Source organism: Neltuma alba, unplaced genomic scaffold, assembly GCF_004799145.2.
Source record: "Neltuma alba isolate B1F8T4 unplaced genomic scaffold, ASM479914v2 tig00005238_pilon, whole genome shotgun sequence".
NCBI classification, from domain to species: Eukaryota; Viridiplantae; Streptophyta; class Magnoliopsida; order Fabales; family Fabaceae; genus Neltuma; species Neltuma alba.
This window is the reverse complement of record NW_021634030.1, coordinates 89038-161126: the sequence shown is the minus strand read 5'-3', so window position 1 is coordinate 161126 and position 72089 is coordinate 89038. Positions and strand designations below refer to the sequence as shown.

Genomic DNA, 72089 nt, shown 5'->3' with positions numbered 1-72089 from the left:
GAATGTTGCACGGCTGAGTTTGATTGCATTTGATTTAAGTGATCTCTGTTCTTAGTTGATTAGCATAGTAGAATGCCTTTGGTGCAGTGTTATTAACCTTGTTTCATAACTTGACCCATAAGGAGGAAACATCTTGGAGAAAGCCTTGATGGAAGGATTGTTGAGCCATATATTCTTTCTCATCTTGTGTGATTTTCACCTAATTGTGGTTGACCTCTAGAACTTGTTTAGATTCTTTGTCAAAGCTGCATTAATACTTAGATTTGTGAAGATGATAGGGGCATTCATTTCTAAACCTTTACCCAAACACACCACTTCATTTAACCTTTGTTCACCCCTTTGAGCCTTCACTTTCATTCCATTCATTGTTTTTTTTAGCAGGTGTTTTGCATGAGTTATTTGGTTTTTCATTTTGAAAAGTACATAATTAAAGTCTATATCTCTGCCTTCTTGGGTTTAGATGCCAAAAAAAAAAGAAAAATAAAAAAAGGGAAAAAAAAAAGAAAAAGAAAGAAAAGAAAAGCAAAAAAAAAAAAAAAGAGGAAGTTATAGAAAAAGAAAATAAGTTACAATAAAAGAATAAAATTTGAAATAAGGCATTCCATGATGGTTTGAAGAGCAAGGATTTCTATTTCAAAAGTTTAAAATCTGCACTTTGGTGTTCTTTCATGATTGTACTTTAGCTCACTTTGAGTTGATATTTTACTACTCATGCATTTCACTTGATAGTTCATTTCTTTCATTTGGCCTCGCTTTCCAACATTACAACCCTTCAAGTCCCCTTGATCATGAGTCTAAGGTATGTTAGCGGTGGAGACATTAGAATCTCTACAAGCTTATGGTAGGTGCTAATCAAGGTGAATTGAGTGAAATTTTTCCCATTTCAGAGATGAGTGAAACACTTGTACCCTATGTGAACTCTATTATGTTTCTCTTCCTTTATCCTGCTATGTTTCAAGTGTTAATTTCTTTGCACTGAAGTATTCTACAATTGTTGATTGATTAGGAATAAAGGTTGCTTGAGTTAATTGCACATTCATGCTTAGTTAGTTTTATGTTTGCTTGCATTGAGTCTCTTTATTGAATTCTTCTTTACTGATGTTTTGCCTAGAAGTGCAAAAGGCTAAGTGTGGGGGAGTTGACAAACTCAATTATTTTTATATATTTTGATATCTTTTACATGGGTTTTGTCAACTTAACTAGTCCTTTTGGCCTCAATTGATTGTTAATTGATTTAATATATTTTATTTTGAATTATTATTTTATAGGGGCAAAATTGTCATATTTTGGTTTAATCGTGAGTAATTGATTTTTTAGGACAATTAATGCTACTTTATTCTTAAATTTTGATTGCAGGTTTTTAGAAGTTTTAAAAATTAAAAAAAAGAGAAAAATAAATAAATAAATAAATAATAATAATTAAAGGGGGGAGCAAAACGTTGTGTTTTGCTCCCATCCCTAATATCCAATATTATCATCATCTTGGTGGAAGGACTAGGGGGGCACACACGAATAGCGAGAGCAGAGACGCAGACCAGGGGACCTGACGGCGCTAGAGAAGGACCAAAGGACGTGCACAAGAGTGACGACGACAGAAATAAAAAGAGAAGGGCGAACCAGGCGGCGAGACCATTGACGGCAATCTCTCCATTCATCTTCCCACTGGTGGCAGAGAGAAGACGGTGAGCATGAGCAAACCAGAGGGAGAGAAGCAGGAGCTCGATGGCAATACTTATCATCTTCTTCTTTTCCTCTGTCTAGAATCAACAGTGAGCATAACAGAGTGACAGAACAAGAGGAGACCAGCGACGGCGATCATCTTCTCCCTCTCCACGTTCTGACAGAATCAGAGGACCAAGGGAGTGACGGCTTGAAGGAGAACCAGAGAAGCTCGACGATTTTCTTCACTCTTCCTTCAATATTCTTCATGGTTGGATATGGTAGACTGCTCGAGGTGGCATTTTCTATGGCAAACCGTGGCTAACTTCATAATTCTCTAATTCAACAATAATGGTAGGAGCTCAGACATCAAAATGTCCAATAGTTGTTTAACAATTCCTAGGTCTTAGGATAGTTATTCTGATTATTGGAAAAATTTTATTGTTTAATCTGATTATATTTGGAGATTATTGTGACTGGATTATTGTTAGCATTTGACATTGAGCTGTTTATAGCTTTAATTTCAATTATAATGTTGTGGTTATGACATTTATATTGATTTTGGAGTTAATACATTGTGATTTTCTAAGGTGGCTTGGAATCTTTGATCATATTGTCTCTTGCTAACTTTAATTCTGTTGTTTTGGATTTAAGAGTTCTGACTAAGCATTGGTTTTAGCATCCTTAATCCCATTTTATTATTCTGGTTGCAGTCAGTAAGTTGGGATTTTAGGAAAATATTTTGTGGCAATTCGAGGTGGCTCGGTTGTTGGATTAAAAGTTTAATTATAATTCTTAATTCATTGTTTTAACTCCCGTATCTTTTGGAGTGATGATTGCCTGCATTGTTGAATTAGAGGATTGATTGTTGTCATTGTTATTTGTGTGTTTCATTTTCATTTCTTTAATCTTCATTCATTTTAATCATTTTTATATAAAAAAAAAAAAGTATTTTAATTTCAATTTAATTCAAGGTGTTTACTTAGAAATTATCAAATCAAAAATCCTTTTTTATAGTTTAGGTTACTTGCATTTATTTACTAGGATTTAATTTCGTTTTCGGCTCCTTAAAGTGAATACGACCCGGATTGTGCACTATATTACATTAATTCGGTTAATTTTTAGAGTAACCCCAAAGCGACAAATTAAGGGCAATTATTTCAAGGAGGTTATCCTAAATAAACTTTAAAGAATGATGATGAAGAGGAAAATGGGAAGGAGAGAATACTATGAAAGAAAACTTCCAAGAGCAATAATAATTTTGGAAGTTTTTCCTCTTGATAGTTCTCTCCATTTTATTTTTCTCCCCATCCAAACGAAGTTTACATGTGTAATTCTGAGGATTTCTCTCAATTTACACATATTTATTGAAATTTTAAACTGTTTATATCTAAATTTTAGTGATACTACAAATTAATTTATATTTTTGTAAACTAATGAACATGATAACAATAATTAATAATAACAATGACCAAGATCCAAGAAGTGGAAACTGGTGGTTGAGAGCTCAGGATATAAATATGGGGTACTGGCTAGCTTCTATGCTCAATCGTCGGTCAAAGAGAGCAACAATAGTACGGTGGGGAAGTGAAATACTCCTCTGGTCCTTAATATAAAACCTATTTAACTAATGTGGTTAAATAAGGAAGCTAGGTAAGTTAGTTGATTATAAGAAATATGATATTTTTCCAAAAACATCATAATCATTTTTCTTAATATCCTTCCTTTCTCACTTACTTGATTATGGTTGGGGGAGTATCCATAGGGATAATTTAGGAAAAATTGATAAATATGAGAAATAAATCTTATATTTAGGACCAAAATTAACTTAACAATTAGATCCTATATTAAGGATCAGAGGAGTATTAAACAAGAAATCTAAGGGGAGACACACCACAATAGAAATGGAAAGTGGTTATTTCTCCAAGGCAAGTTATGGGAAGGCTGGCTATTTTGAACAACTTTCCACTGTTAATGAGAACAATACTTTGGTCACTCCTGATAACTTTAAGGTTTTTGCTAGCAAACCCATTGACCCTAAACCTGTCATTAACGGTGATGTCTGCTTCTCCTACGGTGGCCCTGGAAGAAACTCAAATTGCCTAATTTAAACATGAGGGACTTTGAAAAGTCTAAATCCATCCATCTATGTCAAGGAAATAAGGGAGTTCCATTGGCCTGCATGGATTGAACTCCGTAGCCTAATCACTAGTACTATATATAGTTAAGACCTCATCCATGGGATGGATATTATATCCAAGGCCTCGTATATAGGCTCATAGAATAAGATTGGCCGGGGATACAATTTTAATAACGCTATGTACGTAGTGTTTGGTGTGACATTGTATCAGATCATTGTTCGCCGAATAGCTTAACCGCAAGCGGACGGGTCACAAGTAATATAAAAAGTATAGTTCCCTCAGAGACTAAGGCCCGATGAGTTAAAAATCATATATAATTGTGTTTTTGATTAGGTTAGTGACAAACTCAATTATTTTTATATATTTTACTATCTTTTATATGAGTTTTGTCAGCTTAATTGGTCCCTTTTTGCCTTAATTGATTTAATTTATTTTATTTTGAATTATTATTTTATAAGGGCAAAATTGTCATATTTTGGTTTAATTGTGATTAATTGATTTTTGAGGACAATTAATGCTACCTTATTTTTGAATTTTGTTTCAGGGTTTTTGAAAGATTTAAAAATAAAAAAATAAAAAAGAAAAAAAAATATAATTCAAAAAATAAATATATAATATAATAAAAAGAGGGAGCAAAACGTTGTGTTTTGCTCCCCCAACCTAATATCCAATAATCACCTTCAGCTTGAACGAGGAGAGAGCGATACACGCAAGCGGCGCTGGAGGCCGAAGGAGACAACGAAAACAGAGCAGGCGGCCGAACGAAAACGGAGATACACGAGTGGGACGCCGAACACACACGCGAAGGAGCTGATACGCACAGACAACACGAGACGCGACCCAGGAGCTGGACGGCGCCTTCCTCAATGTTCTCCACGATTTGTTTCTGGTGGCAGAAATAAATTAGCGACGGCGTGAAGAGGCAGAAAGAGTGACCAGCGTGTCATCACCACCGTCTTCTTCACTGTCATGGCCGAGTGTGGGAGGAAACTGATAGAAGGAGATTCTGAAATCATGGCAAACCGTGGCTAAGATCCTCTGATTCTCCAATTCAACAATAATGGCAGGAGCTTGGATCTTCAAGGGGGAGTTCTAGTTACTTTAATTTCTTACTCAATAATTGTTTAACAATTCCTAGGTCTTAGGATAGTTTTTCTGATTGTTGGGATAATTGTATTGCTTAATCTGATTATATTTGGGGATTATTGTGACTGAATTATTGCTTAGTATTTGACATTGGACTATTTATAGTTTTGATCTCAATTATAATGTTGTGGTTACGACATTTATATTGATTTTGGAATTAATATATTGTGATTTTCTAAGGTGGCTTAGAATTTTGGATCATATAGTCTCTTGCTGGCTTTAATTCTATTATTTTGGATTTAAGAGTTCTAATTAAGCATTGGTTTTAAGCATCCTTAATCCCATTTTACTATTCTGGTTGCAGTTAGTAAGTTGGGATTTTAGGAAAATATTTTGTAGCAACTCGAGGTGGCTCGGTTGTTGGATCAAAAGCTTAGTTATAATTCTTAATTCATTGTTTTTAACTCCCACATCTTTTAGAGTGATGATTGCCTGCGTTGTTGAATTGGAGGATTGATTTTTATCAGTGTTATTTGTGTGTCTCATTTTCATTTCTTTCATCTTCAGTTATTTCAATAATCTTTTATATAAAAGAAAATAACCAAAAAAATAAGTATTTTAATTTTAATTTGATTCGTAGTATTTAATTAACAGCTTTTCAAAATCAAAAATCTCTTTTTATAGTTTAGGTTACTTGCATTTATTTACTAGGGTTTAATTTCGTTTTCGGCTCCTCAAAGTGAAACGACCCGGATTGTGCACTATATTGCATTAATTCGGTTAATTTTTGGAGTAACCCCAAAGCGATAATTAAGGGAAGTTCAACTTCAGTTAGGTGAAGCAAAAGTTGTAATAGAGTTGTGAAATGAGATTAGAAAAAAAAAAAAGATTTAAATCAAAGTGAATTCAACTTGACTTTGAGACAAATAAGGGTCTAGTAGGGTTATTTTTCACTAATATACTTCCTAAAACTTGATTAATCACTTCTCAAATAGTAGTTAACAATAAGTTCAGTTAGCCTAGGGTTCACAGAATTGATTAAACTTTCTCAAGTCAAAACCAAATTTTGCAATCTCAATAAAACATAGCAATCTCTTACATTTGTTTGAAAAGGTTGCACTTTGAAAACCAAAACCCCTTTTTAGGCTATGCTAGATCAATAGATATATCTCTATTCTATCAACAAGCCTTCCATTTAATAAGATAATTTTCCAGTCTAGCACGTTTTTACCAAAGTTCAAAGATTAATTTAATTTTCTCAAGCTTCAACCAATCAACTAATCAATCCAAATGATGGCCCGTCACAAGGAAGCAATAAGCTCAAGGTAAAAACAACAAAACATTATCATTAACACTAAAGAGAGAGTTAAAACAAGTCTTAATTCATACAATAGATCAAAATAACCCTAAGATGACTATTCTAGCTACACATGTTTAGCAAAGAGCCACAACTATAAAGATAGTTCCTAGCCATTACAGAAACAAAGGAGAAGAGAAGAAGAAAACCAAGAAAAAAAATGAGGAAGAAGCTTTCAATCTCTTGTAACTTTGAGCCTAATGTTCCCAAGCTTTAAAACCTCCAAAACCTAGTAGAGCAAGCCTCTAAATGAACCCCAAGGTCGAAGTATATCCAAAAATCACTAGTCCCCCTATGTATAAGCCCTGATTTTTAAGTTATAGTGCAAAATGCACATTTGCGAGGGGTCAGACGCCGTGATGGACCTAGTCATCAGCCTGGCGGATTACACAGAATGGGACTTTGGGTGAAAGGTTGGGCACTGCGGTGGATATGGTCAGGAGCCACAGCTCCTTACACCGAATAGCATCTTCTTTAGACAGCTTGGGCACCACAGCGGATGGGGACAGGCGCCGCGGCGGATCACACCGAATGCCTTCAATCTTCTCTGTTGGAACCACCGTGGCAGTTGTCTTCATGCGCCGCGGCAGTTGGTTCCCTTTTTGTTTTTCTGCTTCCGGTCCCTCTTCATTGCTCACTCTGGGTCTTTGGTCTACCCTGATCGCCCAGACTCGGTTGAATCCTTCTCCTTGTAATCATCTTTCAGCTCTTGCACTTTCCTACACAAAGAATAGAAGCCTTGCACCAATAATCTCCCAATGGTTAGCCTAAATCAAAGTTCACTTTGACAAATTATGTTTTCTAACTTTAAGAGGAAAATCCTGCACAATTAACTTCCAAAATCCATTAAAGAGTGCTAAAACAAGTCGAATTAGTAGAAATTTCAAGAGGTTATCAATCATGTACAATATAATGTTATCTGGTGTTTGACGATGTATGTCGTGTGCTTCAATTTGTCGTGGAAGGGATAAAATGTATTTCTTTTTTGGGGATGACATCACCTTTAGTTTATAAAATTTGACTTTGTTTTAGTTACGGTCTATGAAATGGGAAACTAGTGGTCTTAAGGTTTTAGGGACTTAAAACAATGTTTTAGGAACGTAACTAAAAATCTTTAGATGGATCAAAACGAGGTTGAATTTCAGGGGAACTAAAACCAAAACAAGATCTAATTTTATATACTTAAGATGATATTAACCCTTACGTACTCTTTATATAAATACAATACTCCCTATGCTTAAAAAAAAGGACATGTTGACGACTTCTTAAAATTAATGAAATTTGTTAAAATTTGTTAAATATAAAATTTTCTTAAACTTCTCAAAATTACCCTGATCAAGTTGAAGTTATTATTTAAGAGTGAAAGAGTGAATCAGAGAATAACATTTTTTTTAAATGAGTGAGAAATGTTTTATTAAATTTTGAAACATTTCTGAAATATAATAGTTGTCGCCACTCAACATTAAAAAAATTGAGAAAATCGTTTAAAAGGATATAAAAGGACCTGAAAATCATTTCAATGATCAATAATATCCTTTAGGGCAGATAGATATGAGGAGGAAATGATGAAATTGTCATTAAATGAAAACACGTACATATAAAATTTCAGAATATGATCACAAGTTTTCCTGAAAACATAGAACTTTTCCAAATAGCGAAACAATGTTTCCAGAAATCATGTTAATAGAAGAAAACTTTAAGAACACTGGAGAAGCATACACACTATTGAAGAAGACTTACATAAAAGACAAGTTGGAAACGCGATTCCTTTAGTGGTCATGGAAGAAAAATACATACAATTGAAGAAACATGCGTAGAGTGAAAGAAAGATTACATAAAGGGGAAGACAGTTTGTTACATACATTGTTATATATCTCATTTTTTTCTTTTACGAAAGCCAACACTATGTATGGTTGCCGCGTGCATGGATATCACAGATTTAAACATTAAAAAGTGTCTTTATTTTGGTTATCGTTGTTAATTACCAGGTTCATTTCCCGGGGAAAATCTTGTCATAAAAAGGACAATAAAATTAAATAACTTCACAATGTACTGGGACAAATCAGCCTATAAATTAGTGTCATCAGGTCTTGTATATCCCCTTGAGAAATTTCACAAACGGTTCTTGCTTGATATATATTTGTCACCAACAATAGCAGACAAATTAGGAAACGAAAATACCAGCTGGGTAGAGAAGGTGTTCTTCTTCTTCTTCTTGTTTTTGTTTTCTGTGCGGATGATAATAGCAGATCAAGACACAGTTATCAGTCATAGTCATAAACTTGAGGCTGATAAACTTTTGAAGAAGTTGAATAAACCAGCTGCTAAGTCCATTAAGGTATGTAATTCATCTCCTGGTTTCTCATTCCCGTTATGTTTGAAACAGTGAAGAAAATTATTGGTAAGTTTTAGTATTTATGGTAGTTTATGTCAACAATTTGTTTTTCTTAATCCAGAGTCCTGATGAAGATATTATCGATTGTGTCTCTATTCTAAGTCAGCCAGCTTTTAATCATCCGAAACTCAAAAATCACAAGATTAAGGTGAAACACTTTGCTTGATTGCTTCATATAGATATGTATAACTTTAAACTCCTGATAAAAAAAACTCAATCCGATTGACGATTTCATGTTTGAATGAAGATGAGGCCCAATTTTCAACCACAAGATAATATACTTGAAGTGAGTGATGCAATATCTTCAAAATCAAAGCCAATCGTTCAGCTATGGCACCAAAGTGGAAGTTGTCCAGAGGGTACTATTCCGATAAGAAGAACAAGAGAAGAGGACATACTGAGAGCAAGCTCCATGCAACAATTCGGGAAGAAGAATCTCAAGAACGTCGTACTACCCTTAACCCCAAATGTTGGAGGTCAAGGGGGATACGAGGTACGTACTTGTATTGTCCCTACACACACACACAACCCAAAATGAGAGAGGCTTTAGATTTTGTGTTTCGTTTTGCTTTGTTTGATGTATTTTTCTTGTTTCTTTGATGCTTTTGGAGTTTCCAGTATGCCTCAGTATTTATTAAAGGAGATAAATATTATGGAGGCAAGGGAGCCATGAACGTTTGGAATCCTAATGTTGAACAATCCCAAGAATATAGTCTCTCTGCAACTTGGGTTGGAAGTGGTTCTGATCCTGAAAATATCGAAGTTATTGAAGCTGGTTGGCAGGTATTCTTTATATTTTTAAACTGAAGATTGAACAAAAATAATTAAATTAATAATAAGAAAATACTGACATATAAAATAAAACATTTTTTTGGCTTCTCATGCTTTTGTATGCTTGAATATCTGTTGAAGTTATTATGCACTTATCTATCTAGTTAATTGTCGATTTTTGATTTGGATATTTAGGTGAATCCACAGCTATATGGGGATAATCACACCAGGCTTTTCACATTTTGAACTGTGAGTTCAACTTTTCATAACAGCCCTACATGTTTGATTTGTTAGTTCAGATATTTTTCTTAGTCCTTAGAAATTTCTCTCATTTACCTCTGTATATATGACAGAGTGATTCAAGTAAGAACACGGGATGCTATGATCTTCTTTGTTCTGGCTTTGTTCAAGTTTTCTCTGCAGTAGCTTTGGGAAGCAGCATCATGCCCTTATCCCTATACAATGACACTAATTCCCAGTATCAAATCACCATTACCATCTGGAAGGTATATCATTTTACATAATGCCAATTATTAATTATTTGTATTAAATAGGAAGCAAGTAATTTTGATATACTCCTCTTGAAAGTCAAGATAAAAAGATACTCCATCCATTCCCTAATGTGTATAAGAGCTGGTTGGAGATTGAATTTGATTCTAAATACAAGACCTCAATTTATTTTGTTTCTCATATTTATTATTTTTCTACAAGCTAATTTACTTATAAACTGATATAGTGATATAGTGTTTCACAAGGGTATTTTATGGAGATCATGTCATATTTGCTATAATTAATTAATTAATCCAACTTTCTTAATATACTCAAATCAGTCAAATTACTCGTATATCAAGGACTAAATGGAATATTATTTTTCCTCAGAATTTTGTAAAATGCCTCACATATTGAAATGTAGAACTTTTCAGAAAGTGCCTTGTATTTGAAACAGAGATAGTAATTAATAATTGTGATAATTAATGAACAGGATAAAGGCGATGGAGACTGGTGGATGCGATATGGCACTGATCAAATTGTGGGATATTGGCCTTCCTCTTTGTTCTCAAGTCTATCAGACAGTGCAACAGTGATAGAGTGGGAAGGTGAAGTAGGAAACTCAGGAACTAATGGACAACACACAACAACACAAATGGGAAGTGGGCATTTTGCAGGGAAAAGCTAGTTATTCCAAGGATATTAAATTTGTTAATGGTAACAACCAAATGGTGACTTCTAATAACGTTGTGTCTTACGCTGACCGTTCCAATTGCTACAATGTACTCCAACCTGGCTATTCTGATAATGTTTGGGGTAGCCACTTCTATTATGGTGGTCCAGGGAGAAACCCTAATTGCCTAGGATCATCTTAACTTCAATATTGAGATATTTTGACAGATCGAACAAGATGTTGTTATACTCCTCTGGTCTTTGATATAAGACATATTTAACTAGTTTGATTAGATTAAGGAAGTTAGGTAAATTAGTTAAATATAAGAAATATGACATATTTTTCCTAAAACACCACAATTATCTCCCTTAATATCCTCTCCCCTTTTCTACTTGATTATAGTTGAGGGAGTATTCATAGGGGTAATGAAGGAAAAATTGATAAATATGAGAAATAGGTCTTATATTTAGGACCAAAATCAATTCAATAATTAGGTCATATATTAAGGACCAGAGGAGTACTATGTTTGAATATAAATTTAGTATGTATTGTTGGTGATGAATGGTGATGGCAATGTTGTGAACTCATGCGTTGTCTCAGTTACAGAGTATTTTTCACCCAATATTAATCTCCGAAAAAAGGTTAGAACGCTAGGAAAAGTTAGAATTAGGGTACGTTTGGATAAAATATATTTTGTGCAATTTTTTTAGTATTAAAAAAAATGCAAATTGTTGAATCTGTCTAGAATTTTTAGTCTAAAACGTTAAAAAAAGAAAAACAACATTGGATAAGTAATCAATTAATATAGATATTTTTTTTCCTTTCCCCCCCATCATGGCTATTTTTTTCTTCTCTTAGCAAAGGTAAGAAAAAAGTCTAAATTTTTCATTTTCAAGTTATACTAATAAGAGAAAGCAATCGTAGAATTCAAAAGGCGGTCAATTATTAGGCATTGGATCTCAGGTTAAGAGCCCTGTCCACTCATCATTATTTGGTACGCAAGAACCAATATCTGTAACATAAAAATTTAAATCTCTAAAAGCTTCAATCATAAATAGTATGACTCATTTTTAAATTTCTGCATTATATTGATCCACACTAGTTGAAAGGCTAACATATTAAGAAACATAATTAAGAGTGAAAAAGGGAATATATTAAAAATTATACATGTATTTCTTTTTTTCCGGGAAATAAGAAACATGGGCCCATATTATACCAAGCAGGGTAAATGAATCTTATAGATTACACCATTAATATTTTTCTTTGTCTGTCTTGTTGCCATTGTTACATCCGGATTCAATTTCTCAGGTTAATCTTGCCACAAGATCAAGCACAACAAAATCATATCAGATTCTTATAGTACAAATCATCCCATAAATTTCCGTAACATCAAGTTTTGAACATCCACTTGAGCATTTTCATATAGTCGATTGTTTCATATCTCTCATCTTCAATGGCAGCAAAAATAGGAAATGGCAAGACTTGGCCGGCCAATGTGGTGTTGTGCTTCTTCTTGTTGTCTGTGCACATGAACGAAGGTCAAGACACAGTCAACAATGGCCAGGAAGCTACTTCTAGTCAGAAGCTTGAGGTTGATAAGCTTTTGAGGAAATTGAATAAACCAGCCGTCAAGTCTATAAAGGTATATATAGACAGTATATTCATCTTCACGTTTTTTTATCAGCAGGTTATTTTTCCTTGTTTTACTGAAAATTTGAAAATTATTTGAGGATTTTAAAATCTATGATCCTTTGTGTTGAAAATATATAATATTTGCTAAAACCAGAGTCCTGATGGAGACATAATCGACTGCGTCTCAATCCTGAATCAACCAGCTTTTGATCACCCGAAACTCAAAAATCACAAAATTAAGGTGAACCAGATTACTTTATTGAGATTCCTCCAACCCTTAATTTGGCTTCTTATTAATCAGAATACTCTGAAGCCGACTCATCATTTTTCATTTGATTGAAGATGAGCCAACTTTCCGACCTGAAGTAAAGATAGAAAGCAAAATGTCTTCAAAGTCAAAGCCAATTGTTCAGCCATGGCACCGAGTTGGAAGTTGCCCAAATAGAACCATTCCTATAAGAAGAACAAGAAAGGAGGACATCCTGAGGGCAAGCTCGATCCAACAATTCGGGAAGAAGAATCTCAAAACTGTCCTTCTTCGTTCATATGTTGCCGGTCAAGGTGGCCATGAGGTACTTATGTTGTCCCTCACTCTACCTATATAAACAAGCTTTTAACGTTTTATTTAGCTTATCAATATATATATATATATATATAGAGAGAGAGAGAGAGAGAGAGCCCAAATCCACATATCTACGAAATTTGGTGTAAGTGACCGACAAAATTTGCTTTAGTTGGTAATTAAGAACTTGCCTTATATCACACGGATATATCATGTATGTGCGAGTATTCTTTGAGCTCACGCTGTAGAATTGTGGGACCCACCGCTAAACTTTTTCCCTCTATCTTTCTCTAATTTCACTCTTTGATGGTTTTGGAGGATAAAGTATGCTTCAGTTTTTGTGAAAGGAGAAAAATATTATGGAGGGAAAGCAACTATGAGCGTGTGGCAGCCTACTGTTCAAAAGGATGAGTATAGTATCTCTCAAATTTGGGTTATAAGTGATGCTGACAGTAAAAATCTTAACACTATTGAAGCTGGCTGGCAGGTACATATTCTGTAATTCTTTCGCACAACAAAAATGTAAAATAATTCGTAATGAAAAAAAAAAAACATATAAAACTCGCTTTTGACTTTCTCGTGCTTATTTAAGTGCGTGTGCGTGTACATGTGTGTGTGTGTGTGATGAAGATTCATTCATATTATTTATTATACAATCCCAAGATTACACCAAGGCATGTAGCAATAATATTTTCAAATAACATTTTCAAAATTTTCATTTGACTCCGTTATTTATTCTTGATCTCTATATTTTATCTAACAAAAATTTTAAATATTCCGAAGTATCAGCATTAGCACGACCAAATTCAAAAGTTAATTACTTAAAAGCCCTCAAATTTATCATTCACATTACACAAATTTACAGGTCAAATTAGGAGTATTTAACATTTATATAACCTGAATTTAAAACTAGAAAGATATTTAATACCATTTACAACTTAAACAATTAATAAAAATTGACAAGTGTAACAATGAGTTCTTATCATTAGAAATAAAAGATTCGTGAAGTCGGTCCTTAAGAATAATTCTTGCTATTTATTAATGTTACTTCCTATCGATCTCATTCTCTATTTCGCTATTGGCCAATTAGGTGCACCCACAACTATATGGGGATAACGCGACCAGACTGTTCACCTACTGGACTGTGAGCTCAAGTTCCTTAGCAATCACACGCGCGAGCACATTCTTGCAATCATTTTCTTTTTGTCATTTTGATTCTCAATTTTTTTTTAATATGTGACACTGACAGAGTGATTCATATAAAAGCACCGGATGTTATGACCTTCTTTGTTCTGGGTTTGTTCAACTTGATGCTGGAATAGCTGTGGGAAGTCGCATCACACCATTATCTGTCTATGGTGACGCTAATTCCCAATATGGTATCACCATCATGATCTGGAAGGTACTTTTTAGTGATCAGATTACTTAATTGGGACAGCACTATGATTTTTCAAAGTAATATAACTCAATCTTTTTGGTAAACGGTAGCTAAACCACTATTTATACTTGTAGATCATCAAATCAGATTGTGTGAAGATGTCTTGTTTTGTTTGAAAATTGAGATATATATTTGATTGTATTAATGAGCAGGATGTGAGCAACGGAGACTGGTGGATGCAATATGGTGAAGATAAAGTCATGGGATATTGGCCTTCGTCTTTGTTCTCACACTTATCTGATAGTTCAACAGCGATACAGTTGGGAGGTGAAGTAGTAAACTCAGAATCAGAAGGCCAGCACAGCACAACGCAAATGGGAAGTGGCCATTTTCCTTCAGAAGGTCAAGGGAAGGCTGGCTACTTCATCAACATTAAGTATATTAATGGCCAAAACCAACTCTTGCCTGCTGGTAACTTGGTCCCTTACGTTGATCATCCCAATTGCTATGATCTCCGAACTGATCATAATGATGATTGGGGCAACTTCTTCTTTTATGGCGGACCTGGAAGAAACTCCAATTGCCCATGATCGATCCCTTTGTCCTCAATTAATATTATCTTGTATGTTTATATTAGTATGTTATCTTTCCTCCACTACAATTCTAAAATAAGGATGGATGAGAAAACAGACAAATGCGTCTTGAATATGTTTTCATTTGAACTTTCTAAAAGCTGAACTTTATAAGAGCTTTGTAACATACTACCTCCGATTCTTAATATAAGACCTCATTTGATTTTTATTTTGGTTCTAAATATAAAACTCCAATCTAATTTGTCTCTCATGTTTATCTATTTTTTCTTAATATAGTCCTTCTAATAATAGTAGTTCTAACTAATAAACTTGATTAATAAGGATATTTTAGGAAAGACAACACCTATTTATTACAAATAACTAACTTAACTTATTTTCTTAATATATTTCAATTAATCAACTAGCTCTTACAATTAAGACTGGAGGTAGTATATTATTATAAATTTTTCATATTTTTATTTTGAATTAAAAGCTAAGGATAGACACTAACTGCATGATATTATAACTGAGATTAATCCTACAATCTCTCACTTACAAGGGGAGTTATTTGAATTTGCATCTAAATAAATAGAATAGATATGTCAAAATATAAACGGGTATTCATTTAACTCACCTCAATTAGTTTGGCGAATTGAAAGTTGAAACTTGACTCTTTAATTTAGAGGATCAGAATGAGGTAGCCCACCTAAATTACCAAAAAATTTAAAAACTTAAAAAAATAATATATCTTTAAACATTTAACATTCATTAATTTTTTTCTATTGACATCATTCCTCTTTTTTTTTTTGGCTACGCATAAGTATCTTCCTATTGGAGACAATTCCATTTGAAGTATCGTCGGGTACTAAATATCAGCACCTCTCCCAATAGGGATTATTTTTGTTACAATAAGGAAAGTTCATTGATCTTTTTATATATTTTATGGTAATGATTAAAAAAGATTTGCTTGACCATTTTAGGCAGCAAGAAGCTCAAGATTTGCTTAAAATTTTTTGCAATTTGAGCGTGTGGCTGCTCATACAGTAGTTTTGATGACGGTGTATGTAGAAAATGAGATTTGATTTGATTTTATGTTTTGAAATTTGTTTACAGGTTTTTTATTTGATTTTGTATATTTACGATATTTTTATCGATTTGATTTGACTTTGTATATTGGAAATTTGATTTCGTATATTATGTTTAATCAGATTCTTATTTTTTTCCTAAAAAAAGAGAAAAGTTAAGCCTTAAATAATAAGCATTAACTTTCATCACTTTTAAATTTTATTAGTGCCTGTTAAGTTATATTCCCTCCGGTTCAAAATATAAGCTAAACATTATCCATTATGTTTCTCAAGAAACTAATTAAAATCAATTTAAAACAATAAATGTGTGAGGCATATATTTATTTTTCCTAATATACCCTTATTAATGAAGAGAATAAGTAAAAGATGTAATAAATGAATTAAAAAGGAAAGAGAATATATGGGGGTAAAATTGAAAAAAACTCACTAAATGCTTAGACCAAAGTGAATGTTATCTTATAATCCGGTTCAAAATGTTTAAGTTATTCACATTTCTCTATTTGTACTTTGAACATACCTATCTCACTCAATGACAAGTAATGGATATACATGAATCAATACTTAAGCCATTCACTGGACCAAAGGAAACGTATTCACCTTCTATCTGCATGTAAATGGCCTCTTTTATTAGATGATGATCCAACAACAGTAGTTGATTGTTGGCAAAAGGAAAAAAAAAACAACAGTAGTTGATTTTAAATGATAAATTATTTTAACATGTAGTAATATTTTCTTGAGTATAAAGGAGATTCATAAAATCATTCTAATTATGCATGAGATCGAGATATTACAGGAGGTTCCTGGGGGACAGAGTATGGTCATCCGTACGTAATAAACATGGATTCATATTATTTATGAGCCGTTGGTGAAAGTGTGTGTGTATAAGAACCAACAATTCGCAAGTTTCAAAGAAGTGATCCAACAACACAGACACAGAGAGAAGTGAGAGAAAAAAAGGAAGAGCCATGTCTCCATCCTCTTTTTCTCTCTAACTATATTCTTCATTAGGTAATATTAATATACAATAATCAACTTCATCGATCAAAACCCACTTTTTTTTTTGGTAAAAAAAATGAAGTTAATTCTAACAAAAATCAAAGCCGATTGAGCTATGTCCGATCAAAGTAAGTTCTGGAAATTATATATGATAAGCCGTACCCCCTTGAACATAAATATATGTCAGAAGCTTTAAACATCAGAATTTTTTTAGAGGAAAAAAATGGATGAGAAAGATCTGATTATTATTTGATTGGTGGTAGGTAAAAAAGGGCACAGAGTAAGCTGGTCAGAAATGGTGGGGAAGGATGCTGACGCGGCAATTAGCGTGATCAATAAAACCAACCCATTGGTGAGTGTGGTTAGGGTCCAGCAAGGCCAACCTGTGTCTCATGACTTCTGCTGCAACCGTGTCTACCTCTTCGTGGGTCCCAACAACAAGGTTGCCTCCCTCCCCCAAGTTGGTTGACCACTTCTTCTTCATAATTATACCAATATGTGTGTTCCCACCATATAAGTGCAGTCCAGTTCGTGGCTATGCCTCTTCATATATATCACTAATAAGGGAATATTGGCTATTTTGCCTTTCACCTGTACGAAGCATTTCTGTATCTATCAACGAGATATTATATTTGTTATCCTCCTCCCGTTTGTTTTTTTACTTCTTATTTTTTATTTTAGAAGAGGATCTCGTAGTATACCAACTTCAAAGTATAGCACATGACCTAAGATTATAAACGTATTTCCAGAAATTGTCTGATGTGGCACATTGCATAGCGGTGAACTTCAAAAGGATTGAACGAAAAGGTATTATAGTTTATAGATCATTTAAGTTTGTAATCATCGACCTTGTTTGACAATTTCTATGCCAATGAACCAAAATGCACCTCACGAGAAAATCGATAGTCATGCTTTTCTGCCGCCAGAAGCACGGAGGAAGCTCTACGACAATATGTGAACATTCAGATGTAATCTCAAGGACTTTAACCGGATAGCAATAGAAATACAGTAACTAAATTATCACCATATATCGATCAGTGATAAATAATAATGGGTCGAAATGTATGGAAAAGAGTATATACTACCTTCGGTCCTAATTAGGACCAAAGGTAGAATTAAATGTTGATGACTCCTATCCTACCAGATCAGAGAAGATGAATCAATCCTCCTCGAAATGTCAAGGATTTAAATTAGGGATGCTTAGACTTTTAGTCACCACTGAAAGTATGGCTTTTTGCGGCAACAATTGAAGTCGCTGCTGAAAGTCGAACTTGTCGACGCTAAAAGTGTAAAAAGTCGCTACTGAAAGTTTGAGTTTTAGCGACGACTTTAAAAAGTCACAACTAAAAGCGTAAGTTTCAGAAAAAGTCGCAGCTAAAAGCGTAAGTTTCAGTGGCGACAACTTTGAGAGTCGCCGCTAAAAATGTGAATTTTTACAACTATTTTTTTTCACCAACAAATCTATTTTTTTATTCAAATATAATATTTAACATCTCAAAACATTAAATGTATCATTTTATGATGAAAAAAATAAAATAAGGTAATAATATTTCATTTTCATAGAATTTATGTTTAAATCAATACTTTAATTAAAATGTATTATATATTTACAATTATGTATTATATATACTCTTCTTATTCTTAATATAGGACCTAATTAAAAAGTTGATGTTAGTCATATATGTAAGACTTATTTCATATGTTTATCAATTTTTTCCAAATTAACCCTATTAATATTCCCTCAACAATGATCAAGTAGGAGAGGGGGCATGGAATTGAAAAAGATGCTTAAGGTGTTTTAGAAAAAACACATCATATTAACTAATTTAACTAATATCTTAATCTACTCAAATTAGTTAATTAGATCTTACATTAAAGACTGAAGGAGTACATATATAAATTCTTTTATTGGTTTTAGTGTCTACTTAAAAATAATTTTTCTACTAATTTGATAGATATAGTTTAATATGTTGTATGTATGTGTCTATATAAAATACAATTGATGAAATAAATTTTAACAATTTACAAATGATCAAAAGAAAGTGACTTTCAGCTACAACTTCAATTAATGTCGCAGAAAGTCATACTTTCAGTGGCAACTTTTTAAAATCACCGTTGGAAGTATGAGGTTTAGGTGCGACTTTAATCGTCGCTGCTGAAAGTCACACTTTTAGAGTCACCACTCAAAGTGTGACTTTTTACAACTATTTTTTCTCACCAATAAATATAATTTTTTTATTTAAATACAATATTTGACATCTCAAAACATTAAATGTATCATTATTTTATGAAAAAAAATAAAGCAAGGTAATAATAGTCCATTTTCATAAATAAATTTATAATTAAAAATTTAAAATAATAAAAATTGATAACATAATGTAAATTCTGTTCAATAAATTTAAAAAAAATTAGATAATTAACTATACTTTTAGCGACAACTCAATTTGTTGCCACTAGAACATATCAACGATGGCCGCTACAGCAAATACTTGGTGACGACTTTTTATTGCCGCTAAAAAACTTCAGCGGCAACTAAAGTCAAGTTTTTTGCAGTGACTGCGGGTGGCACGATTGCCTTGTGTAAAAAATCAAATTCCAAGCATCTGTGTAGTGATGAACTCGTATCTTTAATGATTCCACAAGGGTCCTTGGTGATATTAACTGTTATACTATTGAATTAGACTCAAATATCTCTGATAATTGTTTTATAGTAAAAATTAGATGTTAAGAGGTGTCATATCTAGTTTTGTAAATGGGCCTAAGTTAGTTAGGTTGGGCACTGTAGCCTATAAATGAGAGTCATAGGGTCTATTATTATGTGTATTGAAATTCATGGCCATGTGGCCTTCATCAATAATATGAGTAGTATTCAGTTTATCTAGTTCTTTACATGGTATTTAGTAGTAGGTTCGAATGGGCTCACAAGCAAAATAGCCCAATTCTTGGAGACACTTTGATTAGTACACAGACCACCGATATCCACGACAACATCGTCATGTAGTTTAATTGCTATGCCCATTCTCTATATCGTGGGTAGCCCTAGTTGCTGTTCCTTCGAGCAGTTGCCATTTCTTCGAGCATCTGTCGACTACCATTCTTGAGATTTCCATCTCAAAAATTGTCGCCTCTGTCATCACATGCATCTCTGATGAGAGTTTTCGAAAAAGAACCATTCTTGTGCCTTTTGTTCTTATCATCTCTTCCTTTCTTCCCAAATCGATCGCCCTACGTCCCAATTTCAAAGTTTAATAAATTACGATGGATAAAGAAGATGATATAGCAGCAAACACACACTCTCTCATAGACTTCACCTAGCCTCTGTATCTTCACTTGTCGGACACTCAATCTGTGCCCTTGGTATCTCAAGTGCTACAGGGAGCTGACAACTATGAAGTCTGGGGTCGATCGATCAAGCTTGCCCTTCTCACCAAGAACAAAATAGGAATTATTGATGGAACGTGTACCCGAGACAATCAAGATGCCAAACTTCATGATCTCTGGGATAGGTGTAATGCAATCGTGCTATCTTAGCTTGTCAATTCGATGGACAAGCAGATAGCTACTAGCATAGTCTTCTCTAACAGTGCAAGATTGGTGTGGTTAGACTTAAAAGGATCACTTTCACAAGGTAGATGGTATGTGTATTTTTGCTCTACACAAGAAGATTAATTCCATGACCCAAGGTACTATGAGTGTATCTAAACATTACACTAAGCTTAAGGACCTCTAGGATGAATTTGATGCTATCATGCCACTACCCACCTATAAATGTGACACCACTCAAGAATATACCAAGACAATTCAGCAACAAAGACTCTTTCAATTCCTAACCGGCCTGAACAACAATTTTCATTAGGATCGAACACAAATCCTTCTTCAGTCACCACTTCCCATAATCAGTCAAGCCTACTCTATGATTTGTCAGGATGAGTCTCAACAATATATTTCTACCTACACCAGTAATTCTTCTTTTGACAATGGCACTATGGCAGCTCATGGTGGAAGGTAAGGGAGGGGCCAAGGATGAGGAAGAGGTAGATCCTTTGAAGAATGTTCTCATTGTCATCAGAAAGGCCACAAAAGAGAAAATTGTTGAGTTGGTCAGTTTTCCCACCAATCTTCAAGGGAGACAACCTTATAATCCTACTACCATTACCACCATCTCATCTTCACCTTCTCTTTCACCAAGTCAGATGCCTCTTACCCAAGAACAATATGATCAAATATTGAGACTCCTACAAAAGGAACAAGATGATATAGCAATAGGCATAACTGACTATCTGGAGGAAACCATCTCAGGTATAGTTCTTGCTATCCCTAGGTCATTTTGTGAATCTAAATGGATCCTTGACTCTGGTGCAACGCGTCATTTTGTGAATAGTCTAAGCATGTTTAATACAGTGGATAAATACTCAGGTCCTATAAGAGTAATTAAGGTTCCTGTTCGCAATGCAAGTGCACGGGTCGTCACAAGTAATAAAGTGATAAGTAGAGTATCGTTCTCATGAGGATTTGGTTTCAAAACTCGGTCAAATATTGATTATCACACTTTCGCTTAATTTGAGTAACACAAATATCAAGAGTGAAAGCAACTGTTTATAAAATTAAAAATTAATAAAAAGAAAAAGTGATTCTTCAATTCCAATGATTCAAAGGGATCTAGGATTATTTATCCCCCTTATATTTCAAAAGTACTCAATTAAATCCTCATTGTATTTGCTTCTTAATTATAGATTATGCTAGCCAAGGACACTAAATTACCTATAAGTGCTCTCTCAAGTCTCCAAATAGGTGTTTGGCTCAATTAATTCCTTAATCTGTTAATTAATTAATTAAGCCCCAATTTTAATTGCAAACCTTATGTGACTATGTGAGGTTAATGAGTATATCTCTATCTCATTAACAAAACCATCCATCCAACTCGCAAATTTCAAATTCTCACACAATTAAACCTAAGTTCTACACTCAATCTAGCCCTCTCAAGCATCAATCAAGAGAACCCAACAACCTCATTGGTGGCCAATCAACAAGAAGCACTAAGCATAGAGTAAAATCAACACAATCATATCATTAATCACAAATATATAGGGGAAATGAGTACTTAATCCATACAAAAGTTCAAAATCATCCTAGAATCAAAGTATTTAGTCACACATACTCAAGAAATCCATGTAAACATACACCTATATCAACACAAACATGAAACAAGAGTAGAGAAAGCAAGATAGAGAGGAAAAACCAAGGAAAGAAGCCCAAATCTCTTCAAAACTCCACCTCCTAGCTCAATCTCCTCCAAGAAGCAAGCCTTAGCACAACCAAATACTCTCAAGAACCACCCAGATCTGAAGAATGGCGGCCAAAGTCGAGTTTTAAGGCTTAAAACCTATAATTTTTGAGCTTAGTTGAACTGTGCATTTTGCTATCAATGACTGTGCCATGGCCTAAAAATTTTGCGCCACAGCTAAGTTTTCCTCTATTTTAGTTGAGCCGCAGCCAAGTCAGAGTGCGCCGTAGCTCATTTGCCTTGGAAAGTTTTGTACTTCTAGCTCAAATGAGGAGTTCTACCTATGATTTGGCCTCTATTTTTTCTTCTTTGATCACCATAATATAATTCTTTAGAAACCTTGATCTTTAATTCCTTCCGAAGTGCTTCCAAGTGGCTTGAAACTTTAATTTTTAGACCAAAATAATCTTGCAAAAGTGACAAACTTTATAAGCTCAAAAACAACAAGGATAAATGCCAAAATATGAACAAATACAAGTAAGAGTGCATAAAACTTAAAGAAAAAGTACTAAAATGACATGAAATTCTAGAGATTAACAGTTCCTAATGGTGACAGGATGCTAATCACTCACGTAGGCACTGTTAAGATCCTTGATAATGTTGCTCCAAAGGATGTTTATTATGTTGTTGGTTGCTGTTATAACCTCATTTCTGTATCTAAATTAATAGCAAGTAAAGAATTTGTGGCTTCATTTTACTATGATTATTGTACACTGCAGGACACCTTAACTGGGAAAACAAGGAGGATTAATAGCCTCTATGGTGGTCTCTATATCATTGAAGAAGTTAACAAAATGGATAGTGTGATGCATGTTTCTACTAAACACGTTACTTGGCATAACGGATTGGGTCATGTTCCCATGAACAAACTTAGATAACTAGACTTGATTCAGATAGAAGTTCATGTTATTATTGATGAGAAATGTATTGTTTGTTCTCATGCTAAACAAGCCTGTTTACCTTTTCCTTTTAGTACTTCTAAAACACATAGTAGTTTTGAGCTGATTCATGTAGATGTTTGGGGACCCTATAGGGTTCCCAATTATAAAGGACATCGCTATTTTTTGAGTGTTGTAGATGATTTTTCCCTCTATACTTGGACCTTTCTTATGATCAATAAAAATGAGGTTGTTCATCATTTAAAGAGTTTTCTGCTTTATGTTGCTATTCAATTTTCTTTTGTTGTTAAGAAAGTAAGAACAGACAATGGTTTGGAATTTGTTAATGCTGAATTGAAAACTCATTTCACTAGTAAAGGGATAGTACATGAGACTTCATGCCCCTAAACACCACAACAAAATGGGGTGGTTGAAACAAAACCTCACCACCTATTAGAAGTTGCTAGGAGTCTTATTTTTCAGTCCCATATTCCTTTAAAATTTTGGGGGGAAGACGTACAATCACTTAATTATTTGATCAACAAGACTCCCTCTTCAATTTTAGTGAACAAGACCCCTTATGAAGTTCTATACAACCATCAACCAGATCTGTCCACTTTAAGGGTCTTTGGGTGCCTAGCTTTCGCTACAATTTTATAGCCTCATGATAAATTTCAGCACCATTCTGAACCTTATGTTGTTATTGGGTACCAACTAATCAAAAGGGTTAATTATTATATAACCTTCAATCCAAGATTATCCATATAAGTAGGATTTTATTTTTGAAGAATCTAGGTGTCCTTTTAAAGATGCAGTAGGTCTCAATTAAGGGGGGAGACAACAATATGCAAATGATTGAATATCCCTTTGGCAATACAAGTAGAAGTTATGATACTGAACCAATACCCCCACCATTAATTAAATCTAACAATCATAATAACCATTAAGAACAATTAGATGAGGTTGGAGATCCAATAGATGTAGAAGCTCCTCAATTATCTTAGAGACCAGACCGAGAAAGAAGGAGACCCACTTGGATGAAAGACTATGTATGTCATGCTAACACAACTTTTAAGTCATTGGTAGGTTATGCTTGCACTATAGATACAGATCACACATTAATGACAAATGCAAAAATGGTAAGGTATCCAATGCAATCATATTTATCTTATTCACATATATCACAAGAGTATAAACATGTTTTGTCTAGTTTTGACAGCATTACAGAACCATCCAAGCAGAGTTTAATCATAGTTTATGTAGATGATCTTGTAATCACAGGAAATCAAGCAGAGAAGATTGATGAAGTAAAGAAATTTTTGCATAACAAATTCAAAATTAAGGATTTAGGTCAACTCAAATATTTTGTGGGAATAGAAGTAGCTAGGTCAAGGCATGGAATAATACTCAATCAAAGAAAATATACATTAGATATTTTGACTGACATGGGTTTGACTGCAGCAAAGCCACTTAGTATACCTATTGAACAAAATGTAAGATTGAGTAGCAAACCAAGCAATCAGGGAGAAGACCCCTTGACCACAGATCTAAGCACATACAGGAGATTAATAAGTAAATTGTCATATCTTACTGTGACTAGGCCTGACATAAGCTTTGTTGTGCAGGCACTCAGTCAATTCATGAATGCACCAAGAACATCATATTACAAGGCAGCAACAAGAGTGGTCAGATATTTGAAAGGCTATCCAAGACTTGGAATTAAACTTGCAGCAACTCAAAATGTCCAATTGGAATGCTTTGTGGATGCAGATTGGGGAACATGTCTAGATACTATAAGATCCATGACTAGATATGTAGCCAAGTTTGGTGGATCAACAATATCCTAGAAATCAAAGAAACAGAATACGGTTGCCAAATCATCTACAGAAGTAGAATACAGAGCCTTAAGCAGTGCTGTGTTAGAGGTTGTATGGATCAAACGGTTGCTGGAAGACCTTGGAATGACTAATTTGAAGCCTATGCATGTTTACCGTGATAGTAAATCAGCAATTTGTATTGCAAACAATCCTATGTATCATGAGAGAACCAAACATATAGAGATAGATTGTCATTTTGTTAGAGAGAAATTACAGCAGGGAATTATAAGTCTAAATTATGTAAGAAGTAAAGAACAGCAAGGTGAAATATTCACTAAGGGTCTAGGTAAGCAGGATCATGATAGAATCCTGAGCAAGTTAGGAGTTGTAAATCTTTATGCACCACAAACTTGAGAGGGAGTGTTAAGAGGCCTAAGTTAGTTAGGTTGGGCCCTTTAGCCTATAAATAAGACAAAGTCCATTATTATGTGTATTGAAATTCATGGCCATATGGCCTTAATCAATAATATGAGTAGTATCTAGTTCTTTACATTAGGAAAATTGGTTATGGAGCAAGCATTGCACTCCCGTAAACGTGAACCAACTTAGTTAGTTAAGGATGATTTAGCTTCTGGTCTTTCCAGGCTTTGTTTTGATAAAAATAGAGTTTGTGATGCTTCATTTTGATTTTAATCTCTCAACTTTCAAATCATAGGTTTTGGTCTCTCAGAAAATAAAATGATCCAAGTTTTTATTGGATTATAAGAACCAATATTTTAAATGAAAGGAAACTTGAGGGACCAAAACCAAAATGAAAGTAAATTAAAGGATCAAAGTTTGTATTAATCCAACTACAAATATTAAAAAAACATTTTAAAATACTTATAAAAAAAGTAATTGTTTGGTTGGCCAATTTATCGACCCACTTCAAGCGGGTTTGTGTTTACAAAATACCAACCCACACCGGCCAACCCACAAACTGTAACAAGTAGCAAGCCCCGTTGTGCACTTTACCAAGCTCTTGTATCAATAAGACATTAATGAATGGTATTGTCAACGCTTGCCGATATAATTGCCGCAGTAGTTTAACATTGCAGGCAACATGTAGCTCAAGAAGGTTTTTTCAAATTTGAACGTGTAGCTGCTCATAAAGTTTTGGCCTTTGACAGTGCATCCAAAACTTGAAAAGGGGATTTCATTTGATTTTATATTTGAAATTTTTGTGAATTTTTTATTTGATTTTGTATATTTAAAATATGTTTTTATATTTGATTTGGTTGTGTATATTTAAAATTTGACTTCAAATATCATGGTTAAATCAGATTATGATTTTTTTCTTGAAAAAAGAAAAAAGAAAAAGAGAAAAGTTAGCCCTTCGATTGTCCGGGGAGGATACCATATAATCTCTCACAAAAAAAACCTACCATGTTATCAATATAATGCATAAATCACAATAAATTGACAGTTTTCTGTTAGAATAGGGCGACAACAAACTTAAAATAGAGGGAAAATTAATATTTGGTAACTCTAGCATTATTACCGTTTTACTAAAATTATTAGCGAGGATATTACAAGTAAAAGCAACCTCAAAAACCAACCTTTTGAGTTGTTCGGTTTTCTTTGTAACCTGGATAATGCATCATCATGTCATCGAAATCTCGCCACAAAAAGGATAAGAAGGTAATCTAACATTTAAAAAGGGGTAATACGAAGCATCCTATAAATTCTTGCAAACACGGTTCTCGTATATTCATTAGAGAATTCTCGTTTTGTTCTTCCTTCTTATTTCTTACATTCAATAATTAATGGCGTTAAAATTGGGAAACGAGAGGACTTGGAAGGAAAAATTGATATTTTATTCTTTCTTCTTGTTTTCTTTATTACATATCACCATGGCAAGCCGAGACTCCTTCATTGGTGCCCCAGCCAGTAATGCTAGTTCTACTCAGAAGCTCGAGGTTGAGCAGATTTTGAAGAATTTGAATAAACCAGCTGTTAAATCTATTCAGGTGTGCGCGCGCCCGCGTGTGTGTGTATGAGTGGGTGTGTTTGTGTAACAACTTCAATGCTATATATTGAGCCAATTGCCAATCAACTAGCATTATTTTCCTTTTTAATTATGTGTTGAACTTGGTGGGTACTTAAAACATACAGAGTCCTGATGGAGATATAATCGATTGTGTTGATATTTTAAAACAACCAGCTTTTGATCACCCAAAGCTTAAAAATCACAAAATCCGGGTAAGAATACTTTCCTTTTGTGTTTTACTAGTCCTCTAATCCAGAATTTTGATGGTAGATACAATCAATTATTTCTCATTTGGCTTTAGATGAGGCCAAGTTCTTACCCAGAAGGGACGATAATGGAAGAAAGTAATAATGTGTCTTCAAAATCAGCACCAATTCCTCAACTATGGCACCAAAATGGAACTTGTCCAGGGGGAACCATTCCTATAAGAAGGACAAGAGAAGAAGACATATTGAGAGCAAGTTCTGTGCAACAATTTGGAAAGAAGAATCTCAAGAACATCCCTCCAACAGCACCGAACGTTGGCCATGAGGTATACTTATGTTATGCCTCTATCAAATAAACTACAAGATTTTATTTTTACGTTTCGTTTTGCTTATTTCATGATTTCCCCCCTATTTTTTGTTGCTTTGATGGCTTTGTTGCCTTTCAGTATGCCATAGCTTTTACGAGAGGTGATAGATATTATGGTGCGAGCGCAACCATGAACGTTTGGAAGCCTAATGTTCAACAAAACGATGAATTTAGTATCTCTCAAATGTGGGTCGTAAATAATGATGATAGTCAAAATCTCAACACTATTGAAGCCGGTTGCATGTACTAAATATTTTATGCTTAAACATGTTTAGATATTTCTCCTTGTTATCAGTTATGTCTCTATATATCAATTGTATCTAATTATCCCCCATTTCTCTCAAACTCAAACAATTAGGTGAGTCCAGAACTGTTTGGAGATTATCGCACCAGACTATTCACATATTGGACTGTAAGTTCAAATTTATTCGCAACCCTGCATTTTGTTTGTCCAGATCACAGTCTTAATTATTATTGTAATGCAACAGACTGATTCATATAGAGATACTGGATGCTATAATCTCCTATGCTCTGGCTTTGTTCAACTCAATGCCGGAGTAGCTGTAGGATCCACAATCTGGCCATTATCTTCCTATGGGAATGCTAAATCCCAATATCAAATCAAGATCCTCATATGGAAGGTACCATTTTCAATATATTAGGATCATGTGCTCATATACTCCTCCGATCCTAAAAGTAGGACCTTGATAAATAATTTATAAAGACTGAAAAAAATTAAGTTAGTTATCAATTAGAAATGTGTTAGTTTCTTAAAATGCCCTTTAATTAATCATTTGTATTAGAAACTATCTCTAATGGAAATCCCCTTAATAAGTGCTATTCATAGAGACGGTTTGGAGACTTTTGGAGACAGTGAATTGGAGTATTATATCTTTAAGAACAAATCGATGCTAGCTTCTACTAAGATCGGAGGAGTATATAGCTTGTGAATAGTATAGCTTGTTAATGATTTGATGCTGACAATAAAAAGGATAAACTCAATGGAGACTGGTGGATGCAATATGGAGCGGACAAAGTTATGGGATATTGGCCTTCATCCATATTCACACACCTCTCTGATGGTGCATCATTGATGGAGTGGGGAGGTGAAATAATAAACTCAGAATCTAATGGACAACACACAAGAACACAAATGGGAAGTGGGCATTTTCCTAGAGAAGGATATGGCAAAGCAAGCTATTTCAACAACATCAAAATTGTTGATGGCAAAAATCAATTGGTGCGTCCTACTAACATTACGCCTTACTCTGATAATTCCAACTGTTATTCTATCCAAACCGGCTCTTCTCGTCGATTGGGCACTTTCTTCTATTATGGCGGTCCTGGCAGAAACCCTAGTTGCCCTTAATGTTGTATAGTGGTTTTAAGGTTTTATTAGAATTTCTATCAAAGATCTCATATTTTCCTCGATCCTCTTGGTTGGTCTCAAATGCTTCGTACATTCTGGATGAGAATATAATACAGCATTAGTATATCGGTGAATCCGTGGATGTGTCCTATTGATTATGTTATTTGCATTTTAAAGCTTAATCCACTTGCATGTCTTACCACTGCAATCTTTCAGTAAAATTCTTCGATCTATTAGAATATGACGAATTGTTTAAAGGGAAAAGGAAAAATTGAAGTTGAAAAAAAAAAAAGACTTTGTCGATAAAAAAAAAAAGAAATTTGAAAAAGGGCAATGGAAAAGGAAAAAAAATTATAAAGGTAACGGTAATTAGGGAAAATCAATACTCCTCCGATCCTTAATATATGACCTAATTATTGAGTTAATTTTGGTTCTAAATATAAGACCTATTATCATATTTATCAATTTTTTTCTAAATCATCCCTATGATACTCCCTCAACCATAATTAAGTAGAAGAGGAAAGGAGGATATTCAAGAAGATGATTATGATATTTTAGGAAAAACATGTCATATTTCTTATAATTAACTAACTTATCTAACTTCGTTAATATAATCCAATTAGTTAAATAGATCTTATATTAAGGACCGGAGGAGTATAATGGATAATTTTTTTTTTTTTAACACGTTGTAATGCTCTCAATGATTCTTTTTCTTTTAAAAAAGGAAAGATAACATGCGCTTCAATAATGAACCCCGATAAAAGTAAAACATTCCCTTATATTGGATTTTTTTGGTCCGTTAATTGGTATATTTTCTTGAGAAAACCAAAAAAAAATCTGCAAATTACTAAATCTCAAATGAAAAATTCTTATAAAAAATTGTTATTATTTGCAGGTCAAGTATAGTCAAAATATTAAACCTATTAAAGTATAAATTTTTTTATTTATAATTTAGTAATTTTCAGGATATTTTTGTGATATTTTTTCTATTTTTATTTAAGTTACGAAATCTTGTAATTATTAAATAGGGAGAATTACTATGAGATTTCAAGAGAAAAAAATTACAAAATAGTCCCAGAAGTTGTTGTCCTCCACTTAAAAATTTGTCATTACAAGTTGTTCAATTTGTTATTAGGACCTTTTAACAATCATTTCTCTTCCTTAGAATTTGATTGTAATTCTTCCTATTAAATATTAGATCCTATTGTTCTATTTTTGTGTGTGTTAACGGTTAACAGTTACCACATGTTAATAAAGACTAAGGTAATTTATTCTTATTGTTGGCAAAAAAAAAAAAACAGAGAATTTATTCTTATAATTATTATAAGCAAATCTTAAGAAATACGGTAATAAATTATTACTTTTGAACAATATATAAAGCAAACCTCAAAAGAGATTATGTAATTTATTCTTATAATTATTTATAATTTTTTTTGCCAACCTTATAATTATTTATAATTACAATATAAAAAAATTTCCTTAAATAATGCTGCTTTCCCATTTTTGTAGTTAAACTCATTTTGGTAAGTAAATTTGGTCGAGTCATAGAGTAACTTCAAATTCAAGAAACTACGCACACAGACATCCTATAAATTTCTGAGCCTTCAATTCTCCAACACCGACTTGAGAATTCTCACAAAGGAGCTATCTTAGCTTAGCTTGTTTTATATTTCCTCAACTTCAATAGCGGCAAACTTGGGAGATCATAATACTTACTGGGTAAAGAACTATGTCTTATTCTGCTTCATCTTGTTTTCTGTACCTATGGGGATAGCAGACGGGGACAAGAATGGCGGTTCTGTTCTGAATCTTGAAATTCAGAAGCTTATGAACCACTTGAACAGACCAGCTGTTAAGTCTATCAAGGTATACATGCAAGTCTTTTTTTTTTTAAATGAATTTTCAATTTGACAAATAACAGTTCTCTGCCATTCTATATTTTATAATTGATTGGGCTAACCGTTGGTGTTTCAAAATCAGAGCCCTGATGGTGATATAATCGATTGCGTTCATATTTTAAATCAGCCAGCTTTTCAAAATTCGAAGCTCAGGGATCACAAAATTCAGGTGAACATAATTTGCTTCAAGTTTCTTTTCTTTTTCACCGAACCAAAGGTTTCTCTCATTCACAAGCTAATTATCTCTCATTTTATGAAGATGAAACCGAGTTTTCATCCAGAAGGAATGATGTTTGAAGAAAATGAAGCATCATCTTCAAGGCAAAAGCCAATTTCTCAGTTGTGGCACCAAAGCGGAAGTTGCCCAGAAGGAACCATTCCGATAAGAAGAATAAGAGAAGAAGACATCTTAAGAGCAGAGTCTATCCAAAGATTCGGGAAGAAGAACCACAAGAGCATTCCTGAGTTTACATCTTTTAAAACTGAAGCTCAGCACCAGGTACATATACTGTTGCCACTGTGCGCGTATCTCTGAATTTAAACACAAAAACCTCTGGTTCCTGTAAATACATGTAAACTAACGTAGTTTCTTCAGTTTTATGCTTACTTATTAGTGTATTTTTCTTCTATTGCTTCTTTGATGATTTTGGAACATCTAGTTTGCCACAGTTTATGTGACGGGAGATAAGTATTATGGAGGCAAGGCATCCATGAACATTTGGAAACCCATAGTTGAAAAGCATAACGAATTTAGTAACTCTCAATTGGGGATACAAAATGGCAATACTAGTAAAGGTTACGATAGCATTCAAGCTGGCTGGCAGGTATATATTCTTTAATTTCTTTCCAAAAAGATTATACCCAAATATATTACATATCATCAACCAATAAACTTCTCATTTCTGATGTGCTCACCTGAGTTTCTCTCTCCCTCTCTCTGTTTTTTGTTTTTTAATTTGGAAAATTAGATGAATCCACAGCCATATGGAGATAATAACACCAGACTTTTTACATTTTGGACAGTGAGTTCAGCTTTGTCAATTCACAACCCAAATTGTAGTTTCATCAGATCATTCTCTTGGTTATTATCATTATATAACTAATTTACTGATTTTATATGACAAATGACAGGCAGATTCAGGTCAAAGTACAGGATGTTTTGATATGCTTTGCTCTGGTTTTGTTCAGCTTAACAATGGAGTAGCTGTGGGAGCCTCCATCCAACCATTGTCTGTCTATGGCGACCTTAAATCCCAATTTGACATGACCATCCTTATTTGGAAGGTACCCAACTCTCTTTTCATATCAGATTACATCAATCTCATCATTCTGATAGAAATATAACACGGTTGTTTTCTCACATCAGAGGGATTTCAGCTTCGTTTGATGCATAATTGAATCTGATATATATGTTTCATCCGATATATTTAGGATCCAATCAATGGAGATTGGTGGATGCAATATGGGAGAGATACAGTGGTGGGATATTGGCCATCGTCTTTGTTTGGACGCCTCTCTGATGGGGCAACGACGATACTGTGGGGAGGTGAAGTGTTAAACTTAGCATCTGAAGATGGGAAACACAGCACAACACAAATGGGAAGTGGACATTTTGCTGGGGAAGCTCAAGGGAGAGCAAGTTATTTCAGGAACATTACAATTGTGAACGGGAAAAACCAATCTGTGCCTCCTCCTAATGGTGTTGCCACTTACTCTGATCATGTCAAGTGCTGCAATGTGAAAATGGCATCTTCTAATGATGAACTTGGAGCCTACTTCTATTTTGGTGGTCCAGGAAGAAATCTTGCTTGCCTTTGAGAGAGAGAGAGAGAGAGAGATCATTATGCAGATCTTTGTATTACTAGTTTTCTTTTTTCCTAATCAAGATTTTTGTGCGAATAAGAAGGCGACTTTAATTCTTTATTGTTCCCTTAGTTATATCAATTGCTTTTGATTATGTCGAGTTCTTTGAATTAACCTAGTAATTAAGGAGTACTCGTGGAGTGAGAAAAAGGCTAGTGAGACAAAACAAGTGCATTAAAAGGCATAACCTTTTTTAAAAAATGAAATTAAAAGGCATAACTCACTACAAAATAACATGCTTTTAGCTATGGAATTTAATGATGGATTAGCGACGAAAACGGATTAGCGATAGAATTTGATTAGCGCTCTTCACAGAAATTTCCGTCGCAAATCCATTGCTAAGGCAATTTTTGAAAAAAAAATAAAATGCCATGTGGCACCTCTACCAATCGCCACGTCATCACTGGTGACCACCTCCACCTGTCGCTGCCACTTCACCTCTACTGCCACATCACATGTCACCTTTGCCTGCCACGTGTCACCACCATATAAGTCCCTCCTCAAATTGACTTCTCCATGGCTCAAACCCAGGACCTCTTCTGTGCACGTGTGCGGTTTTACCAGTTGAGCTGTAATGAACCTGTTGACTTATTATGTAAAATTATATATATATAATATTATTTTACACAAACAATTATATATACATATATATTATTAAAAACTAAAAATATACTATATGATAATTTTAATTATAACAATTTTAATGACAAAATAATTTTTAAATATTTGTTTTATCATTTGTTTTATAATGTTTTATTTTTAAAATAATTTTAATTTCTAATGACACTAATTTTGAATTTTAAATCATAAATAATTTTTTATAAATAATTTTTAAAATTTATTTTTTAATTAACATTGATAAGATATACAATTTAATTATATATGTATTATATTACATTATATTATATTATCTATATGTGTTTTATATATTTGAAGAAAATCATTTACAATTAGTCAAAAAATCTTGTTATTCAAAAAATAACTACTATAATAAAATTTAATAAATTATTCTATATAAAAAATTAAATGATTTGAATAGATTATGATAAATAGTATTATCCTACTTATATATATATCCTATGTAATTTATTTTTTTAAAATTCTTTGTATATACCATTTGTTTTTGTATTGAAGACCAAAATCAATCTATATCATGGGTATTAATTACATCATGATTAAATTTTATTGTTTAATGATTGAAATTCAAAATTCACTTCAATATTAGTTTGCGTTCATATAAATTTATTTTTTTGGTTTTGAATTTCTATCATATATTATATATTTCAATATATTGTACATATGATAAAATTATTTCTTTCTTATATCAGTTTGTATAAAAAAGTTATTAATATTCTTATTATATTTTTTAATTATTATTAATAATCAAGAGGAATTTATTTTAATGAAATATAAACAAGTTTTCTAAGAAATTATCTTTCTATTTTCAGTATATACCTAATGATGACATGAATGATTGCGATATCTTCATTAACACCAACTCCACAAATATATCAATTTATTTTATAATTAAAAATGTTTTTAAATTATTATATTCTTAATTGTTATTATATAAATTTTTGTAAGATTATAATTTAAAACTAGTGACAGATTAGCGACAGAATTGTGACGGAATAGAATTAGCGACAGAATTAGTGATAAAAACTTCTATGACAAACAATTTAGCGACGAAATTAGTAACGGAAATTTCTGACGGAAAAAATTCCATTGCTAAGGATTTTTTGACGGATTAGCGACGAACAGAAATTCCGTCGCTAATATTAGTGGCGGAAAATTTCTGTTGCTAATCCGTCAAAAAAATTAGCGACGGAATTTCTGTCACAATTCCATCAGAAATCAGCAACGGAATTTTTTTCCGTCACAAATTCTATCGCTAATCAACTGTTTTTTTGTAGTGACTTATGGGCAGCAATGACAACGATGTACAGCAACTTATCTCTTAAATGAGCTCCTCCTTCTCATTAAAAGTTCTGGGTGAATTATCTCTTTTTCTTGGGCATTGAGTTTCATGGCACAAAGGCTGGCTTTCATCTTTCCCAAAGGAAATACTACAGAAGTGTTGCAGATTCTGTTACAGATGTTCTTTGACTTATGGCTGTGTTAAAAGAGATAAATAATCAGCTGATTCGTACTCCCACCATTTGGTGTGACAATTCTGGCGCGGTAGCCTTAGCTGCCAATCCTGTTCTGCATAATAAGTCCAAGCACTTTGAGCTTGACTTACACTTTATTCGTGAAGAAGCCACAGAGGGAATATTAGGCGTGGGATGTGAATTATACAGAGTATTAATCAGTTTCTCTCAACTTGTGCCTCTGATTTGACTTTCGAATAGACACAAGCAAACTAAAATGGCCAAGGGATATGATGATAAAGACAAGGTTATAGTACATGTATTTCCGCTCAGGTAAATAATAGATACATATAATTCAACATATATAAAAATAAGCTTACTTGAGGCATTAGTTACTAGTAAAGAACTAAAAAGTGAAAAAGCTTCCAAGAATAACAACGTAAAGTTACTTCTTTTTTTTCCCCCTTCTTTTCCTTTTGATATATCTAATCAGTTTTCAAGAGGAAAGACCATGGGCAACCAGGGCTTCTCCCCGGACCACCAAAAAAGAAGTACTTGCCCCAGTTATCAGAAGTACCAAGTTGGACATTGTAGCAGTTGGATTGGTCAGTGTAAGTGCGAGTGTTATTAGGAGGGATGGCTTGATTTTTGCCATTAACAATTCTAATTTCCTTGAAAAAGCCAGCTTTCCCAAAACCTTCTTCAGGAAAATGGCCCCTTTCCATTTGTGTTGTGGTGCGTTGTCCATTAGATTGTGAGTTCACAGCTTCACCTCGCCACATTATCTTTGTTGCACTCTCAGAGAGGCGAGAGAACAGAGCGCTGGCCAGTATCCCACGTATGTATCATTCCCATAAGACATCCACCAATCTCCTTGCTTCGGATCCTGCTCATCATCAAAACATAAATCGATCAAATCAATATTGTTTTACTAAAGTGAACAAATTAGTGTCTGAATTAGATGTTTGTCTCACTAAATGGAAACTCACGTATGTCCCTCCCATGAATGGAAATAGAGATTCTTTCCAAGTTGGTACCTTCCAGATGAGAATGGTGATTTCATATCGGGAATTATTATCACCAAAGACAGACAATGGTTCTATGGTGCCTCGCAGGGCTATTTCATTGTTAACTGGAATAAAGCCAGAACAAAGAAGATTATAGCATCCAGTGTGTTGACCTGCATCAACCTGAGTCAAGTGTAAAATGAAATGGTGAAATTAACAATATTGAAGATTATGACTCAAAGAAACTACAATTTCAAGTTTAACTTACTGTCCAAAATGTGAAAAGCCTTGTGTTATTATCTCCATGCAGCTCTGGATTCACCTGATTTTCCAAATCAATAAAAAAAAAAAAAAAGAGTATAGCGCAGGTAAGCACGTGAGAAATTAAAAATTAGTTTGATATTATATTTTCTGAAATAAGTTTAGTTAGTGTTTTTTTTTTGGAAAAAATAATCGTTTACTTCCTGTAACGTGGACTCAATTATAATTTGATTCTTGAAATTTAAACTCTTCCAATCCCTCAAATTCCAACCTAATAATCAATCAGTCCCAACACTTCAAGAATATCACCTATCCTTCAAGGATTAATTGAGGCATTATCAAATCTAAAAGTATTGCGCTTAATTATTAATGATTATAAATTTACTTAATGGATGCTATAGAGTTTATTTGCTGCCATTATTTTAAGTCTAATTTGAGATTTGAGATTATGGAGGACTATAAACATACATTTGATCCTTTAATTTGATATAAAATTTTAGTCTAATTCTTTAATTTTATAAAATTATCTTTTTAATTCTCTAATCCGACAATATCAGTCTCAAATCATGATTTTTTATGCCAATTAGTACTATTTTTAAAAATTAAACTTGACATCTGTCAACAGTTAAAATTTCAATGTGAGCATTTTCTGTTAATGGCATTAATGTTAGAACAATAAAAAGATATTTTATAAAATTAAGAAATCAAAATGAAGCCTTATATAAAGTCAAAAGATTAAGGATACACTTCTGCCAAGCTTTTTTCAGCTTTATAAACATTTTAATTACAAAATTATATGCTACGTTTTGATATAAAAAGTACGTTAATTTGACTCCCACCAAATTCAATAACCATTCAACCAGGGTTCAAAATAACCAACAGAAAAGGCCGGCCCCATGACTGCAAGGTAAAAGATACAAGCCTAACAAACAAAACAAACCAACCATCCAACTGAACAAACGGGAAAAAAAAAAAAGAAATAACGAACCTTAAACCATTGAATCGGTTAGTTTAACAACCAGTCCCGTTTTGAAAAGAATAAAAACGAAATATAATCAATAAACCATATAGAGGCATATATATTATTGTAATGTCTTTGATCAGCAAGATTATGGAATTGATTATTATGGATATTGGTTATTAAATATTATTATAACGTATCCTTAAATGATACCAGAGGCATTTTTGCAAAGGTGTTAATTAAATCCCGTCGAATCATAAAATTAAATAACTTCACTTTTGAATGGTGGAGGACATCTCATAAATCCCTGACCTTTCAAATCCTAAACATATCGATTTGAGAATTCTTACGAAGGTCCTTCAATGGCAACAGAATCAGAAGAAGCCAAGACTTGGGTGGGGAATGTGTTATGCTTCTTCTTTCTGTTTTCTGTATCCATGGCGATAACAGACAAAGGCAGGGATGGTAGTTCTAATTACCAGAATCTTGAGATTCAGAAGCTTTTTAAGAAGTTGAACAGACCAGCAGTTAAATCTATAAAGGTAAACGATTTTTATAACTACTGTACTTGACTTTTGTTTGAACTTTATCTGAATATTAATTTTGTTTCTCATCAGTGTCTTTAACAATAGGTGAAAGAACAAGAATTACATTTCTGGTTTAATCTTGTGTATTAGGCTATGGTGGATCATGTTATTGATTATAACATATTTAACAAATTAATCATGTCTGTTTTTCTTTCTTGAATATGTGTACTTAGATAATGATGAAACTTTGCATGTTTTATACTTTTATTTTCATAACTGGTTGAAATAACATTTGGTATTAATTATAGAAGTCAGAGCCCCGATGGAGATATAATCGATTGTGTTCATATTTCAAATCAACCAGCTTTTACTGACTCAAAGCTCAAAAATCACAAAATTCAGGTAAAATTAAACAAACCCCATCTTTATTTTAGTTTTCTCTTTGCACACAATTCTGAAGTTAATTTATTATTTCATTCTATTGAAGATGACACCAAGTTTTCATCCTGAAAAAAGTATGCTTGAGAAAAGTGAAGTGTCTGCAAAATCACAACCAGTTGCTCAATTATGGCAACAGAGTGGAAGTTGCCCAGAAGAAACCATTCCCATAAGAAGAATAAGAAAGGAAGACATATTGAGGGCGAAATCTGTCCAACAATTTGGAAAAAAGAATCTCAAGAACAGCCCTCGATGTGGATCATTTGAAACTCAAACCAAACACCAGGTATTCTGTTGCGTCTGTGCATCTCAGGTTTTTTTCAAAATATTGAAAGCGTTAGTTTCATTCCAAAGAGAAGCACCTTTATCATTATATTTATATAACCATGTTTCTGAAATTATTTTTGGGTTTAACTCATATAATGTACTTTTCTTGTTTCTTTGACAAATTTGGATCATCCAGTTTGCTGCAGTTTATGTAAAAGGAGATAAATATTATGGGGGCATGGCAACTATGAACGTTTGGAATCCCCATGTTCAAGAGCACAATGAATTTAGTGACTCTTAGATCTCAATTCTAAACGATAACATTGGTAAAGGTTATAATAGCATTCAAGCTGGTTGGCAGGTATATATTCTTTAATTTATTTAAAAAAATTAATTAAGAAGATATGTAAGAATAGAAATTCACATCACAGGATCGGGGGAGAAATTCACATCAAGCAAACATTTCAAGTCATTCTGTTGTTTCGAAATATCGTAAATCAGGTCAATCCCCGGCTGTATGGAGATAATAACACCAGATTTTTTACATTTTGGAGGGTGAGTTCACTTTCTAGTGATTTCTTATTCAAGGCATTCTCTTCATCATTTGGTAAATATTTCTTGACATTACTTTACATTTGATAGGGTGGTTCAGGTGAAAATGCTAGTGGGTGTTATGATCTTCTTTGCTCTGGCTTTATTCAAGTGAATCATCGAGTAGTCGTGGGAGCTGCCGTAAAGCCCTTGTCTGCCTATGGAGACAGCAAATCCCAACATGCTATCACCATCCTTGTCTGGAAGGTATACTGATTCTGTTTTGTTAAGCTTTTGCGAAATCGAGCTGACTTGATTTAATGTCAAAAAAAAAAGGAAAAATTCCGACATCAATTACAGATTTGTAACAATTTTGTGGAAAAGAACAAATATATTCGTGAAAAAGACCCCATGTATAAATCCTTGAGTTAAGACCAAGTAGATTCATCATTCCAACATACTTTTTACGATCCTTCACAAAAATTAAAGAAATTAGTTAAATTAGCTATGCCGAAAAAAATGTACATTGATTTTTTCTTAAACATTCTCTTTAATTATTTGCATTGAAATTATCTCTCCTTGGAAACCCCCTTAATATGTGCGTAGAATATGGATAGTTTGAGAGAAAATTATAAATTTAAAAAATAAAATGAATTGAAGTATAATATTTAGAACTAGAGTAAACCATTAACTAGTTCATATATTTAGAACAGGAGGGAGTACATCCCTATGCATATAGCAATGTCATTTATTTATTTATTTTTAAATTTTGTCAAAAGCAATGTCATGGTCTTAACCAATGATGTATTGTTCTTTTTTTTTTTTAATGAAAATAAGGATTTTGAAAATGATGAGCAGGATCAAAAGAATGGAAACTGGTGGCTGCAATATGGGCCTAATGAAGTTGTGGGATACTGGCCAGCTTCTCTGTTCCCACTTCTGTCTGAGAGCGCAACAACAGTAGGATGGGGAGGTGAAGTATTAAACTTAGGATCAAATGGACAACACACTACAACACAAATGGGAAGTGGTCATTTTCCTCAAGAAGGTTATGGCAAAGCTTGCTTTTTCTGGAATATTAAGGTTGTTAATGGCAACAACCAAACTGTGCCTCCTAATAATATTCGCACTCGCGTTGACCAACCCAACTGTTACAACGTCCAAACTGGCCAATCTAATGACTGGGGCAACTACTTCTCTTTTGGTGGACCTGGAAGAAACCCTAGTTGCCCATGATCATTCATCTTGAAAACTCATTTACGTCAAGATGAACCGAAGATAAAGAGTTGTGATTTTGAGGCTTTTTATATTGTTTGCATTTTTAGTATTTAGATCTCAAAACAGATTTGTTGATAAAAAAAAAAACCGTTTTCATAACTTTAATTGTTAGAAGTTTAAGATGCCAGGTGCTCTCCAGTGAACATTTAAAGGGAAAAATGTCTCTTAATATTTTTACAATTGATAGCCAAAGTAACCAAAATCGGATGAAACAAGCTTATTATATATATTTAGGATGTAATATTTCCTCACGTTTCTTTAATTTGGGTGTCATAAATGCATTTTGTATATCTTGTTTAGTCGATCAAGGAAACCTATGATATATTACAAAATTTTATATAATTTTTTAACTTTTTTTAGAAAAATAAGCACAGGCATGTTATTGAAGAGTGTTATATTTGAGGCACTGTCATACAATAAATATAAATACTAAGATTTCTTTTAGCAGGAATTTAATATTAGTCCCTTCTATTAGACTTAAATTGTCGTTGATCAATTTTTAAAGTTTGAATGTGTTATATTATAATTATTATGTATAAATTTTGATACTTCTTTGACTAAATCCGCCAAGGCATGTGTCGACCAAAATATGAAAAAACGGAAGTAAGAAACCATGTAAGTTCCAACTTTTTATTATTATTTTATTCATCTATAGTATAGGTATCTCTACATATAGTGATAACCTTCTACATATATGGCTTTCAGGTCTCAGCTTCTCAATATATTGCATTGCACAGCTCGGCTCTGACCAATCCTGCAAACGATACACATGTAAATTCAAAGATGTCAGAAAATTTGTTACCATACCTTAAAAGGTTGACCCATATATCTTTGTTACAAATTACAACAAATGATATGACTTCTTTTTCAGATTTTATGTAGTATGTACACATGAAAATGTAAATATGTCTTACTTTTTCCAGAATGTATTGTAAATATATCTGTAACACCCCGAATTTTATGATTTAGGATGAGTAGAAAAGAGAAAAATTTATTAAAATTATTTATTTTCCAAATAAAGGGGGAAAATTATGGAATAATGATTTTTAGGGTTTAGAGACATTTTGGGAAAGGTATTTCCCCAAAAATGACTTAAATAATTTTAATAGATAATTTTAAGAGAAGAATGGTTTATTTTCTCTGGAAATTATGGAAAAATAGCTGAGAGATGATTTTTGGCCCGAAATTTTTATGAAAATTACTTTAAGGGTCACAAAAGTTATTGGAAGAGGAAAATCCATATAAAATACTATGGATTAATTTTTGGATTCACAAATTCAGGAAATTATGTGGAAGGGGAATAAGAAATAAGGAATAATTAAAGGCAAAATGGTCCATTGTCTCATGTGCACAGCCCGCACGTGTTGCTCCGTCCTTATGACCATCAGAATTCATTTTCCTTCCCTATTTCATTGCTGCCTGAATCTTAAAACGGAGAGAGACCAGAGAAAAACTAGAGCTCGACGAAGAAGTGTCGGAGGTGGTGATCGGATGTATTTGGGTCACATGCAAACCGATTAACCTTACAAGGTAAGCCTCCTGATCATTCTCCTACCCTTTTCTTTTCGGTTTTGTGCGTGGTTTGGCTGCAATGGAGGAGAGAGAGAGTTGGGGTGGAGAGAGAATGTGAAGGAAAGGAGAGAAAGATCAGTGAATTCATGTTATATGGCAAGACGGTTTTTTAAGCTTGCATGTCACTATTATCTCTGTTTCGTGAATTCCCGAACAGAGCATGTGATTTCTGGGTTCATAGGCATCGGGTTTGAGGTATTAGGAGAGAGGAAACGTGTATTATATGAATATGAAGTTGCATGTTGATGATGGTGGTTGCATGTGGATTTCTTGCTCTGTTCTTGTGAGCCAAAACAGAGCTTTAACTTTCTGGTTATGGGGTTATATGTTGGGTCTTTCAGAACTGAAGGAGTGTAGGTATATACATGTGTGTGTGTGTGTATCGGTTTGAATAAGGCTTACTCCTCTATCCTAAGTCAACCGTATTGTTGGAAAAAAATTTTAGTAGGAATTATGGATTGAGGTTTTGTGTGCAGGGGAGATTGGAGTAATACATATATTTATATATGTGTGTTTCGGGTTCTAAATGAATTGAAGGAAGATGATGATTCTGCTGCTGAATGGAGTTGAGTTTGGATATATATATTAGTGAATGTGTGTGTGTGTGGGGGGGGGGGGGGAAGCCGTGGGAAGTATGAGCGGAAAACATTGAAATTGAAATGGTTAATTGGGAGGAAGTTTAGGCATGATATATATATATATATATATATATATAGAGTCTATGTGTATAAGTGTCCGATTGGTTCAGTGATTTAAGAAGAAAAAGTTGCTGCAGTAAATATTAATTAATATGGGAGGAAGATGAAGACATACACGGATATAGATAAGGTTACACTTGGAGATTGGAGTTCGAATGTTCTCTGGTATTTTTGTTGTGTTTGGCCGAAAGGGAGTTTATATTTGCGTGTTATGGGGGCTGAGAAATCCAGATTTTTAAACATAAAGAGAGTTTGATGCTCCTAGAATTTGAATAATATTGCTGTTATTATATAATGATTTCAGCTAGTCATATCATAAGTAAGGAACTCCAACGTGATGGTTTTAGTGTGGAATTAAAGCTGGAAAATTTGAATACAGTTGCTTATTGTGCTTCCAAGGTCAAGCAGCTACATTAGATTCTTAAGTCATAATTAAGGACTATGAAATGATGATTAGAAGATTGGTTTTAAATCTGGAAAATTCCAGAATAAGGCACAAAATTGTCCTAAACTATGAGAGGGGATCAAGTATTTAAATGGGTGGAGTTTGCCGAATTGGAGGAGGTACATTGAAGTCCAAATAGATTATATAGGGAGTCTTGCTTATCAATGATTTAAATATGATTTCAGTTTTGGGTTAGGCAATGATATTTGCAAATGATAAATGTAGAAGTGGTTTAGAGAGTATAAGTGTGTGTCTGTGTGTATCGTGTAAGGCCATGAGGTTCATATTGAGGAAGCTGGAAATGATTTGAAAATGAGTATTCCATGTTTTCAAGAGCTGTACACTAATTTCAGATGGTTAAATAATAAGTAGGAATTATTCTTGAACTTGGAAGTCTTGGATTAAATGTATTAAGTTGTCAACTATGTTTATTAGTAACCAGAGGATGAATAAGAAAGTTAATATGCTGGTTGCTCTTAAATATTAAATAGGTGCTTCCAGATCTAAACTAAGGAAACTGTTCTTAAAAGTAAAAGTCAAATACAAATTTTTGACCAAGATGACCAGTTACTGAGTAAAGTAACTGTGTGGGTTGAGATAAGAAAGGAAGCCTTCCCAAGAGAATAGTTGAATAAGAAAAACAATCCAGGATTATCAACTGCTACGTAAGGGTAGAGATTAAAGAAGATTTGGGATTTAAAGAGTTATTTAATTTATGAGATACAGTTGGATCAAGCACTGATCTACCCTTACTAATATGATAGGTTTTTATATATGCTCAAGCCCACCAAGAAGTAGAAAGAAAGGAGAACGGTAAGGTTTGATTTGGAGGGATGCGGACCAGGTAGTAGTTCTTTCCTACCTTACACTTGTGTATGATTGCTGCATGTCTGTTTGTGCCATATTGCTATTCAAAAAGCATAAGAACATGTAATCCTTAATTCCTTGCATGCGTTATTAGCCGTGATCACGTGCAGCTGATAGACATGGGGCAGTGATTGCCAATTATTTGCGCGACAGTGATTGCCAATTATTTGCGCGGCAGTGATTGCCAATTATTTGCGCATTATTTATTCAGCTTGTCTAATAGACATGGGGCAGTGATTGCCAATTATTTGCGCGGCAGTGATTGCCAATTATTTGCGCATTATTTATTCAGCTTGTCTAATAGACATGGGGCAGTGATTGCCAAGTATTTGCGCATTATTTATTCAGCTTGTCTATCTGTCATTGTGCATAAATGCTTAATTGCATTAGCTTGCAAGGTTATGTTCCACTTTGGCTTGTTTTGCATGCTTTATGTAATCTACACATTTGTTTGATGGAAATTACTACTACGGGGATTCTTCGGAATCTCACCCTCCAATTTATGATGAACAGTGAAGGCTAGTAGCTAGAAGGACAAGGAGGTTATTTAAGAAGAAGGTGGGCTGGTTGAAGAGCAGAGATACCTGTTATAATTCTGTAAATTGTATAGCAAAATATATGGGCAAGTAACTTTACTTGCTCTATGGAAATATTATTTTGTATCCTCTAGAAGAAGGAAGTGAGCATTGCCAGGTGCATGTATATGCTGTCAACCAAGAGTGTTGCTTTATTTTTTAATATGATATTATAAGATTGTATAGTATGAAATTATTTTAGGTGATAATAGATTAAGTTGAAAGCAGGGTTGATATTGGATCACTCAACAGTTATCTGAAGGGTTGAAATATTTGATCAACGGATTCCAATGTTAAAGGAAAAAAAAAAATTCCATGTCTTTTCCCAGAACGGAAACCTACCGTTAGTGATTCACAGACGTTAAAATGATCCTATTAGTATATAAAAGTGAGGTGTTGCAATATCAAATTATATTTTTTTTTAACATAATTGAATGAATTGAAGTTAAATCAATATACATAATTCCATCATTAATTGTCTTCTTCGGTTGAAATTTTATAACGATTTAAGTCATTACCAGGCTTTTATAAATCAATCTTTTAAATTATATTTCTTACAAACCAACCTATATTATATTAAGCAATACTTGAAGTGAAAGGGGAAAGAAAGAAATGAAACAAATCAAACTAAGAAGTAATTAATTAAAACCTACTTGTCGCAGTCCAAGTCGGGAGAAATCTCAAAGGGCAGAGGGATGCCACAGTTATCAGGAAGATCGTGAGCGTTTTGAGCATTAATTGGCGTGGTTTGAGCAGCAGCCTTGATGCATTCACAAGCAGTCTTCCTATCTTCTGGGGTCGACGCTGCCGATACCAGAGCTTTGGCTCCGTCACAACACGCCGCCGGCGGCTTCGCTCCACTGGGCCCGGTCAAGTACTCGTGGCATGGCTTCAGATACCCAGTCGCTTGGTCACACGTAATTGCAGCCTCACAAGAAGATGTTGAAGCAGCTAGCAGCAGAACCAGAAAAACCACACACACAGAAAGATTCATGGTTTTAAAAACAGAAGAAAGAAGGAGCGATGATTTCTTTGAATCATTTTTCTACATAGTGGAGGGACTTATATATAGCTAGGCAGAGAAAGAAACAATCAAAGAAGAGTCTTAAGTGAGAAGTAAGGGAGTTTTGGTGTGATAGGCGCCGTTTGGAGAGTGATATATCCTCATCATCATATTCAACATTGTCTGTATTGCGTTGCTTGCCACACACTAAAAGAAACCATAAAGAAATTTGGGTATGTTGAGGGGTGTAAGCGGTCAGATATAGATACTACTGATTCAAGCAAGTGACCTCTCAAAACACAGGTTTTGTGAATTAAATAGACCAACTCATTTAATTTTCGTTCAGTAGTTGAAAATTAAAACCCCATTCACCAATTACTGTAGTTCTAAATTTGTTTTATTTTATATTCATAATGTGGCAACCGACGAGTTACAATGAGGTTACAATAAAGAAAATAATTACCAACAAATCTTAATAACAAGTGAATAATTTTTATTGCGGGCTGTTCTATTGTTACTGAAATTTTTTAATAACTATATTCCTTATTTGAGACTTCATAGCAATTCTTCCTATTTTATTTCTCTAACTCATGTGAGGTGCATTGGCCAAAAAAGAAAACAGAAAAACAAAATACTCATGAAGTGGATTTCTTTTTTACTAGACACAGATATTCTTTTTTTTTTTATACAATTCTATTTAAAATACTGTCAGACATAACGTGGGCACCTCTCAAGTTGGCTGGAAAGCATGTAACAATAAACGAATTTCATGGGGGGATGGGAAGGCCCATTTCACGACTCTCTGGGCCAAAAAGCCCACTTTATGAGAAGAGGTACGTAAGAATAAGACGGATCTATGTGTACGCCAGATTCAATTGGATCCAGCTTCATCTTTCGCCTCCATCTTTTTATGTTCGTTTGTCTGAGTTGTTGACAAATTTCCTTTTCTTTCAAGGGTAGGCGTGATTCAACACGTCAATTCTCATTTAAATTACGGAAAAAAAACTTTCATGCCACTAAACTATGTTATTATTGGTAATATTCAAAAACTATGAGGATCACTCATGTTCACAAGGGACCAACTTACTCTTTGTAACAATCCTTCAAAATACACAACTCCATAAGTATAAAATTTGGCCAAAAAATTATACAAGAACTCTATTTGACAGACGAAATTGGATAAACATTGGGCGTCGCTGTGATGGAGAAGTAATGCTCAATAGTGTCATATACAGTTTTTGGAGAATCAAATATTTGTTCTGCTGAAACTCACTCATATTTTCATTGGGACAATGAAATAAAGTCATACTTTATTGGACACACGTGATACAAAAGAAAACAATCGATAATGACACAGACACCATCTTTCGATATCTAAAACAGAGTTCTTGTCCTAATACAAAACAATCGCTTAAAATAATTCTTGAAAGAACAAAAACAATGACTTGAATAAGACTCAGCCACATTTAAAACAAGTATAACTGACAACATCCATCATTCTCATAGAGGAATGAATTAGCAAGAGATGTAGATTACCCATTGGCTGGGTAAGGAAGCAATAAAATATCAAAATAAGTTTTTGAATCTGTGAATTTTAGTAACACCTATTTCAATGTGTTTATCGGTCCATAATGCATAGTAACACATGCCAGGGTTTCTAACACACCACAGGGGCTGAATTGGCTCCGCCCCTATACCTCTTCTTACCATTCTGTATCTCCACTCATTCAATCTATCTGTGGCCTCTGCATATCTCCTCATACCCTTCTCATCTCTGTTGCCGGACCACAATGACTTAGCCATCGCCGATGTTCTCGGCCACACTCTCGAATCCAAAACAGTTTGATCTGCTTGTTCAGACCATAGTGCCACTTCCCCACCAAGAACCAGCTTTGCCTCATCTTCACTTAAACCATACGTGATATCATAGTTATAGATAAGTTGCCAGGTCTTGAAGGGTCCACACCAGGACCCTCCATGCCCTTGATCTCCACTGTGAATAACATACCGAGAATCATTCCCAACAAAATCCCTATGTCCACAGTCTAGATAATAGAAATCTGCAAACGAAACAATGGTTCGGTATCCAGAAGAAACAAGACGCTTCGTGTTGTCGTGTCCGTTGTTCCATGTCTGTAGAATCACATTTTCTTTAGGAAGCATTGTGGATGGAACATGAACTAGGTCGAATAGGAAAACATCTTCCCAGTAGACCACAGTTCGCTTGAGGGATAAGATATAAGGGAGAGTAGAATTGATGAATGTCTCAAGAAGTTGGTTGAAGGTTCCATTGTTGGCTAGGAACGCTTGAATTGTGGGATCAGTTTTCCAGCAAGCTGGGATGACCTCATCGGCACCACCATGATAGAATGGTTCCGGAAATAATAAAGTAACATCCTTTATGACATTCTTAAGTACAGTGTAGGTCCTAGGATTTAAGGGATTTAAATGTCCTGTTCCAGGTTCTGCAGCATGTGCATCACCACCCGGCGGCATCCAGAACATGTTGGCACATGTTACAATATCTGGATATGCCAATGCCCAAGATCCTGTGTGCCCTGTCCATTTAAAAGTTCATTAAATTAGTAATCATGGTAATTTGAGATTTATGAACATTGACATAAAATGAGACCCAATAGATACAGATCCTGTTCAGCCTCCCAGTTCACATTTTCTTTTGAACGGTAATCATCATTGCCTCAATGTATACTGACCCAAATATGATACATCCAAGATATAAAACGTTATACACGGGTGTCAAACAAATATCAAATACATTGGGATTTGTTTTTCAAGCATACGAGCCTTACGGATCATGATACCTAGTACCATCACTGACTTATGTGAAAAGGGCATGCTTTTATATTAGAATAAATGTTATTTCAAAGTATCAGTACCCCAAGTTGTAAACTTCAAACTAGAATATTAAACAGAAAGTGTAATTAATTAATAATCAAAAGGTCTTATGAGTAGAATAATTTATTAGTCCTCATCATTATGTGCGCACTTTCGAACTTAAAAAATTGGGCAATCCCCTGCCCGACTTTCCAGCAACGCTACTTACAGAAACACATCAACTCAAGGAATTCGTGACACGTAGAGAGAGAAGTTAGAGAGAGAGGGGCGACGGCGATGGCAAGTAGGGAGGTTGAAGCGAGCGACGGCGATGGTGGTGGTGGAACCATGGGAGATGGTGATCGGAGAGGGGGAAGAGAGCGGGACAAAGGGGTAGAGATTGGAGATACTCCTTTGAAGTTTGTTTTTGGTTCTGGAACTAGGTCAGGGAAAGAGACGGAAGGGTCGAAGGATAAAGCCTTTGCGAGTTCTGTTAGAAGAACGACGCCTTTGTCGTACAAAGAAAAGCTTCTATCTTTAGGATGTGGTGGCTATCTAGTCTCACATGAGGAGAATGAAGATATAGTCAATGGATGGAAATTGTTTTTCACCAAGCAAAATCAAAGTCCAGAGGCTAATGGATATGGCAAGGATGCAGACGGGGTTGAGACTGAAGGGACTACCATTAAACCAAGGTATCCGGAACTGAAAGTTTCTGCTGAACAATATACAGTGTGGTGTCAACCTTGGTGGAATTCTCTGATTGTTAAATTTTTGGGCGTGCAGATACCGAAACATGTGTTGATTGATAGGGTTCGAAGAATGTGGAAACCGAAAGAGCCTATGAAGGTCACACCGCTTAGCAATGGATATTATATTGTTTCTTTCACTAGTAGAGAGGACAAAGATTATGCTTTTCAGGAGGGACCTTGGATGATAGAAGATCATTACTTGATCGTACAGCGATGGAGGCCAAACTTTAATCCTTGGAAGGCGGATGGGCAACGCAAAATAGCTGCATGGGTACGTATTCCTGATCTTCCAATGGAGTTCTATAACGTGGAATCACTGGGTATTATTGGAAATATGATTGGAAAGACGATTAAAGTAGACTGTTCGACGTCGATTTATGACAACGGCGGCTTTGCTCGCATCTGTGTAGAGATAGACCTTCATCAACCTCTGTTGCCTGCTTTCATGGCTCTTGGAGAAGAATGGCAGATAGTCTATGAGGGTTTGCATCAGGTGTGCTTTCAATGTGGTAAATATGGACATGAGAAGCATCAATGTCCACAGTTTTCTGGGGAAGGGAATAGCAGTAATGGTTCAAGATCTGAGAAAGAGGGAGCAAATAATTTACAGATTCCAGTAACCGGAATAACGACAATAGTCGCTGATGCACATTTAGGGCCTCAGATGCTGGTGAGTCGAGATTTTCACCGGAATACTGTGATGATGGAAAAAAAGGGATATGATGGATCAAGTAAAGGAGCGGATAATAAGGGAGCTGGAACAAGTAATAACGGGACGGAGATTAAGGAGAATAATATTGGGAAGATTGGAACGAATCAAGCAAGGATACAGAAAATCTATAAACCCGTTGGTGAGAAGAAGGATAAATTAGAAAAAGGCTCGGTATCTTCTGGCAGGAAATTTGGGGACAACATTAATACTAATTCTTGGACGCTAGTTGGCTCGAAACGCAAGGTTGTGGATAAGATTAAGGTACGAGGGAAGGAAAATACTATTGGGAAAGCAAAAGCTAAAGTCAAGGAGGGAATAAATCTTAATGAACAGCCTATTGAAATATCCAGTCCTTTTCACACACTTCAAACTGGGCTGAAGGAGGGTGAGGCCCAATACCAGTCCATTGTGATTGAACGACACGGTCCTGGCCCCAGCGACGTTGAGAATATGGGTAACTAGGTTCTAATGAGTGGGGACAACACATTAGCAACTGTAGAGGAACCTGACGAAGTGGCAAGGATAATAGATGGAGACATAATCATGAAGGGTGGTCATGAACACGTCGAAACAAGAGAGTCAGTGTTAGTGAAGTCGGCTTCTGTCCAAAGGAGGGACATGATAGATTCCTCGACTTCCTCATTTGTTTCTTTATGAATTTCTTGATATGGAATCCTCGAGGTACAGGCGCGAAGTCATTTCCTAGCCTGATACAGGAACTTAAAAATCATTTTTGTTTGGATTTTCTTGCTTTGGTTGAGACCCGTTCAGATAAACAAAAGTCTGAAAGAAGAATTGGCAGTCTTAGCTTTCAAGGGTATACGTTTATTGAAGCCGAGGGTTTTAGTGGAGGTATTTGGTGTCTTTGGAATGCTGGGGTTCAGAAAGTTGATGTGATCGAACAACATCGACAGTTTTTACACTTACGTATTGTAAACTCTAGAAGGGAGCATTATTTTTTTACTGTAATATATGCCAGCCCTCATATGGTAGCTCGACGAAATTTGTGGAGTGAACTTCATCGTATCGAACGAGACATGCATGAGCCATGGGTGATGGGAGGTGATTTTAATGCTACACTGTTCTCATCTGAAAGACATACGCACGCTCCTAACGGCTTATCGATTGATTGAGAGTTTTGTAATTGGTATGCAGAATCTTCCTTATCGGATATTGGCTTCGTAGGACCTTATTTTACATGGAAGAGAGGTAGTTCGGAGGCACTATTAGACCGAGTCTTTGCTAATGAAGCTTGGTGTCGTCTGTTTCCAAATGCACAGGTGTCCTATTTGCCTTACTACAAATCTGATCATCGTCCTTTACTTCTTCAAATGTACCAACATGTTGATCTTCCTAGTCACCCATTTCGGTTTATAGCTGTATGGGTACTTCATGATGAGTCTAGTAGTTTTGTCAAGGCTAACTGGATGGAAGATACTGAGTGGAACTTTAATCTGGACCAATTTACACGTGCTTGTAGTTCTTGGAACAAGCAAGTGTTTCGACACACTGAAGAGAGAAAGAGGAAATTATTGAGACGTATGGATGGGGTTAACCGAGCTTTGGGCCGAGGAGGTAATGTTCACTTTTATGAAGAGATTCGAATGAGGTTATAGAAGGAGCTTGAGGAAGTTTTGATGCAAGAATCTCTTATTTGGGCTCAGAAGGCTAGAATGGATTGGTCTCTTTTTGGAGACAGAAATACAAAGTTCTTTCATACTCGAGCTAACAAGAGAAGGAAGATGAACAGAATTGATGCTATCCGATTGGAAGGGGGAGATTGGTGTTATGACATTGAGGTAATAAAACGAGAAGCTACGCGCTATTTTGCTACTTTATTTGCGGAAGAAGTGTCTTGCAGGGATGCGTTGCCTTGTGATGTCTCGTATCCCAAGCTAGATGAGATAGATCTACGTTTCTGTGGTCGACATGTGGAAGAAAGAGAAATTAAAGAGGCTTTGTTTAGTATGGGATCCCTCAAATCCCCAGGCCCAGATGGTTTTAATGCTTTATTTTATCAGGCACAATGGGATACTATAGGGAGATCACTGGTAAGTTATGTAAAACATATTTTCTCTAATCCAGCAGCAGTTAGAGGGATTAATGGGACTTTTGTGGTTTTAATCCCTAAAAAGGATCCACCAAAATCATTCAAAGATTTACGGCCGATAAGTCTTTGTAACGTGGTGTATAAAGTGATTACGAAGATTGTGGCTAATAGGTTGAAAGCTTTTCTTCCTCAAATTATATCTCCCAATCAGTGTGGCTTTGTTCCTGGGCATCATGGATCTGACAATATTATAGTCGCTCAAGAGGTAATTCATTCCATGCGGACAATGAAGGCTTTATGGCCATCAAAATCGATTTTGAGAAGGCTTATGATCGAGTGAATTGGGAGTTTTTGATCCGGTGTTTAAAAGAACTTAGCCTTCCCTCTAATATTGCTGAACTAGTTGAAAGTTGTATTAGTTCAGCTACATTACAACTTTTATGGAATGGCAACAAAGCGGATGTTTTTAATTCTTCTAGAGGAGTACGACAAGGAGATCCAATGTCTCCATATCTTTTTGTTATATGTATGGAAAAGCTTGCTCATCTTATACAAGAGAAGCTAATTAATGAAGAATGGCGGCCAATACGACTCACCAAAAAGGGCCCTCCTATTTCTCATCTGTTTTTTGCGGATGATATTATTTTGTTTGCAGAAGCTTCACTTGAACAAGCAGAGTTGATTCATAAATGCCTAGCTGATTTTTGTAAATCTTCTGGATTGAAGGTTAATGAGTCGAAAACTCGTATCTTCTTCTCACCTCATATTAACCACAATAGGTGTAGAGAAATCAGTACCTATATGGGATTTACCCAGACAGCTGATTTGGGTAAGTATTTAGGTGTTCCTCTACTACATAAAAAGGTGACTAAAGAATCTTTCAAGGAGACTGTGGATAAAGTAAAGCACCAACTTGACAAGTGGAAGACGAATTCATTATCCCTCGCTGGAAGGAGTACTTTAATTAGCTCTATGTCCTCTGCAATTCCGAGTTATGTAATGCAAACCGCGCTACGTCCTGCTGCCTCTTGTGAGAACCTGGATAAGTATAATCGAAGCTTTCTTTGGGGGAATTCGGAAGAAAAGAAGAAGATACCACTTGTTGCTTGGGACGTGCTTTGTCAACCTAAGTCGAAAGGAGGTATTGGCTTAAGACATGCAAAGCTACAGAATCATGCTCATCTTATGAAACTTGGCTAGAAACTGGTTCATTGTCGAGATGATTTCTGGGTTAGAGTGATTCGAGATAAATATCGCTGTGGGAAGGATCTTATGCCAAAGATTGATGCGGAAAGAAGCGGCTCAAATGTTTGGGCTGGTATTAAAAAAATCTGGAGAAGGGTGGAAGATGGGATAGAGATCACAAATAATAGTTCTTTGGCGAGGTGGAAATTTGAACGTAGTGGCCTTTTTACAGTAAAGTCCGCGTATAATTATATTTCCATGGCTGATTCTGGTAATGATCCACTTTGGGGGAAAATATGGATGTTTCGTGTTCCTCAACGTTGCCATTCAACTATGTGGCTTGCGATAAGGAAGGGTCTCCTAACAAATGCAATGAGATATAAACGGGGACTGACGGAAGATGCTATGTGTCCAGTTTGTAAGAGAGATATTGAAGACTCCCTTCACGTCTTCCGTGACTGTTGTGAGACAAGGTTTCTATGGAGCAAGTTAATTCATCGATCTAAATGGAAAAGATTTTTTGATCCAGCTTTATCTTTTCACTAATGGATAGGTTGGAACATCACTACTAGATTGGTAAATGGAGAATATTGGAAGGACCTTTTTTCTATTGTTTGCTGGTGGCTTTGGCGCAGGCGCAATCTCTTCATTTTTGAAGGAAAACTGATTACTAATGAAGCGCTTATTACTAACTCCACTGCTATTTTGGACAACTTACAACAGATTCAAAGACATTTATCAGGTGCTATTTTACCAGGTATAAGTCTACACTCTAGTAATCATAGTTGGCAACCCCCAGCACAAGGGTGGATCAAGTTGAATGTTGACGGAGCTTTCTCTTCTCTTCACATGGCCTGTGCATGTGGTGGTCTACTGAGGAACGAGACTGGACAATTTGTTTGTGGATTTATTCATAGACTTGATAATGGTGATGCACTCCATGCAGAGCTATGGGCGTGCCTGCTTGGGCTTAAACTTGCTTGGGACAGCGGCTATCGTCGAATTATACTGGAATCTGACTCTAGTAATGCTATGGATTTGATCTCCACCCATCCGGAAGAACACCATGCTGATTACGACATTATTAAGGAGATCCACCAGATGGTTCATTGGGACTGGGACGTTCATTTTCAGCATGTGAGTAGGGCGCATAATACGGCAGCTGACTATCTTGCAAAGGAGGGGCTTATGGCGTTTAATGGATTTCATATGGTGACTTCTGCTCCTAGTGCCCTTTCGGATATTTGCGTGCTGATCACATAGGTATAAGCGACGGCTTGATGTAAGGATTCCTGTTAGTTATCCAAAAAAAAAAAAGAAACACATCAACTCAGAAAATATAATTTGAACTGCTAATTGTATAGAACAACTAATTGTATGAACCAGCCACTTCTTTTTGGTGTTTTTGGGGGATCTCAGTCATTTTTCTTTTCTTCTTACTCGGTGAAGTTTTTAACGAGTAATCTTCGGCCGATCCCGAGGTTGTAGGATAGATCAGCCCCATTAGTTGCATCCAAATAACTAGATCTGCGGTTATGGCCTGTCACAAAGTCAAAGCTTTACAGTTTCAATTAGAACATGATCATACTATAGATTTATATACAGACAAAAACCAAATTCTTCTATTTTTTATTTCATCGTACAGATTTTAACAAAGGATGATTACATACATGGTGGGCAAACAAACGGATAAGCTGACTCGGATACTCAGTACATAATCTCATACTCTTTTCTTCTTTTTCAATGTTTCTCCGTTTTACTGGGATAAAAAATATATGTTTTCATAAATAATTTCTGTTCAATTTTAATTTTAAAAAAAGTGAAAGCTTTTGAGCTATGTAAGGATATACCTGCATACTCTCAATTTAAAAAATAAAAAAAAAGTCATGCTCGTGGTCTTAAAATTATTAGCAAGGAGCCTCATATTCAAAAGAATAAAAAATATTTGTCACTTGAATGCATGCTATTAAAACCCAACTCAGATCCGTTAGTCAAACCAGTCAAAGAACTACTAGTACTTTCTAACGGGGGTTAAGCGTTTTGAATAGGTCAATCGCATTGGACTTTATATTTTTACCAAGTCTAAAGCAATATCATCTTAAGGAAAACAAATAGCAGTTCATCGTGTCTATGTGTGTTTTAGTAACTGATTTTGTTGGATTATATGTGATCTAGGGGTATTTGTTATATGCCAAAAATACTTTTACATAAATTGTGGTAAAACTCTCCTCACATTTCGCGGTATACAGTAAAAATTACTTTTTACAAACATCTTATGCAGAGATATTCTATTTATTTGTAAATTAATATCCTTTTTATTTAAATATTATTCTATTAAGGACCGGAGGTAGTATAAACGTTTTTATATGCTTTAATTAATTTAATCCAATTCAACTATGATTGTGTGCAGACCAGTAAACCACTCATCACTGATCCCAAAACTACCACTTTTATCGGTCCAATTTTCAGCGTTAGCATGTACGTCGGCTGGGCACTGATCCGGGTCAAATTAGATATACTAACCAGGTGAGTCGATTTCAGGCAGAACTCTAACACCATGATCAAGCCCAAATCGAACAATCCTTCTAACATCGGCGGGAGAATACTGCATATCGGAGCCATACGACCCCTTATCGGCCAAATCTGGTTCCGAAGGCACCACCAAAGGAAAAGAATGCGAGTCCGTAATGTGCCAGTGAAACACGTTCATCTTGTTCATACTCATCGCGGAAATCATCCTCAGAATATCCTCCACCGGAAAGTAATTTCTCGAGGTATCAAGCATAAAGCCTCTGTGAGCGAAAATCGGAGCGTCCCAGACGTACACTTCCACCGCCACGCGCGTCGGATTTCCCCATACGAGCTGCGAGAACGTCTCCAGGCCTCGGATGGCGCCCCACGGCGTCGCGGCAGTGAGATTGGCAGGTCCGGTTGCAGGGATTGTGAGAGAATAGGACTCATCGACGCCGTGGTGGAGTGGAGCGGCGGGTTCAGCGACGGTGATGATGAGGGATTGTAAGGGACGGGTGTTCGTGGGGAAATTAACTACGGAGGGAGGGACAAGAGGACGGTGGTGCTCGGTGAGGATGAGGCGGAGGTAGCGGCTGACGGCGGCGGCAAGGTGTGTGTGGTTAGGGGCGTTGGTGGTGATGGTGAAGGAAGGGGAGAGGAGAGTAGCTTGTTGGGGTGAAGGCCATTTGAAAAGTCTTGGATGGGGCCACACGGTAATGCCGGTGGTGGTGCCAGCAGCAGAGTGCACCTTCCCCTGAGCAATGAATATGCATAGTGCTAGCACAAGAAGTGATCGGGAAGGTGCATCGAAGGCCATTGTTGGTGGAATGGAGTGGACTTGGGGTCTTGGCCTGTGCTTCAATATATACTAAATTTTTCAGGAAACAAATAAGTAAAAAGATAGAAAAATGCTACTTAAATTTCATAATCCCCAAATGGTATGTTAAATTTCAGAAATCCCAATTTGGTCTCAAGAGATTAAATTGGGATTATTATGTAAAAGAAAAGACCAAATTATCCTTGATTTTAAATATTGTTTTTAAAATATTACAGCCCCCATTGGCCGGCTGGTCACCGGAGCTCCGGCAGCGGCAGTCCCCGGAGCTCCGACGACTGGCTGACAATTGTTCACCGGAGTTCTGTCGGTCAGAAAAAAAAATTTTGAAACTTTTTACAACTTTAATGTAACGGTTAACAACTTTTGTAATGTTATTAACAATTTCAGTATAGCAATTAACAACAGGTTTTCTGGAAAATTCAACAAACTTCGGCAACCGGAAATAATTTTTTTGAAAATTTTTACAATTTCAATATAACCGTTAACAACTTTTGTAACGTTATTAATAACTTCAATATAGCAATTAACAATAGGTTTTATGGGAAATTCAACAAACTCCGGCGACTGGAGACAATTTTTTTGAAAATTTTTATAACTTCAATAGAACCGTTAACAACTTTTGTAACGCTATTAACAACTTTATTATATCAGTTAACAACAGATTTTTTGAAAAATTCAACAATTGGTCACCGGAGATCTGGCGGAGGAAAACAATTTTTTTGAAAATTTTTACAACTTCAGTATAACAGTTAACAACTTTTGTAACTCTATTAACAATTTTAGTATAGCAATTAACAACAGGTTTTCTGGTTAAACTTCAAAATATACTAAATTTTTCAGGAAACAAATAGGAAAAAAGAAAGAAAAATGCTACTTAAACTTCATAATCCCCAAATGGTATGTTAAATTATGTGAAAAGAAAAGATCAAATTGTCCTTGATTTTAAATATTATTTTTAAAATATCACAGCCTCCACTGGCCGGCTGGTCACCGGAGCTCCGGCGACTGGCTGACAATTGGTCATCGAAATTCCATCGGTCGGAAAAAAATTTTTTGAAAATTTTTACAACTTCAATATAACCGTTAACAACTTTTATAATGTTATTAACAATTTCAGTATATCAATTAACAACAGGTTTTCTGGGAAATTTAACAAACTCCAGCAACCGGAAACAATTTTTTTGAAAATTTTTACAACTTCAATATAACCGTTAACAACTTTTGTAATGTTATTAACAATTTCAGTATAGCAATTAAAAACAGGTTTTTTAAAAAAAATTCAAAAAGTGGCATTTTTATAACTTCAGTAATACATTTAACAAACTCAAAAACCTGTTGTTGACCGCTATATTGAAGTTGTTAATAAGGTTATAAAAGTTGTTAACCGTTATACTGAAATTGTAAAAATTTTCAAAAAAATTGTTTTCCTCCACCAAAGCTCCGGTGACCAATTGTTGAATTTTTCAAAAAATCTGTTGTTAACTGATATAATAAAGTTGTTAATAGCGTTATAAAAGTTGTTAACGGTTATATTGAAGTTGTGAAAATTTTCAAAAAAATTGTTTCCGGTCGTCGGAGTTTGTTGAATTTCCCAGAAAACCTGTTGTTAATTGCTATATTGAAGTTGTTAATAGCATTACAAAAGTTGTTAACGGTTATATTGAAGTTGTAAAAATTTTCAAAAAAATTGTTTTCGGTCGCTGGAGTTTGTTGAATTTCCCAGAAAACCTGTTGTTAATTGTTATATTGAAATTGTTAATAGTATTACAAAAGTTGTTAACTGTTATATTGAAGTTATAAAAATTTTCAAAAAAAAATTTTTTTTGACCGACGGAGCTCCGGTGACCAGCCGGCCAGTAGGGACTGTAATATTTTAAAAATAATATTTAAAATGAAGGGCAATTTGGTCTTTTCATTTCACATAGTAATCCTAATTTGGTCTCTTGAGACCAAATTGGGATTTTCAAATTTAACATACCATTTGGGGATTATGAAGTTTAAATAGCATTTTTCTGTCTTTTTCCCAAACAAATATTACCTCCCTCCTAGATAAATATGGAAAATAATAAAAAAATAATTTAAAAATTATTAAATCTCAAATCAGATTTATTTCTTACATTGTAGCATGTTTTAACTAAACTTGACTTAAAGACAATAATATAATTTTTTGGTCTCTGAAATTTGTCCTAATTTTGGCTTTAACCACTCAAATTTCAAACAATAGGTTTTGGTCTCTTAAGGCTAAAATTGTCCAAATTTTTATTGAATTATAGGAACTAATATTTTAAAAGAAAAGAAATTTGATGGATCAAAACCAAAATAAAAGTAGGTTTGAGACACTAAAAATTACATTAACTCATATATTTTGTATAGGAATTTCTCATTTAAAAGAAGATAGTTTAAAAATACACATTTATTATATATAACTAACTAAACTAATTTTATTAATATTTATAAATTATTTATTCATCTTTTATGTTAGAAATCGGATGTAGTATATACATATACATAATGGCTTTCTTTTTAAGCTAAAATGAAAAATTAGTTCAGAGGACCATGCTCGGTTTGGTTGGGGTTTGGAGTTTAAAAGGAAGTAATGATGATGAGGATGACAATAATAATATTAGAAAAGCATTTATAATCAATCGAATCTGATGAGTAAATGCCAGATTAATGTATTAAAAATAAATTAGTTTAAACGTCAAGAATGGGTGATGCAAGGGGGAAAAAAAGATTGGTTTTCCTTTTCGTTCCCCCCGATAGGCTATATTTTTTATTTGATTCATCTTCAACTGTTTTTTGGCCAACAATTATTCATTTTCAACTTGTGCATGTATACATTCTACGCATAAATTAAATTTTATAGAAAACAAATTTATTGATAAATCGTGAGTAATGTGATTCGCAGCAGATTTGACATAAAACATGTGTTTCATAATCTTAATTCTATTTTTTTTAAAAGAAATTAATTCTTAACAATGCGCATGCTCTTCAATATATTGATTTTAATGTAAAAAAATTATTATTATTATTATTTTTTAATAAATAGAGGTGTGGGCAGACGCTTAGTGTGCATATATGATGATGAGTCTTTATAATCTAAAATGTAAGTCAAATCTTAAAAACAAAAACTTCCTATATACCATGGGAAAAAAGTAAAAAAGTTAAATAAAAATAAATTTGTTTCCTTTTTCATCATACTACTCTTATTCTTATTAAGGACGTTAAATTTATAACACCTAAATATATAACTTATATTTTCAAGCATAATATACTTAATCTACTTTCACATTTATTCATTTTTTAAAAATCATTCTTCTAGTAATTGCACATACTAAATGTTCCATCACATGATAGTTCTAGCAAATATATCTGATTAGTAAAGGTTTTTGAAGAAAGACAAAATCTAATTATTATAAATAACTAACTTAACAAAATTTTTTAGTTTACTCAAATTAATCAACTAACACTTACATTAAAGACTGGGGTAATATATATATGTGTGTGTGTGTGTCTGTGTCTCTGAGATAAAGGCGATGAAATCAAAGAAAAAGAGGTTAAAAAATAAAAATAGAGGGGGTGATAGAAATTAGAATAGCAGTGCATATATATGAACTTGTAGCTTTTTTTTTTTTTGCTAAAACATAGGTATCCTCCTATTAGATGTAATTCTATACGAGACACTGTCGGGTACTAAATGTGTGGCATCTTTTCCAGTAGAGATTTGAACATTGATTCGTCATGTTGTGAGGGACTAGTCCCTTGTATTAAACCCAATCCTGTTGGTATGAACTTGTAGCTTTTGTTTTCTTATATTTCGTTTGCTATTTGTTGGCCTTTTTTACTCACATGACACTTACTTTGTTCCTACGAAAAGTCCATTTGTTTTTTCGACAAGGCGTCTTGGCTTTAATTAAATTGTTTCAACTTTAAACTTGTCCTGGCGTACAAGGTAACCATCAAAAGCTATATAATATGACATTTTCAGAATAAAAATATTAATCTTTTGTCCTTGTCTTTACATCGTCTTTATCCTTGTTTTCTTCTTCTTCTTCCTTGCCTGAAATTCAGTTTGATTTTATTCTCTTTTTCTATGTTTTAGAATAAGTTTTTAGACCAAGTTTTGAAAATAAAAAATTAAAAAGATAGTTTGTTCTCATTTTAGTTTAAATTGTTCAAGCTTTAAACTATAGTTTTTTTTATTTAAAATATTAGTCTTCATAATTTAATAAACGTTTCTCCAACTACATTCTAATTTTATTTTTAAAAAAAAACTAACAAAACATTATAGAGATGTTCTTTTTTCTTTTTTCCAAGAACATCTTTTACTTTTTTATTTTTCAAAATACGTAATGAAAACACATTTTTAACAAGTTTTTCATTTTCTTTCCAACAGCAAAAACTGTCCTGCATGGAAAAAATCACTGTGTTTTGTTTTAAATTTTTGGGATAATTAATCTCCATATCCTTATAATTTCATCTGATTTTTAATCAAGTCCCAATAAATTTTTTTCTTTTTATCAGATTCTTTTACTTTCACTTGTTTTTAATTAGGTCCCTCCATTTTTTTTTCTTTTTATTAGGTCCTTATAGTTTCATTTATTTTTGAATTAGATCCTTTTTAGTTTTAAAAAAATTATTTATTAACTTTATTCTTTAAAATTAATTTCATTTTTAAATTAATAATCCTGTAATTGGACAAAATAATTAACATAATCATTTAGTAATCAATAATAATGAGAATAAATAATTATATTTAACTATAAATTATTTATAATTATATTCTAATTTTAGAAAATTTTATTATTATAATTTGAATTTTATAATTATAAAAATTAGAATTGAAAAATAAATAATACATATGTTTAACTAAAAATTTAAAAGAATATTAACACAAGATTATTATAATAATTTATTATTTATAGAATATTATTATTTATAGAATAAAGAATAAAAACTACAAGAACCTAATTAAAAATAAGGTAAAACAATAAGGACCTGATAAAAAGAAAAAAAATATAAGGACCTGATTAAAAACATGTAAAATTATAAGGACCTGATAAAAAGAAAAAAATTATAAGGACCTGATTAAAAACCAGTTAAAATTGTAAGGATTTGCATATTAATTATCCCTAAATTTTTTTAGCCAACGTTTTGTTTTAAATCTTTCAAACTTTCTCACGGTGTGGCAAAAGGCAAGCACCGTATGATAATGCATTAATGCTTTAAGTTACGATCACAAATTGGATTAATTACTTCAGTATCTGAAAGAAAAGCTTGAAGAAGATAATACTCCTCCGGTTATTAATATAAGACCTAATTATTAAGTTAATTTTTATTCCAAATATAAGACATATTTTTCATTTTTATCAATTTTTTTAAATTATCTTTATGATACTTTCTCAACCATAATTAAGTGATGAGGAAAGATATTAAAACAGATGATTAAGATGTTTTAGGAAAAACATGTCATATTTTTTATAATTAACTAACTTACTTAACTTTCTTAATCTAATCAAATTAGTTAAATAAATCTTATATTAAGGACCGGAGGAGTTATATTACTGTTGAGATTCTTCTAGATTCTTTTTCGTTAATTATAAAAGCGAGTTGGATTAAGTTATATTTATTTCTATCATTTCAACCAGTTTTTAGTGGCAGATTTTTCTAGATTTTATACTAGCTTATTGGCTGCGTGCATGAAATCAAACTCTTTGGCTTTGATTTCTAAAAAGATTTAAGAAAAGAACTAAATGAAATTTAAAAGTTATAAAAAAATCATTAAATTGAAAAAATAACATAACAATTGTCTCATTAAATGTAAAATAAATATACAAACTATTGTGAAGATTAATATTTGTTAATATTTCTTAAAAATTACTCATCCGGTCCTTAATATAGAACCCAATTGTTGAGTTGGTTTTGGTCCTAAACCATAATTACCCCTATGTTTACTCCCTAACCATAATTAAGTAGAAGAGGGAGAGAAGGTATTAAGAAAGATGATTATGGTATTTTAAGAAAAATGTGTCACATTTTTTATAATTAACTAACTTATCTAACTTTCTTAATCTAATCAAATTAGTTAAATGGGTCTTATATTAAGGACCCAAGAAGTATTAACTGTATTAATAATTATTTCTAATTTAAATCATGGAATATTATTTTCACATCTTCAATTATTTTGTTAAGAGCATTCGGACGTAATCCTCTAGAAAGTTGGCCAAAAAAAAAAGTAATCCTCAAAAAAAAATTTCAACAACCAAGGCACTCAATCATTTGATTAAATAAGTAACTTATAAAGAACAATTAAATATCAAGACCTTTCTTGAGTCCCCATTTGTTCTTCCACGACAAATTAAACTAAGCTTTACAACTCACACGATTTTTGTTATAAAAATTATGTTAATGAAATTTTAAGAAATTAATAAATTTGATTCATATATATATTGACAATTCATATTATTGTATTATGAACTCCAATCATAATTTCATATAATTTAATGAATGATTTAAATTTTGAAACATGGCTTTGGAGTGTTGCTTCTGTCTCATTAAAGCCATAGAACATATCAGTCGCGGCCTCACAAGTTATTCAAAGATTTTTATTTGACTTAGAATTGTCTTTGATGAACCTTCAAAAACAAAAAGGAAAAAAAAAAAAAAAAGGTCCATTCCCCTCCTTTGTTTTTTAACTAGGTGAACCGGCTCTGATTTCCTTGGTTTGTTCCCAAATTAAATAAAAAGAGATTTAAGGCATCTTAAATAAGATTCTAAATTTGAGTCCTTGGTATTAGATAATAAGATTTTAAATAAAAAAATTATGTTAAGATACACATTTAAGGATTGATAATATGTGAAATGTACTAGTCCTTGGTATTAGATTTAGTTAATTAATTTGGGTTAATTAAAAAAATTAGCTCTTATATATTAAAGATCAGAAGTAGTATACTACAAGAAAACATTAATTTACTTTTGAACTGGGAATTAAGAAAACATTGTTTTTTATCCATATTATTGTATTTGAATATATTATGCAATTTTCTTATAAAATTATTGTTTTAAAAAAGCATGAGATTTAATTTATAGCCAGAATCAGGCGCATATAGCACTACAAAAAAACATGCTTTTAGCGACGGAATTAGCGACGGAATTTGTTCCATCGCTAATTCTAATTAACGACGGAATTGAAAGGGACGGATTAGCGACGAAAAATTCCATCGCTAATTACCGACGAAAATTTCCCGTCGATAATCCGTCGCTAATTCTTGACCGAAATTTCCGTCGCAAAATTAGCGACGGAATTTTTCCGTTACTAACCCGATTTTTTTAAAAATAAAATAAAATGCCACGTGGCACCTCTACCAATTGCCACGTCATCACTGGGGACCACCTCCACGTGTCTCTGCCACCTCACCTCTACCTGCCACGTGTGCGGCCACGTATGCTGCCCCTCACCTCTGCCTGCCACGTGTCGCCACCACATAATTTCCTCTTCAAAGTGACTTCTCCATGGCTCGAACCCAGGACCTCCTCTGTGCGCGTGTGCTGCTTTACCACTTGAGCTGCAATGAACATGTTGACTTATTATGTAAAATTATATATATAATATTATTTTACACAAACAATTATATATATTATTAAAAACTAAAAATATACTATATGATAATTTTAATCATAACTATTCTAATGAAAAAATAATTTTTTAATATTTTTAAATAATTTTTTATTCTTAAAAAATATTTTTAATATAATTTTAATTTCTAACCGCACTAATCTTGAATTTTAAATCATAAATAATTTTTTTATAAATATTTTTTAAATTTATTTTTTAATTAACATTGATAAGATATACAATTTAATGATATATGTATTATATTACATTATATTATATTATCTATATGTGTTTTATATATTTGAAGAAAATCATTTATAATTAGTCAAAAAATCTTGTTATTCAAAAAATAACTACTATAATAAAATCTAATAAATTATTCTACATAAAAAATTAAATAATTTGAATAGATTATGATAAACAGTATTCTCCTGCTTGTATATATATCCTATGTAATTTATTTTCTTAAAATTTTTTATATATACCATTTGTTTTTGTATTAAGACCAAAATCAATCTATCATGGGTATTAATTATATCGTGATTAAATTTTATTGTTTAATGATTGAAATTGAAAATTCACTTCAATATTAATTTGCATTCATATAAATTTATTAAATCATTTTGAATTTCTATCACATATTATATATTTCAATATATTTTACATATGATAAAATTATTTCTTTCTTATATCATTTTGTATAAAAAATTTATTAATAATCTTATTGTATTTTTTAATTATTATTAATAATCAAGAGGAATTTATTTTAACAAAATATAAATAAGTTTTCTAAGAAATTATCTTTCTATTTTCAGTATATACATAATGATGACATGAATGATGACGATATCTTCATTAACACCAACTCTATAAGTATATCAATTTATTTTATAATTAAAAATATTTTTAAATCATTATATTCTTTATTGTTATAATATAATTTTTGTAAGATTATAATTTAAAATAATAAAATTTAAAATTAGTGACGAATTAGCGACGAAATTAGTGACAAAAACTTCTGTGACAAACAATTTAGCGACGGAAATTTCGGACTGAAAAAATTCCGTCGCTAAATATTTACTGACGGATTTTCCGACAGATTAGCGACGGAATTTAGTGACAAACAGAAATTCCGTCGCTAATCCTTAGCGACGGAAAAATTATGTCGCTAATCCGTCGAAAAAATTAGCGACGGAATTTCCGTCGCAATTCCATTAGAAATTAGCGACGGAATTTGTTTCCGTCGCAAATTCTGTCGCTAATCAGCTGTTTTTTTGTAGTGTAGGATGATGGACGCAAGGGGAGGTGTTGAGGAAGAGCGAGACTTCATTTACTTTTGAAATGGGAACTAAGAAGATGGTAATTAATTAAGAAAGTGAACATCTAAAATGTTACTCCTCTAGTTGTTATTATAGGATCTAATTGTTGAGTTGATTTTGGTTCCAAATGTAAGATATATTTTTTATATCTATCAATTTTTTTCTAAATTATCTCTATGAATACTTCTTTAACTATAATCAAGTAGAAGTAAGAATAAGAATATTAAGAAAAATGATTATGGTGTTTTAGAAAAAATACAACATATTTTTTATAATTAACTGGTTTACCTAACTTTCTTAATCTAATCAAATTAGTTAAACAGATCGTATATTAAGAATTAAAAGAATAATTGGTGAATGATATGATGGCCTTTGAATTCAACAGGCTTATCAATTGCAGCTAGATGATCGACTTTTGTGGTGTAATGGTGCGGATATGGTAATTGATCATCTTGTTTGTGCTAATTAATTAAGCCAGCTCTAGTTTCAGTAGTGGATATACACATAATACATTAACTTTGTTTTTGAGGCCACCAAAGGAGGGGAAAATTAAAGATGATTGGTGGCAAATTAAAAAAGATTATATATGTTATGAATATTGTGTGGATCTCCATTTACCCCTTGCTCTTCATCTTCTCCAAGTAACTTCCACTGCCTCCACCATCCATTACTCCTCCACTACCCATTCACTCTTGTAACTCACCTCCATTCACATTCATGGGATTGATTATTCACTATTTGTCATTTAAGAACAATTGTAACCTATTTGTAAGACTATGCCTATAAATAGGGCATGTCATTTGTGTTGTAATGCAAGTGAAGAAATACAAAAGCAATCTCATTCTCTTGTCTTCATCTTTCTACTTTTGTGGTTTCATTTTTGGTTTAATTTCATAACACGTTATCAGCACGAGACTCTACCATCAGAGTTCATGGTTTCTAGTTGATGCACGTTGATGTTTTGTTCATTGAATGAAGATAATTTGATCCGAAAGTTTGGTAAGATTTCTCCAATTTATTTAAAGCAAATGATGGTTTTGCATATTAACCATATTGATTCATTGGCAATCGAATATTTTATTCATCATATTGAGATATGAAAATTTTTATTTTTTATTTCTTTTCTTATATTTTTATGATCCTACTATCCTTAATACTCCTTGATTTGCTATGAGGTTTATGTTTATCTATAAAATTACTATATATGATTATCATCTCTGATATTGGTTAATTGTTGTCTTGGAAAGTAGAATGTTAAACATATAAATGAATGGCTAATAGCCATTATATTCTTGATTTTGTGATTAGATGGCTAGAAGCCACATCACATTTTGATGATTATTTAATAAAAGACTATCTTATGGTAGTAACAGATGGCATGACAAGACTGTCACAATTTGATAATGTATATCAAAGTCCTGATGATTGATGGTTAAAAACTCACGATACAAAAGAACTTCATAGTTCTAAAAATTTTGTTATAGTCCAGAAGACTAATATTTGAGAAAAATGATGATATGCTATTGAAAGCAAGGAATATATCCATAAGAGTGATAAAGAATATGATAACATTGTATCAGTGGAACTGATAACTAAAAAGGTAATAATCTTGGGACTTGACTATTGAATCATAATAGCAGAATTAGTAATGGCCCTATGATCAATATGATAAAATTATGAACAACTGTTATAATATGACCAGAAGTCATATAGACAAATATGTATTAGTTCATTGAAAAGCAAATGTTAAAGAAAAATGGTTGTGGAATCAAAAAGACCATGTGATATTATGAAAATATCGAAGCTAATTTTAATGCCTAAAGGCAGTAAGTTGTGAAGAAAGATAGATATCCAAAGTATATATAAAAATAGAAAACATATAAGTATATGCCTAGAAGGCTATGTGTATAATGTTTAATTTTTATTAGTCTTTAAATTTATTGTGATAAGAATTTGATATTGTAATATTGATAAGTGTGTGATATAAAACTAAATAGATCAAATAGACTCAAGAGTTACTAGTTATATTTTGTTTATTTATATCTTATTTATGTGATCTGATTTAATATTAGTTTTGAACATTTTAAATGTCTATAGTACCTTGATTAATATTGAGAAGTTTTGAACATTAAGTACTTTACTTTTAAAAGTTCGTTTTAAATGTTCTTCATCATTTTTGTGTGTTTTCTATGTGTCTTGTAAGTTAAATCTATGATACTCATAATTATTTGTTATTATGTTAATAATATATTAAAATAGAGTTGTCTTTCACACTCCCCCTTCATATTTTGAGTTGTCTTTCATATTCTTCTTAAATTATATAGTTCCTAAAGAACTAGATACAATAGTATTAATATAGTTCTAAAAGAACTAATGCTGTTTTTTTATGAGTAAACAAAGTATATATGAATTATGAAGTACTTGGACTTCCAAGCAAAAGATAGGTTATTGACCTTGACCCATCATATGCTCATAACTGTTTGTGAAATATATGAATAAAAGAATCATGTTTGAATAACTCAATCTTAAGAGGAGACTGTTGGAATATAAGTATGAGTTGATATTGGATATATTTTTCATAAATAGATATCATCAATCATATATTATATCAAAAAAATTTATTGTTGGTAACGAAACATGATACAGTAAACCAGAAGTTTACTGATATAATTAGATTTATTGTTAGCATGACTTGTTTGATCATCTTAAACTATATAATTATTGAAGATTATGTATTGATATCCATTGAAGAACCAGAAGATTCTTCCGAATAGCCAACATTTTTAACAATCCGTATGTGCTGCTTGTTCTCAAAGAAAATTGATTATAAAATATCACTAGTTATGTTTTTGTTTTCGAATGGATCACTATATTTCTGGAAATATATATGGGCCCATTTAGAAGCACATAAGCCATATAAGTATTCAATATTTAATAGATGCATCTATATAAAATGGTAAGATATGTGATTGAAATTAATTTGCAACCTGAAGTTTGCAAGATTATTTAGATAAATCTTTCCAGACTATGTGATTCCCAAAACTTGATTTCAAAGATGCTAGTGAATTTATATATCAGGCTTTTAATGTTGAAAAGCCTGCTTAACAAATTGATTTAGCAAAATCATTTGTTGATGCCTCCGTGAATAGCTTGATCAATATTTATGAGAACAAATTTTTCCATTTTAGTGTTGGCATATTTGATATATTGCAGCACTTATAGACATCAAGGCAACAAAATTCTCCCAATGAAATTGGCTTTTGGTCAGGAGCAAGATATTTTCCATCTAAAGATTGAAATGTGCAATATTTATTCTTACCAATCTATCACAATGCACATAGATGGATATTTAAAGAAAGTTGGGACATATGTTGGGTAAGAACCTCCTTCTTCTTGTTTGTTTTTAAATGGAACAAAATAATGTTCCTAAAAGAAGCAAATGGATTTAGGAGATTTATATTGCATAATTAGTCGATTGTTATTCGATGAAGTTTTCCTAACATAAGGGGAGAAATTGAATAACTGGAAAAAAGAAAGCATGGAATGCATTATTACTATCAAATATAGATCCTCAAATATATCAGTATGGACCAGAAGTTCATCAAAATTGCATTCATGAAATGCTACAAAGTATTTTACTGACCTGAATAAAATTTTTTTAAATCTCTTATTCCAGCTGAAAATGCTCCAATTATTTTGAATATTAAGACATGCCAGAAGCATGAGAGGTTAATCGGTTCCAATATATATATCTTGAATAAAGAGGAGCATACAACTTAGAAGTTGTATTGAGGAGGCATGTACTCTAGAAGAGTGTCAAGACATAACTAATTGTAAAACTCCAGAAGAGGTTCAGGTACCTGAAAAGGAAGAAAGAGATCTCAACAAGTTATGTCACAAAAGAAAAAATGGAACCGAAAAGGTAAAGTTGTCGACAATGATTTTCATAAGAATATCACATGATAAAAAGAGGATCTTACGTATAGATCTATCATACAAAGTATATATAAATTTGGCCAAGAAGAAAAGAAAAAGGGAAAAGATGTGATGAAAATGTTATTTCGATATGTGAAAATGGGCCTGTAGTCCCAGCACATATAAAGTTTCTATAGAATATATAGACATTTATGTGAAAATATAGATTTTCACAAATGATTATGATGAGACATATTACTTTGTGGTGGATATCATTTTGCATATTTGAATATTCTAGCATTATGAAATGTGCCTGCTAGATGACCCCTGGATGAGGATCATTAAATAGTAAAATTTACATGATAATCCTTGAAGGATTCAAAAATATGCCAGGAGCATATATAAGAAAATCTTTCAGTATATAAAATATTATGAAGATTAAAATAATTTTAGTATGTATGATCCATTTTATAGTTTTGAATCAAAATATATGAAATTCCCTAAAGAATTTCACTTGCCAGAAGCATAAAATTTAAGTTCTTGAGAACAAAGATTAAGTTAAATAAGTTGCCAGAAGCAATCAGGGCATATGTGGTATAACCGACTAAGTAAATATCGGTTGAAGAAATGATATAAAAATGATCCAATTTGTCCATGCATTTTTATGAAAAGATCTGAAAGTGAGTTTGCTATAATTGTTTATGCTGATGATATAAATATTATTGGAACTCCTGAAGAGCTTACAAAAGCTATGGGTTGCTTAAAGAAAGAATTTGAAATGAAGGACTTGGGAAGAACAAAATTTTGTCTTGGATTGCAAATTGAATATTCAAGAAATGGGATCTTTTTGTATCAAGAAACCTATACAAGAAATGTCTTAAAGCGTTTTATATGGATAAATCACATCCATTATGTACTCCGATGGTTGTAAGGTCTTTGGAGAAAGATAAAGATCCTTTTAGACCTCAAGAAAATGATGAAGAACTACTTGGTCCAGAAGTACCATACCTTAGTGCAATTGGTGCACTCATGTATCTTGCTAGTCACACACGACCTGATATATCATTTGCTGTTAACCTACTAGCAAGGTATAGCTCGTCACCAACACGAAGACATTGGAATGGAGTTAAGCACGTTCTTCGTTACCTCAGGGGTACTATGGACATGGGGTTATTCTACTCAAATGTACCCAAAACTAACCTCATTGGTTATGCAGATGCTGGATTCTTATCTGATCCACATGTCGGTAGATCACAAACAGGCTATTTGTTCACATATGGTGGTACAGCCATTTCATGGCGTTCTATGAAACAAACCATATCAGCCACATCATCTAATCATGCAGAAATTCTTGCAATACATGAAGCAAGTAGAGAATGTGTATGGTTAAGATCGATAATACATCACATACGAACCACTTGTGGCTTGTCTTCCAGCAAAATGATCCCGACAATTCTATATGAAGATAATGCTGTATGTATTGCGCAACTAAAGGAAGGGTACATCAAAGGAGATAGAACAAAACATATTTCGCCAAAATTCTTCTTCACTCATGATCTTCAAAAGGATGGTGAAATCGGCGTCCGACAAATCCGTTCCAATGAAAATCTAGCAGATTTGTTCACCAAGTCACTTCCTTGTACAACATTTGAAAAGCTTGTTCATGATATCGGATGTCGTAGACTCAGAGATATCAACTGATATTACCAAGAAGGGGAGTTAACACATGCTGTACTCTTTTTTCCTTGACTATGGTTTTTATCCCATTGGGTTTTTCCTAGTAAGGTTTTTAATGAGGCAGCACTGAATAGCATATCAATAAATGTGTACTCTTTTTCTTCTTCTAGGTTTTTATCCCACAGGGTTTTTCCTAGTTGAAGTTTTTTAACGAGGCACATATTTGTATAATGGATATCCAAGGGGGAGTGTTATGAATATTGTGTGGATGTCCATTTATCCCTTGCTCTTCATCTTCTCCAAGTAACTTCCACTACCTCCACCATCCATTACTCCTCCACTACCCATTACTCCTCCACTACCCATTCACTCTTGTAACTCACCTCCATTCACATTCATGGGATTGATTATCCACTATTTGTCATTTAAGAACAATTGTAACCTATTTGTAAGACTATGCCTATAAATAGGGTATGTCATTTGTGTTGTAATGCAAGTGAAGAAATACAAAAGCAATCTCATTCTCTTGTCTTCATCTTTCTACTTTTGTGGTTTCATTTTTGGTTCTATTTCATAACAATATAGTATATATTAGGGGTTCCCATTTGGTGCTCATCAGGTGATGAGCATTGGGCCGTCCAGATTTTATCTGGACGGTCCAGATTTAATATTATTAACTAATTATTTTAAAAAGAAAAAAATTATATTTTTAAAGAATAATAGTTAAGAGATTATCTTTATTTTTTTGGAAAAACCATATTGAAGGTACCTATACTTTCTCTCAATTTTTAATTTGGTACCTATGTGTTTTTTTCCCTTTAATTAAATATTTAATTTTATCTTTTTAGCAACATTAGCTCTTATAACTTTGTTCTATTGATATTTTTAGTCTCTACATAAGAATTAATGATGTTAATAGAGCAAAATTAAAGATTTAGTTAAGAACAAAAAACACATAGGTACCAAATTGAAAATTGAAAAAAAGTATAAGTACCTCCAATATGGTTTTCCCTATTTTTTTATCCTATACCTATTAAAATAATTATTTTTAAAAAATAAAAATAAAAATAAAAATAAATCTGGACTGTCTAGATCAGATCTGGACGGTCCAGAAGGGTGATGAGCACCCAATACAAATCCATATATTGGAAGAACCAATGAACTTGACACTACTTGGCTAACATGACCAGCTTGTCTAGGTGCTTCAAAAGCTTTATTTCCTAGCCAATAAGAGCATTCCTTTTAAGAAGGCCAATCCAAAATTTTGATGATGCCAAAACCAATTATGAGCACAAAAAAATCATAGTTTACCTCATAAGCTACTGTTACTTGCTTTTCAATTACACAACTCTGGTTCTTTTATAAATCATTCTCAACATGTTCCACCCAATATATTAAAAAAAAAAAAACCTTAGACCCCTTAAAATTTAAGTGTAAAGTAGCATTCAGCATCTTTATGTTATTTTTTTAATACTTCCAATACCTTAATTTTATTTATAATGCATCCAATACTCTAAACCACATATAAGATTAGGATGATAGATGTAACTAAAAACATAACATCACACTGCTGAATATACCATAAATTAGATCAGACTACTTTCCTAACATTTATCCAAATATGTGCCTGCTTTTCATAGACTTGTACATGAA

General features: G+C 33.4%; 7 protein-coding genes and 1 pseudogene across 7 annotated transcripts; 5 read left to right on the top strand and 3 right to left on the bottom strand.

The window, feature by feature from the left end:
* The first annotated feature begins 12024 nt into the window (after nt 1-12024).
* On the top strand, nt 12025-14733 carry LOC114747190 (uncharacterized). Its single transcript, XM_028935478.1, has 7 exons — nt 12025-12213; nt 12358-12444; nt 12551-12775; nt 13091-13252; nt 13856-13909; nt 14015-14167; nt 14356-14733. Exons 1-7 carry the CDS (start codon nt 12025-12027, stop codon nt 14731-14733), a joined length of 1248 nt encoding a protein of 415 aa, XP_028791311.1.
* Nucleotides 14734-24403: 9670 nt separating this feature from the next.
* On the top strand, nt 24404-24805 carry LOC114747189 (uncharacterized mitochondrial protein AtMg00240-like). The gene has a single exon (XM_028935477.1). It carries the CDS (start codon nt 24404-24406, stop codon nt 24803-24805), a length of 402 nt encoding a protein of 133 aa, XP_028791310.1.
* A 1862-nt stretch (nt 24806-26667) lies between these two features.
* On the top strand, nt 26668-28746 carry LOC114747188 (uncharacterized). The gene is made up of 7 exons (XM_028935476.1): nt 26668-26784; nt 26930-27016; nt 27106-27336; nt 27457-27617; nt 27735-27789; nt 27866-28018; nt 28369-28746. Exons 1-7 carry the CDS (start codon nt 26668-26670, stop codon nt 28744-28746), a joined length of 1182 nt encoding a protein of 393 aa, XP_028791309.1.
* Nucleotides 28747-30510: 1764 nt separating this feature from the next.
* On the top strand, nt 30511-32462 carry LOC114747186 (uncharacterized). Its single transcript, XM_028935475.1, has 7 exons — nt 30511-30612; nt 30727-30813; nt 30904-31143; nt 31304-31468; nt 31613-31666; nt 31776-31928; nt 32076-32462. Exons 1-7 carry the CDS (start codon nt 30511-30513, stop codon nt 32460-32462), a joined length of 1188 nt encoding a protein of 395 aa, XP_028791308.1.
* A 2916-nt stretch (nt 32463-35378) lies between these two features.
* On the bottom strand, nt 35379-37265 carry LOC114747185 (uncharacterized). The gene is made up of 5 exons (XM_028935474.1): nt 37177-37265; nt 36742-36787; nt 35873-35926; nt 35635-35787; nt 35379-35483 (listed from the first exon to the last, which is right to left on the bottom strand). Exons 1-5 carry the CDS (start codon nt 37263-37265, stop codon nt 35379-35381), a joined length of 447 nt encoding a protein of 148 aa, XP_028791307.1.
* Nucleotides 37264-39825, top strand: LOC114747184 (uncharacterized; annotated as a pseudogene).
* Nucleotides 39826-44673: 4848 nt separating this feature from the next.
* LOC114747183 (non-specific lipid-transfer protein 4.1-like) lies at nt 44674-45018 on the bottom strand. Its single transcript, XM_028935473.1, has one exon. The coding sequence runs from the start codon at nt 45016-45018 to the stop codon at nt 44674-44676; it is 345 nt and encodes a 114-aa protein (XP_028791306.1).
* Nucleotides 45019-46593: 1575 nt separating this feature from the next.
* Nucleotides 46594-55907, bottom strand: LOC114747182 (beta-hexosaminidase 2-like). The gene is made up of 2 exons (XM_028935472.1): nt 55085-55907; nt 46594-47585 (listed from the first exon to the last, which is right to left on the bottom strand). The coding sequence occupies exons 1-2, from the start codon at nt 55887-55889 to the stop codon at nt 46594-46596; spliced, it is 1797 nt and encodes a 598-aa protein (XP_028791305.1). The 5' UTR covers nt 55890-55907.
* Nucleotides 55908-72089: the final 16182 nt, after the last annotated feature.

Coding starts and splice junctions, on each gene's coding strand:
- LOC114747190 (XM_028935478.1), top strand. CDS start 12,025: ATGGCAGCAAAAATAGGAAATGGCAAGACTTGGCCGGCCAATGTGGTG. Junction 12,776..13,090: donor CCGGTCAAGGTGGCCATGAG/GTACTTATGTTG, acceptor TGGAGGATAAAG/TATGCTTCAGTTTTTGTGAA. Junction 14,168..14,355: donor TCACCATCATGATCTGGAAG/GTACTTTTTAGT, acceptor ATTAATGAGCAG/GATGTGAGCAACGGAGACTG.
- LOC114747189 (XM_028935477.1), top strand. CDS start 24,404: ATGGGTTTGACTGCAGCAAAGCCACTTAGTATACCTATTGAACAAAAT.
- LOC114747188 (XM_028935476.1), top strand. CDS start 26,668: ATGGCAAGCCGAGACTCCTTCATTGGTGCCCCAGCCAGTAATGCTAGT. Junction 27,017..27,105: donor TTAAAAATCACAAAATCCGG/GTAAGAATACTT, acceptor ATTTGGCTTTAG/ATGAGGCCAAGTTCTTACCC. Junction 27,337..27,456: donor CACCGAACGTTGGCCATGAG/GTATACTTATGT, acceptor GTTGCCTTTCAG/TATGCCATAGCTTTTACGAG.
- LOC114747186 (XM_028935475.1), top strand. CDS start 30,511: ATGGGGATAGCAGACGGGGACAAGAATGGCGGTTCTGTTCTGAATCTT. Junction 30,613..30,726: donor CAGCTGTTAAGTCTATCAAG/GTATACATGCAA, acceptor TTTCAAAATCAG/AGCCCTGATGGTGATATAAT. Junction 31,667..31,775: donor GACTTTTTACATTTTGGACA/GTGAGTTCAGCT, acceptor GACAAATGACAG/GCAGATTCAGGTCAAAGTAC.
- LOC114747185 (XM_028935474.1), bottom strand. CDS start 37,265: ATGGATACAGAAAACAGAAAGAAGAAGCATAACACATTCCCCACCCAA. Junction 36,788..37,176: donor GTTGCCATTGAAGGACCTTC/GTAAGAATTCTC, acceptor TTTGTTTGTTAG/GCTTGTATCTTTTACCTTGC. Junction 35,788..35,872: donor GGCTTTTCACATTTTGGACA/GTAAGTTAAACT, acceptor CACTTGACTCAG/GTTGATGCAGGTCAACACAC.
- LOC114747183 (XM_028935473.1), bottom strand. CDS start 45,018: ATGAATCTTTCTGTGTGTGTGGTTTTTCTGGTTCTGCTGCTAGCTGCT.
- LOC114747182 (XM_028935472.1), bottom strand. CDS start 55,889: ATGGCCTTCGATGCACCTTCCCGATCACTTCTTGTGCTAGCACTATGC. Junction 47,586..55,084: donor GCCTGAAATCGACTCACCTG/GTTAGTATATCT, acceptor TTAAATGGACAG/GGCACACAGGATCTTGGGCA.